This window comes from Drosophila serrata, unplaced genomic scaffold, assembly GCF_035046125.1.
Source record: "Drosophila serrata isolate PLE 108 unplaced genomic scaffold, ASM3504612v1 contig_363, whole genome shotgun sequence".
NCBI classification, from domain to species: Eukaryota; Metazoa; Arthropoda; class Insecta; order Diptera; family Drosophilidae; genus Drosophila; species Drosophila serrata.
In genome coordinates, this window is record NW_028257261.1 from 105,109 (window position 1) to 177,197 (window position 72,089).

Consider the following 72,089-nt stretch of genomic DNA (forward strand, 5'->3'; position numbering starts at 1 on the left):
TCCATTTCACTGATATAAAATGGCTTTATATCAAATTTAATGAAAGTCTGCTGAAAACTGAAAACGTTATAATTTTTATTTTACTCATTTTTTTATCGTTCCTATGGCAGCTATGTGATATGGTAGGTTACAGTGGTAAGGCCCATTGCTGGGGCCTCCAATTAGAGCTAAGATCCTTTTTGTTCCACTCCCTCTGTTTTTTGTTGTTATTCACTATCAGTACCATCCAGAGTCAGCAAAGAAACCTAGGATTGCTGAAACTTTCAGCTTTCCTATGTTTCTCAGTGACTTCATCTGGTAGGCACCGAAGTGGCGAAATCTGATGTGGTTTAGCGCTGGGCAGAAGCAGAGCAGATGTTCCGGTGTCTCTTGCTCTGTAGGTTGCTTACAGCTTCTACAGATTGCGTTGTATGGCAGTCCCAACTTCATTGCGTGCGAACCGATCGCCCAATGTCCCGTGGTGAGTGCCGTGAACCTGCTGATATCCCGCTTGCTGTTGGATAGCAGTTCCCTGGTTCGTTTCTTGTCGTACCTCGGCCAACATTCCCTTGACCTTCCGTGATTGCTCTTACTTTGCCACTCTTTATTAGCTATCTGTCTAAAGTGGTCATGGATCCTTGTCTGGATCGCGTTTAGGGAGATTGGTAATTCGAAGTCAGAACTTACCCCCGCCGAGCCTGCACGGGTTAATTCGTCTGCCTTCTCATTACCTGGGATCTCGTTGTGTCCCGGTACCCATGTTACTTGTACCTTATTTTTGTCGGCAAGTCTATTAAGGGCCTTCTTGCATTCTGCCACTAGTCGTGGCATCGTTTTCACGGCAGATAGGGATTTTATAGACGCTTGGCTATCCGAGTAGATTCGAACTCTTTTGCCCCTGAGGTCCTGCCTTAAGAAAAGTTCGACTGCTTCCCTTATGGCTAGTAACTCAGCCTGAAAGACCGTCGCTGAGTTAGAGAGATTAAAAGCTTCCCTTATGGCTAGTAACTCAGCCTGAAAGACCGTCGCTGAGTTAGAGAGATTGAAAGCCTTTTCAATTCAACCAATTTTCAGCGAAGATCCCAGCCCCTACGCCGCAGCTCATTTTTGAGCCATCGGTGTAGAGGGACACCTCGTTCTCCACTACTACTCTGCCCCTACTCCTGTCATCCCTTGATGGGTATGATGTCGAGAATGCATTCCCGAATTTCATTTCCGCGATCATGTAGTCGGTCTTAACGTCTGTGTTAATGCCGCTGTTTCCAAGGATCTTGCCGTGCCCGGCGCCGTAGTCCCTCCATCAACTGCTCGCCTTCAGTCTTACTGCGCTCTGTGCCGCAGTGTCCTTCACGAACAGCTCTATCGGCATTATATCTAGGATAGCGTTGAGAGCAGCCGCGGGGCATTAGCGCATTGCACCCACGGCCCCCGCACTCGCTGCCCGTTGCATTCGTGTCAGCTTCGTTCTGTTGTAAGCCCTAGTTAGTGCCGGCCACCATACTAGGGCTCCGTATGTTAGAATTGGCCGTACCTCTGCAGTGTAGAGCCATAAAATTATCTTTGGGTGCAGTCCCCATTTGTTCCCAAACATTTTCCTGCAGGAGTAGAATGCAATGCTTGCTTTCCTTACTCTTTCTGCAATGTTATCTTTCAATGAGAGCTTTTTATCCAGAATAACTCCTAGATACTTCGCTCGCTCCGATAGTTTTAGCTCCATGCCGCTAATACTGGGCATGTTGAAGGGTGGTATCTTAGTTCTTCGTGTGAAGAGCATAAGTTCCGTTTTATTGGGGTTGATACCTAGTCCGCAGGTTTCTGCCCATTTGTTTAAACGACCTAGCGCACCCGTCATTATTTCACTAATAGCGTCAGGGTATGGTCCTGATACTAGCAGTACTACGTCGTCCGCGACGTCTGCTTTGACTCCACCCGTATTGAGATCTGTCAATATGGCGGTTATATTTGTGAGCCAGAGTAGCGGCGAGGTGTGTGAGGTGTGCCTCTCTTCACAGTCCGCGTGAGGTGAGTGCCACTCAGTTCGGCTGTGATCGTCCTACTCTTTAGCATGACCCCGATCCACTCTCTGATGCCTCTCTCAATACCTAGCAAGTTGAGGGAGCCCAGGATAGAGTCGGGGTTCACGTTATTGAACGCGCCCTCGATGTCTAGGAAGGCTGCCATCGTGTATAGTTTGTGTTGTAATGTCTTCTCGACATGATGTACAACTACGTGTAGCGCTGTTTCCGTTGATTTTCCTCTGCGATACGCATGCTGCGCATCCGAGAGTTGATGTCCTTCTAGAGACTCTCGGATGTGGACGTCCAGGAGTCTCTCTAGTGTCTTCAGGGTGAAGGAGGTGAGACTTATCGGTCTATAATCCTTTGCTAGGATGTGCCTCCTTCTGCCCGGTTTCGGTATAAAAATGACTTTAGCCTCTCTCCACAGCAGTGGGACGTGCGTCAGTCTTAAGCAAGCTTCGTAAATGGCTATTAGCCATTTGCAAATACTATCCTTAGCTGATTGTAGCATTGCCGGTATTAAGCCGTCTGGGCCCGGGATTTTATACTTATCGAAAGAATCTATTGCCCACTGAATTCGTTCAGTGGTAATGATGTCTTTCGTACTTGTATCCATTTGAGGGTTCCTTCCCTCCTCGGGTTCCGAGCTCACTCTTAGGCTTTCTGGGAAGTGGGTGTCAACTAGTAGCTCTAGTGACTCCTCAATTGTCGTCGTAGCAGAGCCATCTGCCCTGTTGATCAGGGTAGGGCTTATGTGCCCTTTGGCGAGGATTTTGCTTACTCTCGCCGTGTCCTTTATGCCTTCCACTGACTCGCAGTAGTTTTGCCACGACTCTTTCTTGGCCTTGTATACTGCCTTCTCGTAAATTCTTTGTGCCTCTTTGTATGTTCCCCAATCCCGGGTTACATAGCTGTGGTTAAAGGACTTTCTCGCGCTCTTCCTGAGCTCGCTTAATTCCTTTGTCCACCACGGTGGGTATTGCTTCTTCGAGAATGTTAGCTCACAAGTCTCTTTTAAGGCGTTGTTTAGAATATTTGTTAGGTCCTCAAAATCCTTGTCGAGTGCCTTTGCAGTGGATATTGTCTTGATCCCCCTGCCTTTTACTTTAGATCGGACAATTTCGCTGAAATTGTTCCAATCCGTCTTACGGGGGTTTCTTCTTGGCACCTGTTTCTTAACTGGTGTCGTTATTTCAAAGAAAATGTATCTATGGTCTGAGAAGGAGTAATTATTTTGTTCTATATGTAATGTGAGGTCTAACACCTCTTCCCAACCTTGAAAATTTACCGTGCTCGGAAAGATTAAGGTCAGGGTATTACCCCTATTGCATATCGTAACATTCCTACAGATAATATTGTCAAAGAGTGACTCACCTCTTTCGTTAGTCTCCGAACTACCCCAGAGCGTGTGCCTCGCGTTCGCATCACACCCGAGCACCAGGGTCGTCTTCGTCGCTTCCGCTCATTGCAGCAGCTTGACTACCGGCTCAGGCGGGGCCGGCTCGTCATGGACCTGTCGGTCACCATGTCGGCCAACTTGGCCTCGATCTCCTCCCACTTCTCCGACAGCAGGCGACCGTCGTCATGGAGCTCGTCCACCAGTGCCATAGCCAGACTGTCTCTGGCCACCTCGCTAAATTTCTTTGCCTTGCTGACAAAGTTAGTCGCACGCGGCTTACCCTGTGGGCCCTTCGCTCTCTTAGGTGCGCTATTGCTCACTTCCTGTGAGCGAATTCGCTTCGCCTTCGAGGGCTGGAACGCCGCCGGGTTTGCTGCTTTATACTGCTCATATTCCGCGATCTCCGCAAGGAATTTGCCGTTGTCCTCGGCATCCCGAGGGTCACTTTTGCCCTCAGGCTCGTTCTTGGCTATCTTGCCGAGAACGAAGCGGGCTCTGTTGACCCTCGCTCGTCTCTGATGGTGAGACATTTTCGCCATTTCTGAGGTGGTGCCCAGCTGAGCCCCACCTGTGTGTATAGATTGGGGAGTGCTACTCGCCCTCCCCTCGGATTGCGACTCGTCCTCGTCGGTCTCCGATGAAATGTGAGATGCAGCGACCAATCTCGGCCTCCGTATCTCCTTCTCGTCCTTCGTTGATATTGTTTGGGGTTTATCCCCTCCCGGGAGTTCCGAAGCTCGGGTTGTAGAAGTCATTTCAATACATGAAAGCTATGTGATATAGTAGTCCGGTTTTTTTCTAACTTTACACAAAATTGTAGATTAAAATAAAATGGCTATATCTCAGATTTGATGAAAATCTGGTGAAAAATGAAGAAGTTATAATCCTTAATTTTATTAATTTCTTTTATTTCTTATAAAATGGCTATGTATCAAATTTGATGCAAATCTGTTGAAAACTGAAAATGTTATACTTTTTAATTGAATTAATTTTTCGATCGATCCTATGGGAGCTATATAATATAGTCGTCAAATTTTCATACAATTTTACACAAAATTGTAGAATAATATGAAATGGCTATATCTTAAATTTGATTAAATTCTGTTGAAAACTAAAAATGTTATCGCCACCGCAATTGTCAGTCTTCCGACAACAGTCACCGCCATTTTCATTCCTCTCAAATTTCTCGATCGTTCCTATGGGAGCTGTATGATATATTAGTCAGATTTTCATAAAATTTTACACAAAAATGTAGAATAATATGAAACGGCTATATCTCAAATTTGATGAAAATCTGTTGAAAACTGAAAATGTTATACTTTTTAATTGAATTAATTTCTCGATCGTTCCTATGGGAGCTATATGATATAGTCGTCCAATTTTCATAAAATTTTACACAAAATTGTAAACAATAGTAAAATGGCTATATCCAAATTTAATCAAATTTTGTTGAAAACTAAAAATGTTATAATTTTTCTTGTAAAAATTTTCCGATCATTCCTATGGCAGCTATATGATATAGTCGTCCGATCCGGCCTTTTCCGACATATAGACGAGTGAGAGTACTAGTACGGAGAGACTAGTTTGCGTAGAAACGGCCAGACGGACATGGCTAGATCGACTCGGCTGTTGATCCTGATCAAGAATATATATACTTTATATAGACGGAGGTGCCTCCTTCACTGCGTTGCGAACTTCTGACTGAAATTATAACACCCTGCAAGGGTATAAAAAGGAGTAATTTTCCATGCAAAGTCAAGAAATATTTTAAATTTTCAGTGTGTAAACAGTTTCCAATTGAAATGTTAGAAAACAACTTCTTAAAATTTTGCTTTGTAGTACATGCTTTTTATCAGATTTGGATTTCCCGCTTTTTTGTTAAATTTTTTACCAATTTTTCTTTGCTATAAACCTCAGAGAGTTCGAGACCTTACCAACGAATGCAAAACCGGGGAATTCTGTTCGTGCGTTCTGGAGGTTTATATAGTATTGTATAGTACTATGGATGACGAATAAATATAATATTTAAGAACATTTCAAAACATTAATAAAAATAAAAATTGTAGTATTTATTATAATATAGGTATGCCACAGATGAGCAAACCAAAAGAAACAAAATTCCAAATAATTCCAAAGACTGGTTTCTTTCCTTTATGATTTTGTATAATTATATTGTGTTTGAGTTGAACAAATAGTATTAACATCTTTAATAACATTGTCCTTCTTCTATTATTACATTAGCTGACTTTCGGTCATTGCTATTCTTATAACCGGGATTACATATATGATTAGCATATATTATCTTACTGACACTAGCCTTTAAAATCCTAAAATTAACTTCACTGTAATCCAAGGTACTATACAAAAAAATTGGTAAACGATTGCTCATTATCCACACATTTTGTTGCTCTTCGTTATCCACTTTTAAATCATTTGGGAATTGGAGGATGGTATTGGAGCCGTTATAACTTTGATTGAAAAGTAACATCATATTCCCGCGAGTATATGGCTTTGCAGTGTCCCAGCAACCAATGTTATCCCGGTGAACTTGTGTGTAAAACATGACTCCATCTCTTGTGATTCCGGAAGTTGATGACTGACTTTTGTATCCACGGTCTCCAATGGAAACAAAATATTTGGCGGTTTCCTGGCTACTTGTTTGCCATATGAACTCATTTATTAAGAGGTCCAAAGGCACCATAAATTCCTGTAACAAAGATTTAAATAAATTTATTTATAAAGTGTCAGCGAAGTCGTCAAATTTATTTCGTCTCCTCTTTGCTCGTACAACGTGCACATCCACCTGCACTCAAATATGACTCATTGGCAAAGAACGGTGATACAGTGCCGACGAGACAGAATCCTCCACCAGCGACTTTAAGGAAATTAAATCTAAAATAAAAATTTTTAATTTTTGCCGAATAATTTTAAATTGTCGGCAAATAATTATCACCACACTCGTAAGCTATTTAATAGCTAGTCCAACTAGTTTCGGTTTTGATTTTTTATTTTCCTTAGCCAAAATCAAAGGTTTCCAAATAAATGTAAAATTATTGTCAAATATTTATTAACTATATTATAGCTATACTCCGATTACGATTGGTTCCTAAATTCTAAATCTAAATAAAAAGGTGGCGAACTTATAAACCGTTTCGAAAATACCAAAACATGAATGTTTACGACGAAAGACGCTTATTTTCGAGAGGCAGTGTGATCCAGCTACAAACCACGAAATGTCACGTAGGGTCCCTCTCCCTTTTCAGTCAGTCCAAAGAGCTTTCAATCCGCTTGCCTACGCTAGCTTTTATTTAGATGTAGTTAGTTATATATCACTCCCCAATCAGTAAAGATCCGACGCACGTCGCGTAATGCTCCGAAATAGTTTCCGTGTTTTTATTATTGAGTGGAAGTATTTTAGAGTCGCCCCCCTCCATTTCCCACTAAACAATTTAAAAGGTCATTAATTAATGGTATCGGATAATTGCTCTTCGCCATGATTTTGGTCCATTTTCTAAAATCTATACAAAATCTAAGTTCCCCGACGTTTTCTTCTTCACTAACACATTGAGCGAAGCGTTCTCCGATCTACTAGGTTGGATAATTCCATCTCTAATGTATTCTTCTAAAAATTTTTATAATTCTTCCTTTTTTACAATATGACAGTCTCCTTGGTGCACTGATAAATGGTTTAGTTTTTATAAACTATATTAATTTCACATTTTACTTTCGGAACTACAGGTCGTACATACGGCGGGCAATACGGCAATACGGGCAATACGGCGATCATCTGTGCCGCAGCCATAGCACGAACCTGGCCCTCTTTTTGGCTTTAAGCACTCCCTCATCCAGTGCCTCTTTCCGTTGCAATTGAAACAGCGCAACGAGCAGCGATTTGAAACCTCCTTCGCTGCAGAGACCTTCGATGTTGTTGACGCTCTTGCTGGCAACTTGATGTCCGAAAATGCTCGTAACATACTTCCTGGGCCATCTAAACATTGCAGTTTAGCCTTCGTTCGGAGACTTGGTATTGGGATGCCCTCTACGAGCCCATCTACCAGATCATCATCTTCCATCGCCACGTCTCGAGCCAATCTGAACTTCTCCTCAAAATACAAGCAAATTGCTCATCTGACGACCAGACCCGCGCCTTAATATCGCTTTAGATTCGATGCCCCCAAAAGCTGACTTCAGTTCTTCGATAAGCTCATCTATGGGTTTCGCAAACCGTCCGGCATCAGCATGCAGCCATTGTAGGGAATCTCCTTTAAGTTTGCTGATCAGCAAAATTCGCCGCTGCATGTCTGTCAACCTATGTAGGGCCGAAATGTTGTCCCATCCGTCAATCCATGACCGCATACAGACTTTGCCACCGAAGTCCGTCAGAATTTCCCTGGCCATGTTGACACCAGTTGATGCAAAGCTCTCCGTTGCCATTCTGATGCCATCTCGCTGCCATGTACTTTCAGCGTTGTTTCTGTCGCTGCCTCTGCCCTCGTCTCTGCCGCCATCTCTGCCCTTGCCGCGTTTTATATTCTGGCAGCTTCTGTTAAGTGGCTGTTAAAAATTCTCGAAACTGTTGTTGCTACCCCTTGTATCATTGTACCGTTGTACCATTTCATTACTTCAGTTTTCCAATAAAAGGACAAAAATTTTCTACCGAATCCCACTACTGATGTTAGTGACCGCTTCTTAGTTTTCCACTTCACTTTATTTATTTATTTAACAATTTGTTTTTCTCCTTTCTTGTCATTATTTTTCTTAGGTTAGCTCTTCTTTCACTTACAACCTCCTTTGGTTTGGTTTGTCTCAGAAAGTGTTTTCTCACTCTTGGCTAATATACATCGACCCCCATTTTACACGGAGTAGCTTGATGATCTCTCATGAGAACGTAACCACTTAATTAATGTGACCAGAGCATGGTAATACTAACTAGCCTGCTACATATATGTATTTCTGTGTATATTTATAAAATAGGTAAAGTAGAATTTACTTAAAACAAGAAAGGAAGCTAACTTCGGCACGTCGAAGTTTATACACCCTTGCAGATAGAACTTCGATGACTTGGAATGCAGACAATATAAATTATATATATTATATATTTTAAAAACAATGAAGTAATACCTGCTTTCATTTCATTCACCTATACATATTATATTTTCAGTTTTACATTCACATACTTTAATTTTTCCTCTACATGTTACGATCGTTTATACGGCACCTATATGATATAGTCGTTTGATTTTCATAAAATTTGAGACAAAATTGTAGAGTAATATAAATTGGCAAAGTCTCAATTTAATCAAATTCTTTTGAAAACGGAAAATTTTCTAATTTTTAATTGTATTAATTTCTCGATCGTTCCTATGGGAGCTATATGATATATAATATACATACATAAAATGTTACATAAAAATGTAACATAATATAATATGGCTATATCTCAAATTTGATCAAATTCTGTTGAAAAATGAAAATGTAATTATTTTTTTTGGAAAAATTATCCGATAATTCCTATGGCAGCTATATGATATAGTCGTCTGATCTGGCCCGTTCCGACATATATACGAGTGAGAGTATATAGGATGCTAACTACAAAGTTTCATTCAGATATCTTCAAAACTGAGAGACTTGTTAGCGTAGAAACGGACAGACGGACATGGCTAGATCGACTCGACTGTTGATCCTGATATATGTATATACTTTATATGGTCGGAGGTGCCTCCTTCACTAAGTTGCAAACTTCTGACTGAAATTATAATACCCTGCAAGGGTATAAAAATTACAACAGATTTTCAATAGTTCAAATTTTGCGCTGTTTTTATTTACATTATTTTTTCTAGGAAGCAGAATATATTTTGTGTGCATTTGTGCCTCTTATTGCATGCAAAAGCTTTACTGTTGTATTATATAATAAAAACTAGAAAGGAACCAAACTTCGGCACGGCGAAGTTTATATACCCTTGCAGATTGAACTTCGATCTTTAGGAATAAATACAATATAAATTATATATGTTTATTTTAAGAAACAATGAAGTAATGCCTGCTCTGATTTCATTCATTCATATCATATTTACAGTTTTACATTCATAGATTTGCAAAATTTTAATTTTTGATATCGGAATATTTCGTTTTCTTATCGTTTATTGCTTCTTAAATAGCTGGAACCTTGTCTGGTCAAACGCATACAACGTGAAAAATGCCTTTTTTATTTGATATGGATTACATTATCAAATATGAATTAAACTGCAAACAGCTGCTTCCCTCTAAAAAGAGCCAAATTTTTCACTGTTTTAATTTCGCTTGCCCCCAATACTTATTTGCTGCATTTTGAACCATTTAAGTACTTCAATTAAATAGCCATTATTTTTAAACAATGTTTTTGATCCTCCATTAAAATTATTAATTCTTATTGCCGACGGCAAATCTGGGGTAGGTTTAGGAAAAAAATTATTGGTGCCGAGTAAACATCAATAGACCACAGAATAAATTTTTTTTTAACCTTATCAAATAAGATCTGATTTGATGTAGAAGCAGGCATATACTCTTCATTTCGGTTAGACAAAGGTGCCCGTTTCTCAAATTGCGAGAATCATGTTAAAGTGAAAATGGGAGCACCGATTTTCATTTTCAAAATCGAAATCGGTAAATTTTTGCGAAAGTGAACACCGGAGCAGGCATATATATCTAAAATATGATGAAAATATGTTGAATAATAATTTTTAATTGTAATTCTAGAAAGTAGTCCGATTTGTATAAAATTTAAAGCAAAATTCTTGATGAAAATCTATTGAAAACTGGAAAGGTTATAGATTTTATTATTTTTAATTTTCGGATCGTTCCAATGGCTGCTACATACTTACATACGAGTGAGAGTATATAGAAGACTAACTGCATTCAGTTCGCTTTAAAACTGAGAAAGTAGTTTGCGTAGAAACCGAAAGACTGATTTTCTTTGGTTACATTGATTTCCGCGCGAAATATATAGCCATTTCGTTGTGAAAAGTCTTATGTCAATACCAGGCTTTAAATCGATTACAGTTTTAATGTCCGGCATTAAACTAAATTTTATTAATGTAATTTAACAAAATAAATGGAATAAACTAATAGCCTAATTTAATAGAGAAGACAATAGAGACACTGCTGAACGCAACCAATAATAATTGTTAAGCGAATTTGCCTCAGTGTCCGTCAAAAATTTCTAGCTTCTAGCTTTCTAGCCTCCACGAGGGCGCCGGATGGCAATGGGCACTGAATTATCCTGTACAACGTGGTAATGCAGTGTCTAGCTGAGGTTTCGTTTCAATTTCTCCCGCCCAAACGCTTGAGGAAATGAATCACTAGCCATGGTTGGAAGTGGAAGAGAGCCTTCTCTAGCTCCCCATGCAGTGACTGACCGAAACGGTTAAGCGAGAGCATGAAAGCTAAGGCGCAGTGCAAGGCGTCTCTCTAGATCTAGAGTCCACTCCAGGATAAGGCGTACCTCTCCCTAGAAGAATAGGCAAAGCTAGCCTGGGCCGAGCAAATTATTAAACAAGGCTGGCTTGTAGCTTTCGGATATATCCCCAATAGGTGGATTTGCTAATAAAGTGGAGGAGCTGCTGGCCAGCAAAAGGCAACGCTCCGCCAGGAGCGTAATTAAAAATGCTCCGGCGACGCGGGTCAAAATCCCGAAGTGTATGGACGACTCAATTTGGAAATGGCTGACGGAAACGGTCGGCCAAATGGAAGGGCTGTGGGAGGGGGCCAAGCTGGAGGTGGTGGAAAGGGAAATAATTCCATCCATACCGAAGGCGAAGGTACTCTTCTCCATCGCAATCAAAGGAGACCGGGCGTTAAAGCTGCTACAGCGACAAAGCCCCTACGTACTTATAGCAGACTGGAGGGTACTGCAGATTGCAAGCCCACTACCCAAGAGGGGGCCAATGCGCAAACCTCCAGATCAACAGGGAGGCGGAGGATATCATGTATCCTCCTGCGTCTCAAAAAGCGCCACCCCGTATTCAGGTGAGGTGGTGAAGGACCTAGGTCTGAACACCATCAAAGACGCCGCCCAAGAAATGTCGCTGGACGAATCAGCGAAAGAAGAGGACGGAGCCGCCGAAAGTTGAGCATAGTACCCATGACTCTCAGAGTGTAACAGCTCAACTTACATAAAAGTAAACTAGTGTCAGCGGAACTCCTCATTACCATGGAGCAATGGTCCGTCAATTTAGCTTTGGTCCAAGAGCCGTGGATTGCCTTGGGCAATGTCAATGCCGGACTAAAGTCCTCGACCTACAATGTGTTCTACACGCCATAGGTAAGCATAAACAGAACCACCGTACTCGTATTGAATGGTCTACACAGCTCGGATGACCTGGCTGCTGTGATGCTGGAAAGCAAGAAGAAACGCCTTCTGGCGCCTTCCTGCTACATGACACACGGCAGGACAGCCCCACCGAAGAAACTCAGGAGCCTGGTAGCAGCCAGCCCGATAGAACGCCAATTTCTCGTGGGTGCAGACGCCAACGCGCACCACAGCGTGTGGGGGATCCCCTATATAAGCAACAGAGGTGAGTCACCTTTAGACTTGATACTTTTAACGTACTTATATATTGCAAACGTAGGGGAGGAACACACCTATGTAGGACCCGACTCGTCCAACGTGCTAAATATAACACTCGCAGCGGGACAGAGTACTATGGTATTCGATTGGAAAGTCCTTAAGAGACCATCTTTCTCAGACCATAAGTACTCTCTCTCCAAAACTAACAGTGTTTAGAAACCCCCAAAAATACCAACTGGGGAAAGTTCAAAAAACAATCGCTGTCAAACTCGCGACTTTTCCGAGCTTAGTAAAATCCGAGGTAAATATAGAAAAGTTCCTGGAGACCCTCTCCAAGGAATTACTAGGCGCATACCACGCATCATACCTAATATCAAGAACCAAGAAGTGGACCAGACCACCCTGGAGGACCGCTCCAACGCAATAACGTCAGAGAGTTCTTCAAAATCGTCAAGCAACCGAAGGATGATATAATCAACGAGGAATACAAAATCCTGCTAAGGAACTACAAGAAAGAAATACGCAATGCACAAAGAAGCTCGTGGAGAAACTTCAGCTCCAACATAGAGATGGCCCCAGAAACGGCAAGACTACGGAAGTTGATTTTAAAGCAACCCACCATACAAAGTCAGCTCAAACGCGACGACGGGCAGTGGACTGAGGGTAGCGAAGAGGCCCTAACAGCACTAATGCACGCGCCCTTCACAGGCTGCACAGAGATCACCGATGCTAACAAGCACCAGGTACTAGCAACCATGGAAGAGCATCTCCCAAATAAACTCATATCCACTAGAAGAATCCACTGGGCTATAGACTCCTTCGCGGGGACAAAAAACGTCAGGACTAGATGGAATATTTCCAGCCATGCTGCACGCGACCAAAGAAGTCATCACTCCAGATCTATACGAAATATACAGCAGCCACGTCAGTCCCAAGGACTACAGGCCGATGAGTCTCACCTCTTTTTTACTCAAGATGATAGAATATGATGATATATCAGAAACGATGTGGGCAGATCACTGTCAACCAACCAGCGTGCATACACAAAAGGGAAATCAGTGAAGACGGCACTACATTCGTTAGTACCCACAAATGAGAGAGCCCTGCACAACAAAGAAAATGCGCTCGGAGTCATTGGAGACAAATCCGTGCGTTCAACAACGTAAGCTCAGACGCAATAATGGAGCGCCTAGGACCGCCATCAACTTTTGGATAGGAAATCTACTAAGTTGCAGACGGGTACAATTAGATTGGGGCACCGCTTCAGTGGTGAAAGGAGCGCACAGAGGCGCGCCGAAAGGCGAAGTCCTATCGCACCTCCTTTGGAATCCAGTGGTCGACGACCTAATCAAAAGGTTCGAGAGGAAGGCCCCGAAAATACCAGCCTATGCTGATGACATAAGCATAATTATCACGGGAGTCTGTCTATCGACCCTTAGCCCGATCATGGAATTAACACTCAGGGAGATATGTGAGTGGACGGATAATGATAATTACTAAGAGATATGTATTCCCCCGAAAATCAATACAACCACGCTGACTCCGAAAACGCAAGTCAAATACCTCTGCACTGTACTAGACAGCAAGCTGCCGCGGAAACCCAATGTACTGGGTATATATATCGGTTGTGCGTCCGAGTGCTGTATGGAGTCTTGGCGTGGTGGAAAGTCATGGAATAGAAAACGTACAACAAGCTTTTGGAGATAATCCAGCGGCAGGCACTGCTCTGCATATCAGGGGCGCTGGTGTCAACTCCCACAAAAGCTCTCGAAACCATAATCGCTATTGATCCCCTAGATATTCACGCGCAACTGACTGCTGGGAAGGCTTCACAACGCCTAGTAGCATCAGGAAAAATGTCGCTTCAAGGATTCGAGCACAGTTCCATTGGTTGAGACATGAGCAGTAAATCTGACTACAAGATACCTAGAACCTGCCCGGATGTCAAAACAACAACATTCATGGGACTCGAGGACTGGAAAACGGCTCAGTGCCATACTCAATACATAACATTTATACTGACAAAGTAGGTGCGGGCATATACTAATCTAATATATCTAAGATCATGTGCAAAGAGCCACTAGATGACCTAGTGCTACCAGATGAACTACTTGCCTTGGACAAAAACACCTTGATCTTTAAGAACTTCTCCAGGTCCATACAAATAACATTGACACAACTAGGGCCATCTTGACCCACGAGAGCCTTCTGGGATAACCTAACCTAACTGGACTATGTTTATATCAAATTAGAACATTCTATTGGACTAATCAGCTTGAGTGAAAATTTTGACATGTTGATATATATATATATATTAACAATCTGACCCGGTTAACGTTATTTTTTGGGAGCTCTCGAAGAACTTGGTACCTGCCAGGGGGACGTCGGGAAGCCCTTGTAGAAGGTTTCACGGAATCGGATACGAGGGCAGATTGCCGGACAACTGCGGAATCACATATGCTGCAGTCTCCACTTGTAGCCCGGGTCTGGTAGGTGAGTGAATTGAAAAATGGATGGTCTTAAACGGGAGCTTAATCAGGTTGAACAGCCGTTCCGTGATGAAGGTTGCCTCGGACCCTGAGTCTATTAAGGCTCGCGCTTGGAAGCTGCACTCGGCTCCCGAGTCGGAAGCGAAGCACACTTTTACTCCTTCGGCTGAGCCAGCCGAACCTCTGGAAGTGGGCGCGGCTTGGTGCGTTACGAAGGGGTTACCGCGGTGTAGAAGAGTGTGATGCCGGCTATGGCAGGTGGAGCAGCTGTGGGCACTCGTGGGCAATCCCTTGTGCAAAACAGTTTGGGCACAGCTGCGTCTTCTTGGACATAAGCGAGAAGGGTGATTCCCGCCGAAACAAAGATCGCACCGCTTGGGGGCAGGAACAACTCGGGTCTTGTACGAATTGAGCCTGCGAGTTGGGGCGCTCGTGAGTGCCGATCTTGGCGGAACTGGCCCCGAACCGCTAGGCATGACGTCGTCGATGGCCTCCTGGGTGCGACGCTCTGTCAAAAAAGCATCTTACTCCTTCCATGTTGGAATTTCGGCTTTGTTATGAATGGATTGCTCCCACAGCGACTGTGTTATGTTGGGGAGTTTGGAGGACACCATATACACCAGGATGCAATCCCAAGCCTCGATTTGAATCGAGGACATCTCTAAGGCTGCCAGGCAGCTTTGAATGGTGCCCTGCAGATCCTTCAGCGCGACTCTGGATTCCTGAGCACAGCCTGGATATTGAAGAGGATCTTTAACTGTCTGTTGACCAACAACCGTCGATTTTCAAAGCGGTCGGTGAGGCTTTGCCACGCTATGGCGAACCCTTCATTGGTGAGCGGGGCCTTAGACACAATGGCATTTGCGTCGCCACTGGTATTCGAGAGGAGGTGGAACAACTTTTCAACTGGGGTGATGCGAGAGTTGTGAATGTAAATCGCAGTGAATAGATCTCTGAAGGTGGGCCAACGAAGATAATCGCCCTCGAAAACCTCTGTATCCACTGGTGGCAACCGACACCCGGTTGGGGAGGGGGGCGTGTGGACACTGCTAGCCGCCCGAGCTGACTGAGAGGCGGCTTGAGATATTGCTTCCTCGAGGTTGGCAACACACCTCGAATAAACGGAATAACAGTAGCTGTACTTTGACTCCAGCACTGTCGAGGTGGCCTTGCCGTCGTCGGACGCGGAGAGCAGTTTGAAGCAGCTCTCATAACTTTTCTCCACCTTTTCCCACAGGGCCCGGATTTGGTACCTATGGACTTGACACATGAAGAGGGAGAATTGTTCAGTCTCCGGGGTGACCGGCGTGTAGATATTCGCCTCAAATTGACTGACACGGTCTGTAGTGGCAATAAACCGTTTGAGAGCGACATCTATCGCATTTTGCGCCATTCTGACAACTGACCGAGTCGTTCGTCGCTTTTTACCCTTGGAATGGCAGTGGCAGCCTAAGGCTTCAGTTAAGACGCCCGCGGAGATGCGGATTGGGACCTATCCAAGCGGATGGAAGGGATCGGACGCGGTTTCTTGTCGTCTCCCGTGGGCATTCTCGGAAGCGAATGCTGCTGATCAGTGCTGGTCAACTGTCGAACGGGAAAACTGTTTCACAAAAGCACTGTCTTGATCGGCAAAAAATAGAGAGATGACGGACGAAATGTATATGGAACTCGGGATGCGGGTTTAGGCAGTACGTACGACGAACAAGCGGAATAGAGCTCACAGAAGGCTGAAGGATACGAAAGGAGCCAACAAAACATAACCGAATGGAGGTACTGAGCTTAGATATGTACTTATTGTGAATTATTGAGATGAGAATATAACCGCTGTGTTATACCGACGGAGCGCGGTGCCTATATGATGTCCAACAATTTAAGCGGCAACAACAACACGCACGGACTCTGCGGCGACGAAGTGCATACAAAAAAAATACACAGAATAAGCGCAGTCGCATCAGATGAATTGAATTTGGATGTTGGTTATGCTGGTACTTGTCTAACAAATGTTAAGGCCATCAACTGCAAGCCGCAAAAGTTGAAGAGCGGAACTTAAAAGATCGGTACTTGGTCACGAGGAAAAATCCTATGTGTGCCTATGTGAAGGCCCCAAGACCCGAAGCGGCAACAACAACTACACGGCCTCTGCGGTGACGAAATTGAAAACAATTAAAACACTTGCGTTTGCGTTTGGGTTTTGTTGCTAATTGTTTCGTTCACTTTGATTTTTTTTTATTATCGGGATTAGTTCCTGGAATCGTTGGCAGAAAATATATTGGAAAATATATGGGCATGCATGTAAATAGGAACAATGTGTCGGGGCACAGTGGAGCGTCGAGAAGTAGACTGTATTAAATTCCGCGAACAGAAATATGTTGTATGGACACGGAAAAAAAAAACGACAAAAAAATATCGCGGCAGCGGCGGGCTGTTCGGCGAACAAGGTGAACTTCCGAAACGAGTGCACATCGGCTGTCCGATATTTATTATGCCCCTTTTTCCCGCAACACGATTTCACTGTTCACGGTATAGTTATTAACTGCACGAAATTATGATGTGCAATAGGTTAGCATTCGTGTGTGTGTGTGTATGTGGCTGTACATAGGCCTCGACCGTTGGCAAGTTGATGGGCAACGGGCAATGGAAGAAACGGCGAGGAACGGAGGCGAATAGAAATTGGAGTTCCTCAGTTGCTTTGGGGTCAGGAAAACTGACCGACAGTTGACACGAATGACAAGGGAAATCTTGCGGAAGTGCGACCGAAATTGAGTGTTCGGCCCACTGTTGCAGATCGGCAGCGAGGCTAGACGGAGAAGAAAAACTCGTACTTATCTTGGCGGACAGATGCCTGGAACTGCTGGTGACTTGGAGGATATCCTACAAGGGAATCCGGATCGAAGGATTAAATGATTAGGGGGCGATCCTGCCCGCAAAAACTCGGCCATGGAGGCCCAAGAAATTCCCACGTCGCTGGCGAAAAATTTAACCCGTCAGGGTTGAAAAGATAAAGGCGGGGGCGTCGTGGTAGTTTCAGCTGAGCGTCAGCATTTATTCGCTGCTTACATGAGACTAACTTAAAGAGAAAAAACGAGCTCCCGGTCGGTTTGCCTAGTTAAAGCGAAAGCGGGAGATCGACAATAGTTGGAGAGCGAGCGCAAGCCGGAAACAAAAAGCTCGCTAGTGAGCAGAGGCGGCACAGTGGGCCCCTCACGTAAACAATTATATAAATTATGTAAAAATTAAAACTCTTGTAAGTGAACACAAATATAACTGCCCGCTCGAAACGTAACTGCCAATGAACTTCTTTATCACAATTTGCAACATCGGACTTTTTCATTAACATTTTATTAGCCGATTCTCACACCTACTTAATTTATATAAAACAAGAAAGGAAGCTTGCAGATAGAACTTCGATGACTGGGAATCCATACAATATAAAAAATATAAATTAAAGTTAAAAAACAATGCTTTCATTTCATTCACCTATACATATTATATTTTCAGTTTTACATTCACAGATTTGCATTTTTGCTCCACATCTAACGATCGTTTGTATGGCACCTATGTGATATAGTCGTCCGATTTTCATAAAATTTGACACAAAATTTAAGACTGATATAAAATGGCTATATCTCAAATTTGATGAAAATCGGCTGAAAACTGAAAACGTTATAATTTTTAATTGTATTCATTTTTTGATCGTTCCTATGGCAGCTATGTGATATAGTAGTCCGGTTCTTTTATAACTTTACAAAAAATTGTAGATTAAAATAAAATGGCTATATCTCAGATTTGATGAAAATCTGGTGAAAACTGAAGAAGTTATAATCTTTTATTTTATTAATTTTTTTTATTTCTTATAAAATGGCTATGTATCAAATTTGATGCAAATCTGTTGAAAACTGAAAATGTTATACTTTTTAATTAAATTAATTTCTCGATCGTTCCTATGGGAGCTATATGATATAGTCGTCCAATTTGCACAAAATTGTACACAAAATTTTAGAATAATATGAAATGGAGATATCTTAAATATGATTAAATTCTGTTGAAAACGAAAAATGTTATAATTTTTTTTGTTCAAATTTTCCGATCATTCCTATGGAAGCTATATGATATAGTCGTCCGATTCGGCCCGTTCCGACATATATAGTATATAGAAGACTAACTGCAAAGTTTCATTCAGATAGCTTCAAAACTGAGAGACTAGTTTGCGTAGAAACGGACAGACGGACATGGCTAGATCGACTCGGCTGTTGATCCTGATCAAGAATATAATATATATGGTCGGTGGTGCCTCCTTCACTGCGTTGCGAACTTCTGACTGAAATTATAATACCCTGCAAAGGTATAAAAAATCGGTCAAGCCGTTTCGGTATGGTAACAAACACCGTGGCATGATAATAAATATATGTTATATAAAAATGAAACCCGTTTTTCGTTTTCGCCACATAACATAAAAGCGGCTTGGCCGATTTGGCTTATTTTTTTTTTCAAATACTCTGTATAAGGTTCTTACGGAAACGAATATTAAGAATATCTCTCAGAAAGATTGAAAAATTTAATTTTGCATATTTAAAAAAACGTGCTTAACGAATGTCAACGTCATCTGTAATCTGTAATCTGTAACACCATATCGATAACAAAAAAATCTGTGGTAATCTGTGACAACACATCCACCGCGGCTTGACCGATTTGGGTGAAAATATGTAGGGAGGTAGCTTAGAGCCAGGAGACGGACAAAGGATACTTTTTATCCCGTTGGACAGAAAAGCTGATATTTAGCATTTACTACAAACCAATATATCATGTAGTCGATTCCTAACATTTCAATTAAAAACAATAAAATAAACAAAGTGTAGGCATTTGTCTTTAAGGTGGTAAGTTGAAATGTATAATTTATGTGGATCGTGCATTTAAGGTTATAAAAGGACGACGTGTATTCACAGAACTTAAACGAAGAAAGACAAAATATAATAAGAGAAAGTGCCCTATTGAGAAAACGCGTGAGGACACGAAGATCATTGGCATCAACGGAGAACTACAGTGATAATGAAAATTTAGATATTGAACCAATGACGACTATATACCGATATTGCAATGCGTTAAAGTTCAAAAAAGAAACGGCAGGATTGTGCTGCGCAAGTAAAAAAGTAAAAGTGGCTCCATTACTTTTCAAATATAAAACAAATTTCTTCATTTTTTATCATCAAACGAAATGTTACATAAAACGAAGCCATCTGGTTGATATAGATTATATATTTATATTATATTCTTATTATAAGAGTTTATATCTTACCTTAAAGCTTGCCATTGGATGGAAGTAGAGTACACGCTGATTAGTCCTTTTATCGTACGAAATACTCATTCCAAAAACTCCGTCTAGCCATTGAAAATTTAATCCATAGATATTAAAGTCAGATGCAAATGGCTCCGGACTAAAATTATAATTCGTAACTCGCCAGCTTTTATTATTTGAGAGACTGTAAACTACGAGACCGAATCGCCAGACATCTGATACGATTGCATAAGCATCGTCGCATGAATTTCCGACATCTACAACAATATTTGAATGTAGAGAATCTTGTTTCACTTGGGACTCTGGTAAGTTGTAGTGAATAATCTCTTTATCAGTTTTAAGATCATACACGACTATCTTTGGCGGGCAGATTTGATTTAGGTTGACAGTTGCATTAACAATACCCGAGTCAATTAACCAAAGTCTATCGCATTTATCAATCGCCGTGCGATACACCGATATTAGTTTGGAGCAATCTGGAGTTTTGGGGTCTCCATGAGCCTTCCATGTGGGATACGGTCTAATTGCCGGACTTGTCTCCCTTGCTGGATATGGAATGGTACCTAAACTGGCAGGTACTCCATCTTTCCAACGAGGTGTTGTTATAAACAAACGGTCTCGGTATACGTCGATTCCCAAGGGTAAGTTGTTTTTAGGAACGAAGTCGCTATAAATAAATAAGTTTAGTATTGATTTAACGCTACTAAGACATTATATTTATCATCCGATTTGTATAAAATTAAAACCAAAATCGTACAATAATACAAAATTAATATTTTTTTAAACTGGCAAAATTAACATTTTTGTTGTGAGCATTTTCCAATCGTCCCTGTTGAAACTATTTGATATAAATTGTCCGATCTTTTCCGACATATATACTAAGGAGAGTATAAAGTAGACTAACGGTAAATTCATTGAGATAGTTTCAAAACTGAGAAACAAGTTTGCGTAGAAACAGTCAGACAAGCAGGCGGACAGACGAACATAGCTAGTGACTGAAAATTCTTAAAGTCTAGTGTAAGTTAGTTTGGGGCGAAGACGAAGGGATAATAAAGCTCTCACTCGCTCTTTGCGAATTTGCCCAGCCTTCGCCAACCGTCGTTTAAGCTGATCTCTAAGTAAGATTGTGTGAAAAAAAAGCTAATTGAATAAATTGAATTTATCTCGAGCATACGCATTTTTCGTTATCGAACAAGAATACAAACAAGAACAAACAAATTAAAAAGTACGTTTTTTCTGTTCTTTGTGAATTGCTGCCCGCGGCACTCCTATTGTGTTAAACATTATATTAACAAAAAGAAAGAAAGCTAACTTCACGCCGAAGTTTTTATACCCCTGCAGATTGAAGTTCGATCACTAGGAATTATATATATTTTTGTTAAAAAATAATTAAGGTCACGAAACATTTATGGAAGCGGTGGACAATAATAGTTGTGGTCTATTATTCCTGGACGCACCTGGAGAAACAGGGAAAAAATTTGTCATTTCATTGATTTGGCCACTATTCTATCAAGATGTGACAACTTTGGCGTTAGCATCATCTGGAATTGCGGCGACTTTCCTAGATGGCGGTCAAACTGCTCATTCGGCTCTTAAGTGGCCACTTAATTTAAACACTATTGATAATCCAATATGCAATATTTCCCGATCCAGGGCATTGGGAAAATTATTGATGCAATGCGAGGTCATTTTTTGGGCTGAGAGCACAATGGCACATAAGAAATAACTTGAAGCACTTCACTTCACACTGAAGAATCTTCGGCGAAATAACAACATCTTTGGTGGCTTGATGATATTGTTGGCAGGCGATTTCAGGCAGAAGTTCCCAGTAATTTCCCGTGGAACGCCTGCAGATGAATTAAATGCTTGCATGAAGGCATCACCTTTATGGAATAACGTAATGGAATAACGTAAAAACATATTGCTAACCAATTAGAGACTTTCTTCAAGGCCCCCCGTGGGCCCGCCCCGCTCGCCTCGCCGAGCAACGCGGAGCGTAACTCAAAATCCGCTTCGCCCCTCTAGGGGGAGGTAATACACCACTCTATTACCGAAATCGACGAAGATGAGTTGCTGCGCTCGGATGACGAGACGCTAACACCGTCGAGTTCGGCGGGCAGTGCTAAAGCAATCACTCCCCAAACGGCACAACAAAAAACAAACTCCACCAAGCGAGCCACGTCAAGGTAAGAAGGGTACCCAACCCATCAACAAAGGAATGCGCAGGTCAGGAAGGCCCGGTTCATTCTGTCGAAGATAGAATGATAGTATTATAGAATGAGAAGGAGGGCAAAACTGACCACCGGGATCAAAGTGACAAAGCTTAATTCCAGGCGGTGGTCGAGGACTTTGAGATGTACGAGAAGGAGCACCCAAAAGCGATCTTGCCCGGCGGAGAAAAGCAGTGAGGTGGCTAGAGACAGCCTTGCATTGGTGGACGACCACAACGACGATTGCCGTCTGCTGATAAAGAAATGGGAGCAGGTCGAGCCCAGACTGTCTGAGATGGTAACAGACAAATTGCTATCAGAGTCGTCTGGTCCGACACCCGATCAGGTGCGACGACGAGTCATCGAGGGACTAGAGCACAGCAATTATAAGGTAGGAAAATGGAGGGTCTCGACCAATCCCTTTCTTTCAGACCATAGGTATACATTCTTAGAAATCTCGTTGCCGACACATGGGACAGCGGCAAAGCGCAAAGCGCCCCACAACACTGACAGGGACAACTACGGAACAATTTTTCAGTCTAAGGTGAGAAACAGAAGGACTAAGGTTTGGTCTCCCCTAGAAGAAATCGACAACGATGTCTAGGATTTCAGTAACATTCTCAACAACGCGTACAAGGAGTCATGCAGACTCACGTACTCAAAAGTATTAAGCGTACTCAGCAAAAAGGTTAGGAAGGCCTTCAATATAAGCTGCGAAGACAAGGATTGGCTATCGTACAAGGAGTTACAGAAAGAATACAAAAAAGCGATATACGAAGCCAAGAACCACTCTTGGAGCAGCTATTGCAAATCACTAGAAGGAATAAAAGGCTAAGCAAGATACTAGCAAGAGGGCGAACTAGCCCTACACTTATAAACAGGCCTGAAAGCTCAGGAACGACGTCGGTAGAAGAGTCGCTAGAAACTGTACTCCATACACACTTCCCAGGAAAACAGATAGAAGAATCCGGAATAACGGAAAGGCAAAGAGCAGTTCAACAAATACGAGCCAAACTGAGTGGCACTCATCACAAAAGATTTGTGAAGAGAGGCACACATCAGGGAGGAGTTCTGTATCCGCTACTATGGCTGATAAACATGGATAACATATTGAAAGAGCTTAACAGTGAAGGTGTAAAAGTACGCAGATGACGTAGTCTTACTGACTTCAGGACCCTTCTCCGACCTCATCAGCGAACTGAAGACAAGGGCACACACCAAACTCAATGCATGGGCAAAAGCCTGCGGATTGGGTATTAACCCAGGTAAAACTAGGCTTATGCTCTTCACAAGAAGAACAAAGATCCCCACTTCAATAAGCCCTAGTAAGAAGGCATAGAACTTGGAATATCGCTACAAAGCAATCTGGGAGTGATACTAGATGCGAAGCTGTAATGGAAACAAAACATTAAAAGAGTTAAAAAAGCTAGCATAGCTTTTTACTCCTGTAGGAAGATGTTTGGAAAAAAACTGGGGCATCCACCCCAAGATAATAATATGGCTCTACACAGCGGTTGTAAGACACATACTAACATATGGAGCACTAGTGTGGTGGCCACCATTAAGTAAGGCCTACAACATCCAGAAACTCACAAGGATTCAAAGATCGGCATGCGCAGGTACAACTGAAGGCAAGCCAGAGCTGGAAGAACTACCACACCTGGACGAGACTAACTATCGCATGACAAAAGACACTGATTATATGACATCCGAACTGAACGAATTCAGAAAGATTCAAGACCTCCGGAATACCAAGGTAACGATCTACTCAGACAGGAAAACAGGGATTACAAGGACTAGTGGCCAAGGACCAGTGGCCAAATGCAAATAGGCACATAACAGACTAGCAGAAGACAATAAATTAAATATAATATATATATAATTATATAATATATATATAATTATATAATATAATAATATATATATAATTATATAATATATATATAATTATATAATATACTAGCTGTACCCTGCCACGTTTCTCTGTGGCATATTATGGTTAAGAGGGCACTTCTGAATACATCAAGGTTCCGGCAAAATCATCTTCCTGGCATAAGGTGAAGAAGGCAGTCAGAGTTGTCGCTGGCGGATTCAGGACTCTTTCTTGCACTTTTTTTTCTGTGAAATAGACACGTTGACCATTCTCCAAATTGAATGCCAAGTGAACTACAGCTGGATAGCGTTCATGAATTGGGAACGAAAAAATTCGCCATGCAGCCTCGTTGCTGCTTATGTATCTTCCAGCATGGTATTGAGATATTTCATCGACAACTCGTACTGCATTGCTGTCACCATTTTCTGCCTGAACACCAAAAACTGCCATATCGCTGCCTTTATTCACGTACTTGCAGATATATTTAATCGATTTCACGGAATTGCAATATTCTATGTTGATGTGCGCTTTGTATGATTTTGACAATAGTGGTGAGTATGGAACCACCCAACGATTGTCTACCTCAATATCACCAATTCTCATGTTTAAATTTGCCGAAGTCCCTCCATCTTCAGTTGACCGTCTCCCATACAGAGGATATCTATCGTCCCCTGTTACGGTGTTGGCTGTAAATGCTCGACGATATCGCTTGAAACACTTCCCGTCTACCATGCATGGTGAACATGGGTTAAGGGTACCACATGGGCCATGGAATATGTTCTTGATGACAACTTCATGTAAATCCGTATCAACCTCGGCCCGTGGAATCTCAGCGCATATAACATCGTCGATTTCATCTGGAGTAATTTTGATAAAAATCATACAGCCAAATCAGTATGTGCGCATGCGGCAATCCTCTCTTCTGCCATTCTACTGAATACATCCAGCACCGCACAGATCCAAAAACTCCATGTTTCACAATGAAATCCATCAGTGACTTGAGCTTTTGTCTGAAAACACGGGCTGTGATGTCATGCCTATCCCTATACGATTGTCCAGGAAATAACAGCTGTACTATCTCGTCCCAAGCTGGATTGCATGTGAAGGTGATACATAAGTCTGGACGGCCGTGGCAACGAACATATGCCATGGCATCTTGAGCATATTCCTGCATGTGGCGTGGACTACCTATGTATGAGGATGGCAAAATCGTGAGCTTTCCAACGTTGGTTGTATTACGGTCATTCATCACAGCATCCCGCAAATGTATATATTCATCGGACCGAAGTTTCTTCTGATTCAATCGGAGGAACAGCAAACGTTCTGTTTCAATTTTTGCATACATATCGACAATGTACTGATGAAACAACTGACGACATTTCAATATATGATTGCAATCGGTCCTCCGAACCATTAACCTGTATGAGTAAAAGTTCATCGCGCTGCACTTTTTATTCGTTTCTACACCATTGACTGGATCTTCACATTGAAATGGTATCCATCGGCACCATCCCAGAAGATTAGTGGATACTGCAAAGCATCGTAACAACGGTGAGTTTCTGCGACGTTTACCAATCGATCGTTTCGTCGATGGAGAATAATATCTCGAGGTTGAAACTGATCCCCGACTATGACAATTGTCACTTCGTCTATAGTTGGATTATATCTCCTGATATGTTCTCCAGCAGGCGTTTTGTCTGCATGAATGACAATTTTATGGGTATCCGAAGGCATCATATCGATTGCTGTTTTGAATAAACGCACCAAATTGTTCCGTTCGTGAAAAAGCTTCTGTAGCTGCGAAATAATGTGCCTCTTCAGCGTATTTAGGTATTGATTTCATAACGTGCATCTACTTCATTTCCATCATCACCAAGAAGAAGAAATTTGTGTTCGCTGTCTGGGAACGGAAGCAGGGAACCGGCTTTATGATAGATTTGTTCTTTGATTTTAAAAGTTGGCATGAATTGTGCAGTTATAATTTCCGCACCAAATGGCGTCATTTGAAAGCAAGAGTTGTATTTCCTAATGTTCGACAGGAAATGATTCGATTCTGCAGTAGATCCAGCGAATAGAGAGTGCAGAGGCTCTGGTGGTGCTTCAAGTTGAGGCAATTCCACTTTCCTGGAAGCGCAACACAATCCTTTTGGTTCGTTTTTGAATTTGAGAGCCTGACGGTATATGCAGACCTGATGCATTCGTCCAATAACGACATTCGATTCGAGCTGTAATCAATAGTTGGATTATATCTGAATGCAAGACGATTGTATTGCAGGTTTTGATCTTCTGCAAGCTGTAAACGCGCTTCAGCTACCCTTGCCCTGTCGCGTTCATTATTTTGAGAGTGAATCAAATCGATTGCTGCAGAACGCGACTGCCTAACTCTCAATCGTTTTCTCTCAAGCCTATCTGCTCGTCTTTCTGCTGATTCCTCGTTACTTACTTACTTACTGAACCTGAACAAAAAAATAAAATTTTTTTCTCCAATTCCTTATTTCAATTTTTTTTTGAATGTTTGACAGGAAATGCTTTGATTCAGCTGGCTGCCTGTAGAGGGCGCAGCAGTAGGGGCACGGGGAAACACTAAAAAAATTGATATATTTGCAACCGCAGATAAGCTATCAACATCAAAAGTAGACAATAACCGAGCTGGAACCTCAACGCATGTTGTGTAAAAATTTGGGCTTAAACGGTTCAGAACTTTTCAAGTCTATGAAGGATGTAGACACGAACAGAGCATTTTTATATATATAGATATATAATTATATAATACTAGCTGTACCCTGCCACGTTTCTCTGTGGCATATTGTGGTTAAGAGGGCACTTCTGAATACATCAATGTTCCGGCAAAATCATCTTCCTGGCATAAGGTGAAGAAGGCAGTCAGAGTTGTCGCTGGCGGATTCAGGACTCTTTCTTGCACATTTCTTTCTGTGAAATAGATACGTTGACCATTCTCCAAATAGACTGCCAAGTGAACTAAAGCTGGATAGCGTTCATGAATGGGGAACGAAAAAATTCTCCATGCAACCTCGTTGCTGCTTATGTATCTTCCAGCATGGTATTGAGATATTTCATCGACAACTCGTACTGCATTGCTGTCACCATTTTCTGCCTGAACACCAAAAACTGCCATATCGCTGCCTTTATTCACGTACTTGCAGATATATTTAATCGATTTCGCGGAATTGCAATATTCTACGTTGATGTGCGCTTTGTATGATTTTGACAATAGTGGTGAGTATGGAACCACCCAACTATTGTCTACCTCAATATCACCAATTCTCATGTTTAAAGTTGCCGAAGTCCCTCCATCTTCAGTTGACCGTCTCCTATACAGAGGATATCCATCTTCCCCTGTTACGGTCTTGGCTGTAAATGCTCGAGGATATCGCTTGAAACACTTCCCGTCTACCATGCTTGGTGAACTTCGGTTGAGGGTACCACATGGGCCATGGATCATGTTCTTGATGACAACTGCATGCAAATCTGTATCAACCTCTGCCCGTGGAATCTCAGCGCATATCACATTGTCAATTTCGTCTGGAGTAATTTTATCATACAGCCAAATCAGTATGTGCGCATGCGGCAATCCTCTCTTCTGCCATTCTACCACCGCAGAGATTCAAAAACTCGATGTTTCACAATGAAATCCATCAGTGACTTGAGCTTTTGTCTGAAAACACGGGCTGTGATGTCATGCCTATCCCTATATGATTGTCCAGGAAATACTGTACTATCTCGTCCCAAGCTGGATTGCATGTGAAGGTGATAAATAAGTCTGGACGGCCGTGGCAACGAACATATGCCATGGCATCTTGAGCATATTCCTGCATGTGGCGTGGACTACCTATGTATGAGGATGGCAAAATCGTGAGCTTTCCAACGTTGGTTGTATTACGGTCATTCATCACAGCATCCCGCAAATGTATATATTCATCGGACCGAAGTTTCTTCTGATTCAATCGGAGGAACAGCAAACGTTCTGTTTCAATTTTTGCATACATATCGACAATGTACTGATGAAACAACTGACGACATTTCAATATATGATTGCAATCGGTCCTCCGAACCATTAACCTGTATGAGTAAAAGTTCATCGCGCTGCACTTTTTATTCGTTTCTACACCATTGACTGGATCATCTTCACATTGAAATGGTATCCATCGGCACCATCCCAGAAGATTAGTGGATACTGCAAAGCATCGTAACAACGGTGAGTTTCTGCGACGTTTACCAATCGATCGTTTCGTCGATGGAGAATAATATCTCGAGGTTGAAACTGATCCCCGACTATGACAATTGTCACTTCGTCTATAGTTGGATTATATCTCCTGATATGTTCTCCAGCAGGCGTTTTGTCTGCATGAATGACAATTTTATGGGTATCCGAAGGCATCATATCGATTGCTGTTTTGAATAAACGCACCAAATTGTTCCGTTCGTGAAAAAGCTTCTGTAGCTGCGAAATAATGTGCCTCTTCAGCGTATTTAGGTATTGATTTCATAACGTGCATCTACTTCATTTCCATCATCACCAAGAAGAAGAAATTTGTGTTCGCTGTCTGGGAACGGAAGCAGGGAACCGGCTTTATGATAGATTTGTTCTTTGATTTTAAAAGTTGGCATGAATTGTGCAGTTATAATTTCCGCACCAAATGGCGTCATTTGAAAGCAAGAGTTGTATTTCCTAATGTTCGACAGGAAATGATTCGATTCTGCAGTAGATCCAGCGAATAGAGAATGCAGAGGCTCTGGTGGTGCTTCAAGTTGAGGCAATTCCACTTTCCCGGAAGCGCAACACAATCCTTTTGGTTCGTTTTTGAATTTGAGAGCCTGACGGTATATGCAGACCTGATGCATTCGTCCAATAACGACATTCGATTCGAGCTGTAATCAATAGTTGGATTATATCTGAATGCAAGACGATTGTATTGCAGGTTTTGATCTTCTGCAAGCTGTAAACGCGCTTCAGCTACCCTTGCCCTGTCGCGTTCATTATTTTGAGAGTGAATCAAATCGATTGCTGCAGAACGCGACTGCCTAACTCTCAATCGTTTTCTCTCAAGCCTATCTGCTCGTCTTTCTGCTGATTCCTCGTTACTTACTTACTTACTGAACCTGAACAAAAAAATAAAATTTTTTTCTCCAATTCCTTATTTCAATTTTTTTTGAATGTTTGACAGGAAATGCTTTGATTCAGCTGGCTGCCTGTAGAGGGCGCAGCAGTAGGGGCACGGGGAAACACTAAAAAAAATTGATATATTTGCAACCGCAGATAAGCTATCAACATCAAAAGTAGACAATAACCGAGCTGGAACCTCAACGCATGTTGTGTAAAAATTTGGGCTTAAACGGTTCAGAACTTTTCAAGTCTATGAAGGATGTAGACACGAACAGAGCATTTTTATATATATAGATATATAATTATATAATACTAGCTGTACCCTGCCACGTTTCTCTGTGGCATATTGTGGTTAAGAGGGCACTTCTGAATACATCAATGTTCCGGCAAAATCATCTTCCTGGCATAAGGTGAAGAAGGCAGTCAGAGTTGTCGCTGGCGGATTCAGGACTCTTTCTTGCACATTTCTTTCTGTGAAATAGATACGTTGACCATTCTCCAAATAGACTGCCAAGTGAACTAAAGCTGGATAGCGTTCATGAATGGGGAACGAAAAAATTCTCCATGCAACTTCGTTGCTGCTTATGTATCTTCCAGCCTGGTATTGAGATATTTCATCGACAAGTCGTACTGCATTGCTGTCACCATTTTCTGCCTGAACACCAAAAACTGCCATATCGCTGCCTTTATTCACGTACTTGCAGATATATTTAATCGATTTCGCGGAATTGCAATATTCTACGTTGATGTGCGCTTTGTATGATTTTGACAATAGTGGTGAGTATGGAACCACCCAACTATTGTCTACCTCAATATCACCAATTCTCATGTTTAAAGTTGCCGAAGTCCCTCCATCTTCAGTTGACCGTCTCCTTTACAGAGGATATCCATCTTCCCCTGTTACGGTCTTGGCTGTAAATGCTCGAGGATATCGCTTGAAACACTTCCCGTCTACCATGCTTGGTGAACTTCGGTTGAGGGTACCACATGGGCCATGGATCATGTTCTTGATGACAACTGCATGCAAATCTGTATCAACCTCTGCCCGTGGAATCTCAGCGCATATCACATTGTCAATTTCGTCTGGAGTAATTTTATCATACAGCCAAATCAGTATGTGCGCATGCGGCAATCCTCTCTTCTGCCATTCTACCACCGCAGAGATTCAAAAACTCGATGTTTCACAATGAAATCCATCAGTGACTTGAGCTTTTGTCTGAAAACACGGGCTGTGATGTCATGCCTATCCCTATATGATTGTCCAGGAAATACTGTACTATCTCGTCCCAAGCTGAATTGCATGTAAAGGTGATAAATAAATCTGGACGGCCGTAGCAACGAACATATGCCATGGCATCTTGAGCATATTCATGCATGTGGCGTGGACTACCTATGAATGAGGATGCCAAAATCGTGAGTTTTCCAACGTTGGTTGTATTACGGTCATTCATCACAGCATCCCGCAAGTGTATATATTCATCGGACCGAAGTTTCTTCTGATTCAATCGAAGGAACAGCAAACGTTGTTTCAATTTTTGCATACATATCGACAATGTACTGATGAAACAACTGACGACATTTCAATATATGATTGCAATCGGTCCTCCGAACCATTAACCTGTATGAGTAAAAGTTCATCGCGCAGCCGCGTCTCTCGGATGGAGGCCCGTTCTTCGTCAGTCATATTCGTAATCTTACGTCTTTTTGCTTCTGTATTGCGAATACGACGACCCAATCTCGACTTCTTTGGTGGCATGACTTCGTTTCTTACTGAACCTGAACAAAAAATAAAATTTGTATCTCCAATTTCTTCTTTCAATTTGTTTTTAATGTTTGACAGGAAATACTTTGATTTTCTTGTAGAGGGCGCAGTAGTAGGGGCACGGGAAACGCTAAAAAAATAGAAATATTCGCAACCGCAGATAAGCTATCAACATCAAAAGTAGTCAATAACCGAGCTGGAACCTCAACGCATGTTCTCTAAAAATTTGGGCATAAACGGTTCAGAACTTTTCAAGTTTCTTCTTTCAATATGTTTTGAATGTTTGACAGGAAATGCTTTGATTCAGCTGGCTGCCTGTAGATGGCGCAGCAGTAGGGGCACGGGGAAACGCAAAAAAATAGATATATTCGCCACCGCAGATAAGCTATCAACATCAAAAGTAGTCAATAACCGAGCTGGAACCTCAACGCATGTTGTGTAAAAATTTGGGCTTAAACGGTTCAGAACTTTTCGAGTCTATGAAGGATGTAGACACGAACAGAGCATTTATATATATATAGATATATATAATTATATAATATATATATAATTATATAATATATATATAATTATATAATATATATATAATTATATAATATATATATAATTATATAATATATATATAATTATATAATATATATATAATTATATAATATATATATAATTAAAATAACCTGGGTACCTGGATATAATGACATCCCAGGATACGAGGAAGTGGACGAGCTGGCCAGGAAAGGGTCAAAGGAAAGCTCCAATACAACAAACACACTAGTCTCCCTGAACTCAATCCAGACGAAAAATCTTGACCATTTTAAATATTAGCCTGCAAGGAATGGTCAATGAAGACAGAGCACAGAAGATCGAAGCTATGCTGGCCTTATTAAAACGGGGTCGTGGAGCTGATCTACAAGAGTAAGAAAGACATCAAAAGAATAACGGCAATCATCCACTGGCCACTGGTCATTGGCCAATAGGCACGCACGCGTGAAAGATGGGCCTACCCTACAATACACACTGCAGAAGTTGCAAGCGACCGGGAGAGCAGAAGACACCAAAGCATTTACTTTGTCACTAACCGGCACTCAACCAAACCAAGACGCGTCACTTCGGAGCACGAATTATGCTTGGCTAAGTCAACAAGAATTTCACCTTTCAATCAAAAATTGCTGCGATTTGGTGACATAGAAATCCCTTGATTCCATAACAAATACCGATGATGATGTCCCCTATTTTTGACGGTTGAATGTGTCCAAGAAGGGAAGTTTTCGCGTCATTACCCAAATATTACCCAACGATCGCAGTTAAGGAAAAAGAAAGAAATTAGTGTAAGACATAATAGGAAAAAATAAGTTAGGATAATTTCGAACAACAACAACAACGAAAATAATAAATAAAGAATGTTTGAATATTGTGCGGCAATAAGGGGGATTTTAAATTCATTAAGTGTTCCAAACAAGTTAACAAAAGTCATGAGCGCAATCCGAACGTAGTTGCCTTTTACATTATTCCCCGGCCTTTAAATTTGTTTCTTTTGTTGTCTCTTTTCATGTGATTTTCACCCGTTTTCAGCTAGCACTTCCGAGGAAAGCGCTTACATTGGTGGATGTGTGGAATATTGCGAGTGTCGCAAATTCACATCAATCAAATAAAGTTTAAATAATTTGACAAAAAAAAAAAGTAAAAATAATGTAATAATGTAATAATGTAAAATAATCTGTTAAGCAATACAATTTATATTTAAACAAATGGGGATTGGGAATGGGAATGGACGAGATATCTATCCCTCGGTTCGTGCATACCGATCCAATGTCAACTGCCTCAACAGTGGCTCCTAGGACGGATCGTCGCGACGCATGCAGGTGAGGACGGCATTGTCAGGGTCGTCGACCTTAGAAGGAGCCATGGATCAGTTTTTTGGAGAGCGATCGAATATACATACATACATAGGGTCGGAAACGCCTCCTTCACTGCGTTGTAAAATTCTGGCTAAAAATGTATAACCCTCTAAGGGTACAAAAAATAATGTCTACAAAGCAAATAACGTAAAATTAACAATAATTAAAGATTTACGATTGCTATTTTGGCATTGATAGCTGTAAATCAAAGCCAATTTAATTTCTGCTTATTACATTTCCTACAATTATCTTGTGACAACACGTGCTTTATGTGGTGGAAAAAGAAACAAGGAAATTTATCGGGATTTGAGGAAACTCATTGATGAGGGAGAATCGCTTCGAAATTTTTTTGGCATTATTGCAAAAACACACGTCTCCGTATAAAGAGTTCTTCAAAATGTAAATTTATCAAGTTCTGGTAGGCCACCAATGCTGATGAAACCATAAGTAACATTATTAATGCAGAAAGCAATAAGAGCGGAACTGTTTTTCCCCGCGCGAGTCCCACGCCTCGTTCCCAGTGAGAGTTTCTTCTAAATACTCTGCAAAGATGTATTCAGGTATCTTTAAAACGGAAAAACTAGTTTCCGTAGAAACGGACAAATGGACTTGGCTGGATCAAATCGGCTGCTGATGCTGATGAAGAATATATGTATATACCACACGTGGTCGGAGATGACTCCTGCGTTGCAAACTTCTGACTGAAATTACCCTGCAAGAGTACAAAAGTTATAAAGGCATTATTTTGTTTTAAATGTTTAATAATGAACCTTGATGCACTAAGATCAGTAAAGTATGACGCCAAGCACGTGCCTGTCTGGATTTGGTTTTAGAAGGCGAAAAATAAAATTAATAGAAAAGAATACTAGGAAATTAACTGCCGGCGAGATGCCAAATTGTTTGCTTGCATGAGTACTAAGTGGGTTAGAATTAAAGTTTTTAGCTTGGGAAGACTATACACGTTAGGGTTTAGACACAAATCGTTATAAATTACACAAAATTTAAGCGAGCGAAAAGAAAAAAGTTCTTTTGAACCGATTCTATGCGTTTACTATAGACGCCGTACTGAGGGCTTCAACCACAAGATCCATATTTTAACAGAACATAAGACGAACTAAATAAGTATATAAGGATTTAGTATCATAAGAGTCATTGAATTCCTTCGACCAACGTTTAACATATCCAAGCACACATCGCCATAGACGATAAATGATTGATAAAGTCAAGTTTAGAATCCAAGCGGTCAACCAAACCAAGCAGCAGTTAAGCGTGTAAGTCGTAACTTGGAATGTCATTCAGAAGTCTACGAGGCACCATCTTAAAAAATTTGTAAGATCTTTTTGTAAATCCAACTGGCAGGCGACGATCTTGCATTACACTTAAAGCTTGACGTCATCAGGTACATAAGCAGTCTGTAAGTTAGTAAAGACTTAAGGCAAGTTTTTTTAATATTGTTATGGACGTTGATGCACTAAGGTCAGTACATACAAGTGGCCCGTATGACACCAGGCACGTGCCTGTTTGGGTTAGGTGTTAGTAGGCGCGATGGAAAATATAGGACAGAATACGAGGAAAATTGACTACCGGCGTGCTGCCAGATTGTTAGCTTGCATGCTTACTAAGTATGTTAATATCAAAGATTTTAATTTGGGAAGGGAATCTACGTTAGAGATTAGTGTGTACAAATCATTATAATTTGCACATAACACTCTAAAAGGTTCATGCAGTTCAAAGGAGGTCCTACAGTGGCGCAACACTAATGGGATATAGGATCTAGTGGTTCTACATGGTACATGGAAATTAAGCTGACCCAACAAGTCAGCACTTTCCACATCACCATGGATAAGGTTAAAAATAAAGGTTATCCCTAGCATCGTTCTACGATTGGCTAAGGACGGCAAGTTTATTAATAGGAGTCTACTAGAGTAGGAAGGTAATCTTTGGTTTGCATCCCAATTTAAACCGCGTAGAGCGAAAAGTAAAAAGTTCTTTTGAACCGACTCAATGCGTTTACTATGGACGCCGTACTGAGGGCTCCAAACGCAGCATCCATATTCTTGGATAGGACGAACTAAGGAAGTATATAAGGATTTAGTAACATAGGGGTCATTGAATTCCTTCGACCACCGTTTAATAAATCCAAGCACACCCCTGGCCCTATTCACCATAGACGAAATATGATCAATAAAGTCAAGTTTTGGGTCCAAGCGGACGCCCAAATCGTCAACTGTATTAATTCTTTCCAAAGAGCAGCCGTTCAGCGTGTAAGTAGCAAGCTTAGGAGCGACACGAGAGAATGTCATTAGCTTGCATTTCGAGCCATTTAAGTTTAATAAGTTTACACGGCACCAAGTTTGAAAATTATTAAGATCTGTTTGTAAATCCGACTGGCAGGCAACGTCATTGTATTGCACGCAAAGCTTGACGTCATCCGCGTACATAAGTACTCTGGAGTTAGTCAAGACTTTGGGCAGGTCATTTATGAACAATGTAAACAATAAGGGTCCCAAATGGCTTCCTTGCGGGACACCAGATGTAACCCTTAGAATATTGGATAAATTATTCTTAAAGAGGACCTTTTGCGTCCTGCCATTCAAATAACTAGAGATCCAATTAAGAAGATCACTTGGAAAACCCATTGAATCGAGTTTTCTAACGAGTGGGTTAGTTTTTTGGGTCGGGATTGGAAGACGTAGAAGGCGCAGTGGTAACATCAGGCCTGGGAAGAGTTATTCCTACAGGCCGCTTTTTCTTTTTCTTCGCCTCGAACTCCTTAACAACTATGTACTCTGGCCAGAAGTTGGGAGAGCAAATAGTGTTAAAGAGCTCGTTAGGGACATTTATCTTGAAAGATGAAATGTCCCTTGCGTAAGAAAATTTAAACTTTTCCACCTTTATCTTAATTTTTTCGGCTCTGGTTTTGCCTTGTATAAAGGCGAGAACATCTTCCGATGTTTGATCAGGGGAGAGCCGCGAGACAAAAATATCTCTCGTTGGTGGAACAGCTATAAGGGCTTTTGGCAAGGCAGATTGGTTATCTGCCGTGCCATTGTCGGCCGGTATTCCGGGCCTAACACCCTGGGTAGATAATGGTGTGTGCACGGGACTTTGAGGGGTCAATATTTGCGACCCCCCAGGGGATACAACAGAAATCACCGGCGGTACGGACACTCCCGCTGCACATTCGGATACCGAATCTTTCCTAGCGCTCGATCTCAGCACTCTTGGAATTAATGCTGAGGTCGAGGGCTGTGCCGTGGGAGGCTGCTGCTGAGAGCCTGTTGCGGGTAGTTGGGGTCCGTCTACATGCTGCCCACCAATAGCAGTTTTTTTGCGCCTAGGAGACTCATTTAATAGCGTAAGGCTATTAAATTGGGTGTCCAGCGCCAAGAACATATCAAGAGTTTTACGAAAACTCGTTAAAATGCCCTTAAAACCGCTTTTGGTTTGCCGCATGAAAGACGTCATTTCCCTTTCTACATCGCGACAGGCCTCACAGCAGTAACGCAGGCCGATGTTTTTCCTTACATCGTCCACCGTCCGAGCTGCAACTCCAATACACTTGGCGTGCATGACGTTGTCGCACAGCCAGCAGCCGATTGTAAGGTCACCTGCAGCAATTGCCTTTTTGCAGGTTTTAACAGAACAGACAATGTTTGAGGACATTATAGCGACTTACCACTGTACTTTCAATTGAAAAAAAAAAGAACAACAGAGTTATGAAGAAAGAAGCGAGAGCGAGAGAGCGGGAGAGCGTAATAGATTAGATAAGATAAGAAGTGCAGCGGCACAACTTAAGCGAGAGAGTTGGAGAGCGTGGGAGATAAATAGATGAAACGTTTAGCTGTTGCGACGGCGCAAATAAAAGCTAAACGAAGAAGGCACAAAAAGGAATTCAAAATATGCAAAAGCTAGCACTAGCAGCACAACTAAATTGGAGAATAAAACCAATTATATACACAAAATTAGGATAGCTGCATGCACACGCGAAGTGAACGGGAAGTTATAAAAACAAATTAGAAAATTTAAGTTAACCCCGGTGGTTAGATTGAAACTTTAACACAAAACGAGAGCGCAAGAAAAAAAACACGTCCGTTCACTTGGAAAGGCTTGAAAGGAGATGACCCAAATGAATTTCTTGCTGGACGCCAGAATTAACCCTGAGAACATTAGATAAATTATTCTGAAAGAGGACCTTTTTCGTCCTGCCATTCAGGTATCTTGAGATCCAATTAAGATGGAAAACTTATTAAATAGAGTTTCCTAATAAGGAGTGTTCACGGCGAAAGGGCGCTTATTTTCTAGAGGCAGTGTGATCCCGCTATCAGTCTCTAAATGTCCCGTAAGCTCTTTCTCCCTTTTATATCAATCCAAAGAGCTCACTCAATCTAGCTTATATATATATTTATAATTACATATATTTATAATTACATATATTTATAATTACATTTACATATTACACATATAAAAGTGAGTCATATTTCAAATTTCAACCAATAAAGATCCGAAGTAATTGCCGTGTTTTCATTATCGAGTGCAAATACTTTAGAGCCGCCCCCTCCATTACATGGTCCTACCGAAGGGTGTATAGAGTGGAAGATTCGTAACGCCATACGATTTTTTTTGCACACGCTTTTTTCGTGCTGGCCTTTGAACTGGCTCCAGGCTCTCTCACATTTCGTTCAAAAGCCAGCGAGAGAGCGCTCTAGAGCCAGCCGCTCTCTCGTGCTGGGTCTAGCCGCTCTCTTGTGCTGGCTCTAGACTCTAGAGTCCTAGAGCCAGCAGCACTCTCACGCATACAGCGATGTTTTCGTGCTGGCTCTAGAGCCAGCAGCTCTCTCATACGCATACAGCAACATGGCGTGCCTCAAAAGCAGCTCCAACGAAATAGTTCAGAAGTGGCAGCCTCTACTGCTGCATTTGTCCAAAGAGTTAATGATTACTTTGATTGCCTGAATAGCAGAGTATTAACTGACAAAAACCCCATGAAATGTGCACTGCAAATTGATAATATGGTTTGGAACAAACTGAAGGAAATGCAGGAGTAACTAAAGAACGTTAAATACCAAGGAAATAATATATATTGTCTTGATGCCTTGCTCCAAACTACTGAGGCTATGTTTGAACTCGTTAAAGATCTTTTTAAAGACCACACGGATCACTTTTTCTTCTTGACTCTAATATTAGAGTTAACCAGGATCCGCTTGAAAATATATTTGCGTGCGTTCGTGCAAAAGGTGGTAACTGCAGAAACCCTTCAGTTAATGAATTTAATATAATAATTGCCAAACTAATATCTTTGCATATTTTTAAATTTTCACAGAAGAATAACTGCGAATCAGATGATGATGTTATGTTGCCAGTAGAGTTTGATTCAATTATATGTATATCAACCTGGCATTGAAAAGAAAGAAATACAGAAGCAAGAGTATTCTGTATCATATTCAGAAATTGTCCAAGACAATGAGAGGTACTTTGACAAAAATATGGATAGTTTTTTGAGCAATAATGTACCCATTGAATTAACTTCGAGTAGATATTTTTGTGGATATATTGCAAAGGCAGGAAAAAAACTACTCGAGCGACTCGGACTTTGGAAAATTAAAAGCACCATCTGATATATTTTTTAATGTCTGCAAAAACCATATAAAGGTTTTTGAAAATATTTTCAAAAATAATAAACAACAAATTAATATTAGAAAATTTATTATGGATCAATGCATTAAATGCACAAATTAAAGTATTGATTACTCATTATGGTTCGATATAAATAATGAATTTTATGTGCATAAGATTGATCTCTTAAATAAACATGTAAAAGTTTTACTTTTTAAGCATTCTAAATGGACTATGATAGCTGATAAGCAGAAGAAGCAAGCTAAGCTCAGTATTTTATGTCATAAATAATAAACGGCAATGATTTTTATGATTTGATAATGAATGTAGACTAGGCTTATTGGGGATACCAAAATAAATAAAACGCGCCAGAAAGTCTACCTCTATGGTGGTGTGGAAACGATTTAAACCAATATTTTATTTTCTTATTTTTTTTTAATATTATTATTGTGCCATAAGAACTTATAGTCTTTCAATTAAATATTGGAATTCAACGAAGTATTTTTATTTTTTGCATTACTGATAAAAATAAAATAATTAAAAATAAAGACAAGAAAGAACAATATAAAGGGACTCAAGCACTAAAAAAAATGTAAACAAACTAAAATCAAAACAAACAAACACATCGATATGCACATGTATACATCAGCTGTTTTTGCTGCCGTTTTCGTCCCCTCTCTACCTAACAATCGGTCAGCAGCCCAAAATATAAAATTTAAACTTTTCGTCGTAGCGCATGCGAACAGAAGCACACACATATTGACGCACACATGCGAATTTTTTTGTTCTGTGTTCACTCATGTATGCAAACGCATTCTATTTTCAGATCTTTACGCTCTCAACTTTGTGAGAGCAGGGAGAGCGCCATTTTCGTTGGAATAAAAAAATTAGCCTCATATTGCAAAACGAATGTATGGTCGTGAGGCATCTTATTAATTGTATAGTCTTTGGTCCTACAGAGCTAACTCCGTTTCATGCAGCTTCGGTGGCTTTAACATCGCACAAGATAACTGATACATATTTACATTATTGCTTTACATATACATATGTACATATACATACATATTTCCAATACAGTCCACTCCAATGATATACGTGCATTCCCCGCAAAAATATATTTACAACACTTACTTAAACAACACTTATCTCAAACGTAATATAAATTACCGAAATGAATACAAGCGATTTTATATAATTTAAAAATGTTCTGTGCATATTAAACTAAACTGAAAATTTCAGTCCGCAGCTTCTATATAAAAAAATATTTATCCAAAGACCACACAGCTCTATCCTGAGCTGAGTTACTTCCAAGCATATGCATATAAACATAAAAATACTGGGCAAGTTTTGCTCTATTTTGCGCTGAGCGTCAATTTCCACATACATACATATTTACATCCCACACTCGTAAGCTATTTAATATCTTGTCCAGCTAGTTTTGGCGAGTTTTTACAATTTTTTACGAATTGTTTGTTGTTTTCCTTAGCCAAAATCAAAGGTTTTCAAATAATTGTAAAATTATTGTAAAATATTTATTACCTTTATTATAGCTATACTATGATTACGATTGGTTCCTAAATTCTAAATCTAAATAAATAAGTGTCAAACTTATAAACCATTTCGAAAATACCAAAACTTATAAAAATCATTACGACACCATCCGTTTTAAATAAATTTATTTTGACCTCTGACCGTCTTAATCATATAGCAGCAAAAGTCAATGTTGTTTAGCTTTAAGCGAAATTGCTGATCCAGCATTTAGCCCGGATGGTCGTACACAAGCGGAAAGCACTGCATATTTGCGTGGCCGCTGTGAGTCTTTTGTTAGCTTTAAGTTTATTTTCATTTCAGCTTATATCGAAACCGTGAATAAAGAGCACAAGCTCCGGTTATATTTAACTCCGGCTACTGCCGTTAGATATCTTATTATTTCCAAATTGACTGAATCTCTAGGCTGGCAGGTAAAGAATGGCAGTCACCCTTTAACAGCTAACCAGCCACTCTCACCGAGAAGGCTGCGAGGGAACCTTTACGGAGAAAAGCATTAACTGGCGCCCAACTCGCGGAAAACCCACCCGCATAAATTTGGACCTTAGACGAAAATTAAGATAGGGAAACCATTTCACAAAAAATGTAAGTGGACTTCTCCTCTATATTGCAAGTTTAACGTTCTAACCAATAAATAGAAAAACAAACACAATAAGTGAGAATCAGTGAGGCAGCGGTTTTACTTGTTCACTTTGCATTTGGTTTATTGTGGTTTTGTCTCTCTGTTCGGGTCGCGCCGTGTCACAAAACCGTTGCCTCACTTTGTCTTTGTTTTTGCTGCATTCCTTTTGGGGACTGCTTATGGAAGCATTTTGTTGTGCGCGTGTTCTCAGCCGCTCTCGTGAATGACGCCTTTCACCAGTATATGAAAAAAAATTTCTTCAGCGACTCCGAATCCGGAAGCGAAGAAAGCGGTCAAGACTTTACAGTAAAACACAAGTCGCCCTACCACCCCAGTACATTTGGAACCCAACCAGATTAGGGACTTAATTGAAGCTGCCGTCGGCAGAGCGCTGGGAGAGCCGCGCAAAAACCAACTAAGAGAGCTGGAGCTGGACCACCAGCAAAAAAAAATCGGTAAATTTTGCTATGGTAACGTTGACGACGTAATACTTATCTCAGAGGATGAAATCTCTAACGCTAAACATGTAGATTGGGTTCTAAAGAGCCTGTACGATGCAAACATGAGTGTCGAGCTTTAAAAAAAAAAGCGTCAGCTTTCTTGTGTTTATAGTTACTTGTAATGGTGCTACCACTCACCCAGAGAAAGTAAACGCCATTAAAGAATTTCCGGAACTTTTTGGGTTCCGTTTTCAAGGTACGGCCATTTCTAGGTCTGGCTAGCTACTATCGATGTTTTATTAAGGATTTTGCGGCAATAGCAAAACCTGTCTCAGAAATTTAAAAAGGGGAAAAAGGAACAGTTAGTAGACACAGGTCACGGAGCATTTCGGTACAGCTCAAAATAAGCGTCATGCTAAGATACCCCGAATATAAAAAAGCATTTGATCTAATGACAAATGCCTGTGCCTATGGCATTGGTGCGGTGCTGTCCAAAGAGGGACGTCCAATTACGATGATCTCTAGGACATCAAAGGAAGGACTTTAAAGAAAGAAGCTATTAGCCATAATTTGGGCACTGGCCAAACAATGACATTATTTATACTCGGTCAAAGATATAGACATCTTTACCGATCATCAGCCGTTAACCTTTGCAGTATCGGAATCCAATCCGAATTCAAAGATTAAAAGACGGAAAGCGCGCATTGACAAATCCGGAGCGAGAATCTTCTACAAACCCGGTTGCGAAAATCCATTTGCTGACGAACTCGAGCGGTGACAGCTTAAAACAGCCACTATACACAGCGAACTCTCCCTGACACACACAATCGATACACGAAAAATGCCTTGAATTGCTTTCAAAACCAAATAACTTTGCCTTCTCTTTGAAAACAAGAGATAGCATGCGATTAATTTTTCCTGCGTAGAGTCATTATGCGATGCGCTCGCAGATGTAATTAATTTCAAAAGGCGTAAACGCTATCCACTATCTAGTTCGGCAGTTTCCGGCTATACAATTTTGGCATTGCAAAAATCGTATAACAGAAATTTTTTATGGGCAACGAAAGACAGGAAATCTTCACTGCCAAGCACAACAGGGCCCACAGGTCAGCCGAGGAAAACGTAAAGAAGGTACTCTCCGAGTACTACTTTCCGAAAATGACCAAATTAGCTACCTAAATCGTAGCGAATTGCAGAACGTGCGCGAAAGATAAGTACGACAGGCATATAAAGAGACAGGAGCTCGGCGAGACATACATATTGAATTTACATATTGAAATTTTTTCTACAGAAAAAAAATACTTCCTCACTTACATCGACAGGTTTTCGCAGTTTGCCGTCGTGCAACATGTCCACTTAAGGGCAATTGAGGTCCTCAAACCTCTACTACTACTCAAAGCCTCTACTACAAATCATATATTTTTTTCCAAGAGCTAGAGTTGTCTATTGTAATAATGAACCATCATTAAATTCGCACACTATCTCCATCCTCGTTAACCATTTTGGCGTTAGGATTGCAAATGAGTCGCCCCTCCATAGTGCTTAAACGGGAAAGTAGAGCGCTTTCATCGTACCCTTGTGGAACTTTCACGATGTCTAAAAATCGACAAGGGAATGACGGATACTGTGGAAATAATTTTATTGGCCAAGTCAAAACACTCGGTCGTTCATAGGCGACCAGCCGACGTAGTGCAAGCACACCCAGACAGCCCGCAGACGGAAGTGAATAACAGAATCATACAAGCCCAGAACACTCTTAGGGACAGGGAAAATGAGTCCCTACAAAACAGAGTATTCGAGGTCGGCGACAAAGTCTTGGTTAAGTCAAACCAAAGACTTGGCAATAAGCTTACACCACACTGTAAGGAGAAAGCCATTGAAGCGGACCTGGTGGATAGGTCCTCATCGAGGGGAAGGTGGTTCACAAAGACAATATCAAATAGGATTAGTTTTTTACCCCTTTATGTTTTATTAAAGTAGGATAACATTGGAAATAAACAAATAAGTGTTCCTGGAAAAAATCATTATATCAATGGTTCATCCCACAGGTGCGGAATTATAATCTTACTATTCCTGTCAATGGCGTCGGTACACATTGCCGATAATTCGCGAGCAAAATACATTCCCATCGTTGATGGAGAGGTATTAGTAAAGGAAGAATTTGCATATGTGACTTACTCTGCAAACCTTTTGGAGTACACGAGAATACTAGACAAAACAACAAACATGTGTGACAAGTTTCCCCAGTCGCATATGGGGAAGTTACTGGAAGTAGATACCGTACTTATACGAGACCTACTGGAATCGTTAGGCGTGCATCATAGGGTTTCCAGGAGCTAAGATATTCTGCGATCAATCTTAAAGGTAGTAGCAGCAACACCGGAGGTTGGTGATATGGATAAGACAATAGACCGAAACAACAGACAGGTGGAAATTAACAGTAAAGTTTAAAATAAAATCAACCAATTGGCCGCCACAGTACTTCAAATCCTCAATGTTACAAAGAATTCACAAGTCGACATAGCATAACATCCGTTAAAATTTACAATCTGCCAATTCCTTACATTTCATAGTTAAGTTTCCAAAGGCAAAGTTCGCCTGTAAGTCTGAAAAGTCACAATATTACCTATCACTCATCATAATGTCATGCTGTGGATACCGGACAATGTTGTGGCAATGTGTGGTGGAGAATTCCACGCTGTTAAGAATTTGTTATTATCGTGAAGCTCATTTGAGAGTTCAACAAGGACATTGGGACTAATCTGAAATACCGCGCAATGCTTATAGTAGGAATACTATGTTGTGCGATGATGGCCGTTGCCATAACCTATCTCCATTTCTTCAAGGGCAAGAAGATCTGCGGCACAGATAAGGCAGAGGGCGGCCCTAATTAAAAGGAGGGAGTCGTTAACAAGTAAACATAAACCAGCAAAAGTGAATCGACTAGCAGCTGACTTTTGTTGTTGTTTAGCTCCGACCGAAATTGCTGATCCAACATTTAGCCCGGATGGTCGTGCTCAAACGGCAAGCACTGTATATTTGCGTGGCCGCAGTGAGTCTTTTGTTAGCTTTAAGTTTCTTTTCATTTCAGTTTATACCGAAACCTTGAATAAAGAGAACAAGCTCTGGTCTCTCTCACCGACACGACTGCGAAGGAACCTCTACGGAGAAAAGCATTAATTCGTATAATGAATACTTTATCATTCCATGAAAATTAGTTCAGCTAACGCCAGGACCAATTTAGCCAATTCTTCTTTTTTATAGTTCGTTGAAGTCCAAGTCCAAAAAAATTGGAAAAATTGCCGTGAAACCCACAAAAACAGCTCTTTTCATTTTCCCAACAAAAAAAAAACCCAATAGTCACAAGCGATTTGGATGAAAAACTATCAAATTGAGTTTTGTGACAGTTTTTTTTTTAATAATGCCTTCTATTAAAAAATAACTAAAAATTAAAATTGACCACAAACATGAGAATCACTTTACAGAATGACGCCTCTGCTGCTGAATTTTTAAGACAACTTGGCGCCTGGCAGTGACAATATTACTGTTAATGCTTCAATTGATTGATATCGTTCCCGGCCAATATTTCGGAATTCACGTCATTGAAGGAGGAACTCATCAACAAATTAAAAAAAAAAAAAAAATTATACATACATATTTCGATTTGATTAATAAACGACCAATACAAGCAACGAAGAATAAAGACGTCGATAGGTTGAATTCCATTAAATATCAAATCCCTAGAGAGATGCATTCATATGGTCACGTGGATGGCGTGACCAACGAAGATTAAGCGACTAACTATCCGACGGAGTTTTTGAACTCGCTTTTGAACACCGAGTTCGAAACCTGTCTTCTTTGTTTATTTCTGCGCCGAAAAATAAATTTAAAAAAATTATTTACCGTATCGCTCTCAACCGTTGAAGTTCAAACAAATTTTATAATAATTTGAATTATTTGCATTTTATTGGAGTTATATAAAACATCAATTAGAGGTGGGACAAAGTGCGCCGGGTCAGCTAGTTAATAATCATAAATGTGAAGTTGTGAAATGTGTTGCAATGTCAATCTGATACTAAAAAAGCCACACTGGCTTTTAAGTAATTGAGTCAAGATTTTCAGCTACTGTGAAGTCATTAAATTTAGACTTCATTAGAACCTTGAAAGAGAGAACATGTATTATTTTCCTCAAATCTTTTTTGTAATAAAACTACGGTGACTTAAAAGGTAAAAAAGACTCAAACTGGTGCGGGGTAGAACGTGTTAATGTATTTTTTTTGTTTCAGCAGTAATTTATTTGAAAAGCCGTAAATATATTTTAAACCTTATATGTCATATAATTATATTTAATTTTAAATAAAAATCTACCTTCTATGTTGCGCCGCAATTGCAATGTAGCCGAAAAATTATTTTTCTTTGATTTATTTTTCTTGCTCAGCATATAACATCCACATAAATTCAAGAGAGCGGCAAACAAATAATAAACGTTGTTGGACCATTATGACTGGAAACCTCTAATGACATGGCTAATAGAATTAATAATAATAATAATTATTTACAATTTTACTTCATTAGAGCAGTATATTGTTATCAATATCTAGTATATTTAACGTATATCTATAGATTTTTGCGGCTAATGCATTGACAATCGTATCGTCTTGCTAGCACTGGCAGTGTCATACTAGTATAAACAACTTAAAATATCGTATTAGCAGCTTGTATGGGAACAGCTGTTTTCGGTTGCCTTTATTTTCAGTCATTTAGTGGTTAATGGAATACCCTTATTAGTTTTTTTAACTTTTACTTTTTCCCCATCCGTATGAAATATTTAGGATGTAACAGCGTTACATCTCCATCCGATCAGCTGGGCGATCATCTGTGGCGTATACAAAATTTAAACACAGTTTTCAAATGGCTACTGCGAGAGCAGTCAACAACTATTTTCGGATGTTCAACAAGCGGAAAACATGGAGATAGGGGAAGATTATGTTTACCATACATATATTAAACTTAATTAGATGACGAGGAATCGGAAATTGTCAAACGATTTTTCTTTAACAATAAGCAAATGCCCCGAAGAGTGTGCATTCTGGTATGGCTCCAGATTATTTATTTAAAATAAGGCAGAAATAGGAGTTAAATAAAAAAGTAGCATTTCGAGAAAACTTGGGCTAGAATATACCGAAAAACACCGACTAATTTCTCTGGCATACTTTGAACTTTGTTTACATTTTCATTGTGAATGCTCAAGATTTCAGCCTATATTGCATATTGCAATCATTGTTCGTAAGAAGTGACCTTTTTTGGCGACTGGAAAAGCTCTACATGCGAGCAATGTTTTTATTTTTGAGTTTCCCTTCATTTTGCCATTTTAAATATTTGCAAGTTTATTTATTTTTCTTTTAAAATTACCTTATTTCAAGCAAACTACCCGAGCAAACTAATAATTGAGAAGTTCTTTTTTTTTTTTTTTGATTAGATTTTTTTTACCTTGATCGGTCACGATTAGTTTTTGAAGTTAGGGGCTTAAAAATATTTAAATAAATAAATAAATTAAATGTTGAGTTTTATATTTGTGTTTTAAAAATATTGGCTATTACTTGAGTGATTTTTTGATTAAAAAAGGAACAATTACGAATATTTCATGTTTTAATTTAGTATCCGTAAAAAAATTATTTTACATTAAATAATAATTGTACATTCACCCTTAAACCAAAAAACATTTTTTTTTTTCACTATGTATGTATATAAATACTCACTTATGTATGTATATAAATACTATACCCATTCACGCACATACGTACATATGTAAATAAATACATATGTACATATGTATGTATATCAAGAAATCATCAATATTGGCGCTTTCATGGAATTGAAGCGCGGCTAATTTTTGAGGATTTATGCGTGGTTTTTGGGCAAATATAAGACAATAATAATAACATATGTAATTCTTCATACCCATTTAAAATTGCCTGCTTTCGTTCGACAAAGGTTGAATATTCAAAATCTAAATACTTCCATTCATTAATAATCTGAAACTGACTTTCTCTTTTGAAGGTCTCTGGAATCAAATGACGAAAAGCATGACCATCAAGTCCTTGGGAATCTGAATACACAATATAGGTTCCATTTAAAATCGCGATAAGAAATAGGAATTGCGTTATAAAATTTATTCGAGCGCTGTTCATTAGTAACAATTGCATTGTGCAAATTTTTTAATTTAATAACTGATATGTCGGCAATGTTATAAAAGTTTTGTTCACTGCTATCGAACTTGAAATAACCAACTGAGTTGGATGGTGGATAGTTTTACAATTTTTTTTCTTTCAAGACCTTTAATTTCAAGTTATTAGTTGAGTACTGTTTATACAACGAATTCGTAGTACAACTAAACTAAATAACATTTCTTGTATTGAAAAAAAAGCTTTTTAAGCTTTTTACTAACATAAGATAAATTCGTCTGAAGAATGTTGGTTTAAGCAAACTTTATGAAGTGTTATTGAAATAAATTCGAAATTCCCCGCTATGAAGTTGGAGGCAAATAACCAGAGGCACCAACGCCCGATAAAAGATTATTTTCTTATTTTAAATGTCATTTGTGAAACAAATCTTATATTATTGGCCTCGTCAGTAAGTGTTCAAATTCTGCTGGCTAGAAAAGCAGTGCATGGCAAATTTTTTTTTATTTTTTAAATTTCCCCCCATCATGACTTTGAAAATATATAACATACAAATCATTAATTTCGCTTGGGAGATCACAGCTGTTCAGTTTTTTGATCGTTCAGAACATTTATCTTATCGTACACTCCCGGGCGAAAAATCAGAAAGTTCTTCGTTCTCGTTTCTCTACCTTTTTTATGTTGTAAGCGGCTCACAGTCCCTTCCAGAATATTTATTCTTTGAACCGCCAGAACATAAGGGTGCCTATAATTTCGGCGGGTCTTAGAAGGGGATGAAGGGCCCCTTCAGGAGTCTGACTCCTCCCTTTTAAACTAGGCAGGTGGCTCGGCAGATCCCAGCAACCGCTTTACCACTTTACGCCCGGAATTATCCAGCGGCGTCTCCCCTTCAAGGTGGGACAGAAGACCCGGAATGTTTTAGCCGCCGTCGCCAGAGTCCGCGCCCGGGATGTTCCAGCGGCCGCTGCCCTGGCCTGCTCCCGGAATGAAACAGCAGCGGCGAGCTCCTACTCTCGTCCCGCCTCGACCCCACGCCCGGAATTCTCCAGCGCCGATGGCATAGCTCATATCGAAGTGTCAGCGCCCATCTTTGAGCGGCTTGACCACGGCCTAATTTTACCATCGATTTTGGCGGCAGCGCTTCCCCAGCCCTAAGGCTTCCCGTTTCTGTTCTTAGCGTTCCCAGAAACGGCGTCTTCGGCCTGCTCTCGGGCGGCTGCATGCCTGCTTCGTGGTGGCTCTGTCGAGTGTTTGCTCTGCCCAATGGCGGCACGATTGGGTGTAGGCTCTGCCGTTGTATGGCTCTGCCAAAGCGTGGCTCTGCCGAGGGCTGGCTCTGCCGTGTGTTGGCTCTTCCGTAGTATAACCCTGCCGATCGTGTGGCTTTGCCAGTGTCGGCTCTTCCTTGTGTTGGCTCTGCCAGGTGCATGGCTCTGCCGATCGTTTTTTGGCTCGGACGATTCTTGTCTCCACCGAACGGCGGTTCTGCCGTGTGTTGCGTCTGGCGATGCGTGTGTTGGTTGTGCCGGGGTTGTCTCTGCTGGTGTGTTCGCGTGGTTATTAACTGACTTATACATATATCCCCAATTTAGCTATAGGCTAGCAGTAACACTAATTTTATGGCAAGGGAACTCCTCCTCCCCGTAGTCTCAAACCGAGAGTCCGGGAGAGTACATAGTCCTCCCGGGTCGGGCCGTACACCTCCGCCAAGTCGCTGTCGCTACTGGGCCCCGTTGGTGGGCCATAGCGGTCAGGCTAGGGGCCATGATCCCCGTGGTCGTGGAGGAGTCATTTCGACCCGCAGTGAGGTTGCATACACCACGAGTTGTGACGTGTCGGAGGCTCCCTAGGATGACCCCTCTATCGTTTCGGGAGCTACAGCTTCCCGGGTCAGTGGGCGGACCTCCGGCAACAGGTATGGCGCGGCTGCTTGGCCCTAGAATGGACGTACCTCGGCTGAAGTGGAGCGGCGGGCGACGCTGGAGTAGCGGCGGCTAGGCTCGTGTCCTGGTTAGACGTGATCTGTGAAGGAGAGAGAGTTGCGTTAGGGGTGTCTCTCGTAGAGCCCTACCTAATGAGTTCCATGCACAGAAACTTACAGAAGTTCTGGAACGAGTGGCCCGTAAACTGCATTCCGTTGTCGCACACGATTTGTTCGAGTTGTGACCCGGTAGTCTTGCGTAGAGGAACTAGCTCTACCCTTGTACTTAAGGCGTCCAGAAACACAACGAGCATGGTGTTGCCCTGTTTCAAACGTGGAAGAAGGCCGACGAAGTCTGCGCAGAAAAGGTGGAAGGGCTCCACGACCTGACGTGTAAATATCGTCCCGTCAGGTTTCTCCTGGTTGACTTTGTACCTCTGATAGCTCCTGCAGTAACGAACGTAGAAATAGCGCTGGGCCACGCCATTACTTCATTTCCGAATTACTATGTGTACGGCGGTGGGGTTATCGTGGCACTCCTCGACGTCTCGGTCGCGATAGGCGGTGCCAAGGCGTGTACTTCTCTTCCCTCGGCCAAAGTCCAATGCGGCGATATAGTCGCCCATCTTCCTCCCGGTTGTCTGGGAACTCGGTTGGATCCGTGCCAACCTTCTGCAGCATCCTCGCGATGATGATTTGACTCCTTGTACCTGTGCATGGGGCGCCACTGTCAGTGGTTAGCGAGAAAGGACTTTGGCCACAAAATTCTGGGCCCCTTTCCGGTAATGGACGTCGTATTAATACTGCTGCAACTCCAGAGCCCAACAGGCAATCCTGCCCGGATTGTCTATTGCATTCAGCCATTTCAACGTGTGACGATCCGTGAGAAAGTCGAAGCGGTATCCCTTCATGTAACACCGCATTTTTCGGACTACCCTTTCCGGTCCGTTGATGCACGCTTCTGAAGCACGAACTTTTCTCCAAAATCCGAGCACGCCAGGACTGTCGCTTCCGTTAGCAGTGTCCTTAAGTCCTGAAAGGCTCTGCGTCCACCCCGTCCAATTGGGCGGCTGGTTCACCGCCGTGGGCGGGTCTGAGTCCGGCCTTCGAGGGGACACGCTATCTTCTCTTTCAGTTGGCTCCGTGCTGGTGGTATCATGGCTGGTCTCGGCGACTGTGCTCATCTTCATCGGTGGATTGGGACTCCGTCGTTGATCCTCAGTGTTTAGAACGTGGCTCATCTCCATGGGTGGAGTTTGACTCCGTCGTTGATCCTCGGTGTGTAGAGCATGGTTCCGGTGGTTGATCTCGTGGGCGAGGGCGTGGCCCGCTTAGGGGTCAGACGCAGGGTGGTCTCGGATGAGCCTCCTGTTCTGGTCAGAACGGTCCGCGTCCGGGCCCAGGGTGGCTTGGTATGTTCGTCCAGCATGGTTGATTCGATCCCGCAAAGGAAATCCATTCCGAGAAGTACGTCGTCCAGGACGTATGATATCACCAGGATATTGGCCGATTGTTGATTGTTGATGATGATTGTTGATGTTCCGTCAACTAGCTTAACTTGGGTCCTGAAGTCCCACATGTTCCAGTCGATCCGGCAGGTATCGGCACGCTCCTCGATGTGCTCTATGAATCCCAGTGGGTCTGTCGTCCTATCAAACGAGAGCCCCACGTGGTCATTCGGTTCAGTAGCGTGGTTCCCATCTTGAAGTCAGTGTGGTGGGTCGCGGCCCGCGGAGGTTCTACCGCCTTCGGAGTCAAGCGTCACCCGGCGGTTGCGTTCCCGAAGGTCCGTTCAAGCTCGTCGAGACGCGACTGTCTCGGCATTATCGGGCTGGCGCGCGAAATCTATGAGTCGAGCGCGCTGCTCGTCCACCAGACTGGCTCGCTCCAGACCAAACTCGTTGAGGAGGGCCTCCAACTCGACTTTGTTGGGGTAGCTTATCCAGGTCACCCATAATTAATTCGGTACGTGGCAGAACGATCGGAGTTTATGGTACGACGGTACGTGGGACACCCAAGGATCTGCATGCTTGAGAGCGGGCCACGACTACCCGCGTTGAGAACTTCGACAATATAAGGATGCTCGCGACGGCTTCGGGTTTCGCAGAATCCCTGTGTATTTTCCCGTGTTCTCAGCGGTAATTTTTATTTTATTCGATTTAATTTAATTCACAGGATATTCTGGACAACGCAGGATCCCTGGGTTCTTTGTTTGGTTAGGATCACGCAGGATCCGTGGAATATTCACTGGTGGTTAAGGATTCGTCGCGAGATTATTCGAAAGGATGTTGTGTCCTTGGATATTAAAAGTCCTCCCGTTGTGTGAGGATAAATGTCGCCGGCGAGGTTTTAGTTTGAGTATTCGCCAGCAACGTGGCTGCTGGCAGAGGCCGTCAGGGTGTGTAAGGGTTGCGTGGTCTTTGCGGCAGACGACTTTCTCTACCAGCGTCGACGTTGGTACTGTTGATCAAATGGCGATGATTAAGTTAACTATTTATTTCTCGTGGAAGTATGGAAAATCCAATCGGCGATTCCTCTTTACCCTTTTCCTACGTTGGTATCTGGCTGACGCCAGCATGGCGGAACACGTGTGTAAAGTACCTCCTAGTATATTTTTACGGCCCAAAGGCTACCCGTTTATGTTCCTTGATGTCCCAGGAACGGCGGCTTCGTCCTGCTTTCGGGCGGCTGCATGCCTGCTTTGTGATGGCTCTGCCGATGCGTTTGTTGGCTCTGCCGTGTCTCTGCTTTATTTCCTGACTTCGTCACAATGTGGATTTTAATCGCTGAAGAACGTGTACCTTACCTTAGAACTAGGCTTTAGTTATAATTATTTTGTAATCATGTGTAAAAACATTTGTTGGGAGTGATTAACTTGTCTCTATTGGTTTTGAAACCGGTCATAATCTACAGATCATGATCAGCTAAACAAGAAAAAAATCTAATTAACACTTCTTGTTTTTTATATACACTCATATCAACATCGAGCATATCAAATTCAAATGGACAACGCATGGAAACCAAATGAAAAATTTCGGAACAGCACACAGTAATGCAGTTTTCATAAACCATCCAGTTCATTAGGACCTTGGAAATGTTATTTTGCTTGGATTTGTTTTTGAAATGCGCGTCGGGTCACACCGATTTAGAAAGATAAGTATATAGAAGACTAATGCAAGGTTTCATTCTGATAGCTTCCAAAATGAGAGACTAGTTTGCGTAGAAACGGACGGACGGACAGACGAACATGGCTTGATCGACTCGGCTATTGATGCTAATCAAGAATATATATACTTTATATGGTCGAAGGTGACTCGTTCACTGCGTTGCATGCACTGATGCATGGCTCTTATAGCCAAGAAGGCAGCTGTCTTAGTTCAATAAGTCACTGTGTTTAACTTAAAAACACTAAGCTCGTCCGTGGAGTTCTCTCTCACTGCAAAAAGTCATCAGGAAGCGAAACTCGCACGCAGCGGTACATCTTGCAGATATCTCCACAAAGGGCAACTTTAAAAAATCGAAAGCAAAGCAGGATGTTGAAGATTTTTCCTTGAATTGTTGGCCCTGAAAGAAGTAAGTCATTCAGGGATCTACCAGAAGTCGATTTAGCAGATCCATCAAACACGACACGCAGCTTGGTGCATGTGCTTTCTCGCTTATGTACGCAATGGTGAGGAAGAAAGAATTGCGGTACCGATGCTATACTAGACATGTGTCCTAGCTCCATATATTCCCGTAAAAATGCTGAGTACTGAGTCTTCAACGCTAGGTTCCTATCCAATTTGGCTCCCAAACTTTTGAAGCGACGACAAGCCAGGCAATAGGAATCACCTAAAGATTCGAATCCTGATGTGGACAAGAGACGAACAGAATACTGCCCATTTTCAAGCCAAACGCATCTTTCCTTGAAGAGCTGCTCGAATCGAAAGTCCTCAGGCAACAATACTGGTTCTGACGAACTGAAGTCCTAGATTTCCCAAAATCGCGTTACTACGGCAGCAAGTGTGTCATCATCAGAATGATTAGTAGGATCCCTGACGATGGCAGCTAATACAGACTTATGAGTTGACGCACTCGGCAGCCCTCCAGACACGATCCAACCAAGTTTGGTGTTCTGGAATGTTGGCAACGCGCTATCCAAGTGAATTTGTCCCGTAGCAATTATTTCGAAAAAGAGTCCAGCACCAATTAGAAAATCTATTCGTTCCGACCGATTAACATAAGGATCAGCAAGCGAAATATTTTGCGGAATTTTCCATGATTTGGCATTTATGTTGGAATGAGGCTGATAATCAGTGATACTGTTAGTTACAGCCGCTGAGAATGAGGCATGATAGCTTGCATCCCGGGATTGCACTACAATGTCGACTGCCTTTTTGGAATTCAGAGAGCATTCACCAATCCCAGAGACTAGGGTATGCGACTTTCGATGATTTAAATTGAGTTGATTCGCTAGGCGAGAAGTTATGAAATTTATCAAAGACGCCGAGTCTAAGATGCCTCGGCAAGGCATATATTCTCCAGCCTTATTCCACACATAGATAATAGCGGTTGGAAGCAACACGTAATCAACAGGCAAAATATCTGTGGGGCTTGGTGGAAGGTTCGATGAATGTGAACATGATACTAATGCTGATGAAGATGATGTTGATGGCTGAGAGTTGAGAAGTGGACCGGATGATATTGATGAGACTGAGGTGGATGGTACGGATGGGTCCTGATTGATATGCAGCAATGAGTGGTGCTTCATATGACAATATCTGCAGTGCGTTGACTTGCATTGTTGCAAGCTATGCCCCTTGCGCAAACAGTTAAGACACAGGTGCAACTTCTTTGCTTCTCTATATCGAGCTTCGGACTCAAATTTAAAAATCGCGAGCATTTTGCCAAATAATGATCCCTAGCATCACAAAATATACATAGAGGAGGATTTAAGTTATCTGCAGGTTTTTTCCCACCTGCTGGCCTGGTGTTTACGTTACCAAGGCTTGATCCAAATTTTCCATCATCCTACACCTCCTTTGCAAGAACGACTCCATAGAATCCCACGTAGATAGATCATTGATGGATAAATCCTCTTCCCATTTTTCCCGCGTCATCTGATTGAGCTTTCGTCCTACGATGTGAATCAGCAATCCGTCCAAGATTTGTTGCGTAGTGACCAGGGTACGGATTGCTCGCAGATGCGAATTCATGCAATCGCTGAACTCTTGAAGACCCTTGGCTGATCCCTTCTCGACACCTTTTAACCCAAATATTGCCTGTACGTGTGTTTAAAAATGTAGAACTTTATTATCACATCGATTTTTGAGTAAGTCCAAAGCCTTTCTATAATTGGCATTCGAGGGCTCAAGCGTACGTATCTCTAGAGCCACGCCGCCTAAACTTGACCTTAGATATTGCAATTTCAATATCACTTAGCTCTTCATCATTTTCGATGACCGTGGTGAACGTCGCAATAAATTCCGGCCAATCAGAATCCGTCCATGGAACCAAGCTATCTCCAAAATTGGCAACCGAGGCTTCCTAGATCGGAAAGAAATATCCGGATAATTAATAATGTCTATAAATGTTGAATTTGCAGCTGTTGCAGCCGGCAAATTGCGATTTGCGGAGCACCGCTAAACCTCGATTTATCTTCGCCTTTTCTTGGACGTTGATACACTAAGGTCAGTACATTCAAGTGGCCCGTATGACACCAGGCAGCCTCGTTGCTGCTTATGTATCTTCCAGCCTGGTATTGAGATATTTCATCGACAACTCGTACTGCATTGCTGTCACCATTTTCTGCCTGAACACCAAAAACTGCCATATCGCTGCCTTTATTCACGTACTTGCAGATATATTTAATCGATTTCACGGAATTGCAATATTCTACGTTGATGTGCGCTTTGTATGATTTTGACAATAGTGGTGAGTATGGAACCACCCAACGATTGTCTACCTCAATATCACCAATTCTCATGTTTAAAGTTGCCGAAGTCCCTCCATCTTCAGTTGACCGTCTCCTATACAGAGGATATCCATCGTCCCCTGTTACGGTGTTGGCTGAAAATGCTCGAGGATATCGCTGGGAACACTTCCCGTCTACCATGCATGGTGAACATGGGTCATGGATCATGTTCTTGATGACAACTTCATGCAAATCCGTTTCAACCTCGGCCCGTGGAATCTCAGCGCATATAACATCGTCGATTTCGTCTGGAGTAATTTTATCATACAGCCAAATCAGTATGTGCGCATGCGGCAATCCTCTCTTCTGCCATTTTACTGAATACATCCAGCACTGCACAGATCCAAAAACTCCATGTTTCACAATGAAATCCATCAGTGACTTGAGCTTTTGTCTGAAAACACGGGCTGTGATGTCATGCCTATCAATATACGATTGTCCAGGAAATAACAGCTGCACTATCTCGTCCCAAGCTGGATTGCATGTGAAGGTGATAAATAAGTCTGGACGGCCGTAGCAACGAACATATGCCTGGGCATCTTGAGCATATTCATGCATGTGGCGTGGACTACCTATGTATGAGGATGGCAAAACCGTGAGCTTTCCAACGTTGGTTGTATTACGGTCATTCATCACAGCATCCCGCAAATGGATATATTCCTCGGACCGAAGTTTCTTCTGATTCAATCGGAGGAACAGCAAATGTTCTGTTTCAATTTTTGCATACATATCGACAATGTACTGATGAAACAACTGACGACATTTCAATATATGATTGCAATCGGTCCTCCGAACCATTAATCTGTATGAGTAAAAGTTCATCGCGCAGCCGCGTCTCTCGGATGGAGGCCCGTTCTTCGTCAGTCATATTCGTAATCTTACATCTTTTTGCTTCTGTATTGCGAATACGACGACCCAATCTCGACTTCTTTGGTGGCATGACTTCGTTTCTTACTGAACCTGAACAAAAAAATAAAATTTGTATCTCCAATTTCTTCTTTCAATATGTTTTGAATGTTTGACAGGAAATGCTTTGATTCAGCTGGCTGCCTGTAGAGGGCGCAGCAGTAGGGGCACGGGGAAACGCTAAAAAATTGATATATTCGCAACCGCAGATAAGCTATCAACATCAAAAGTAGACAATAACCGAGCTGGAACCTCAACGCATGCTGTGTAAAAATTTGGGCTTAAATGGTTCAGAACTTCTCAAGTTTCTTCTTTCAATATGTTTCGAATGTTTGACAGGAAATGCTTTGATTCAGCTGGCTGCCTATAGAGGGTGCAGCAGTAGGGGCACGGGGAAACGCTAAAAAAAATTGATATATTCGCAACCGCAGATAAGCTATCAACATCAAAAGTAGACAATAACCGAGCTGGAACCTCAACGCATGTTGTGTAAAAATTTGGGCTTAAACGGTTCAGAACTTTTCAAGTCTATGAAGGATGTAGACACGAACAGAGCATTTATATATATATAGATGTAAACAATAAGGGTCCTAAATGGCTTCCTTGCGGGACGCCAGATGTAACCCTTAGAACATTGGATAAATTTTTCTTAAAGAGGACCTTTTGCGTCCTGCCATTCAAATAACTTGAGATCCAATTAAGAAGATCAATTGGAAAACCCATTGAATCGAGTTTTCTAACGAGGAGAGAATGGTTAACAGAGTCAAATGCTTTACTGACATGAACACCGTGGAGAATTCGATCCGATGGTCACTTGCTATCTCCGAAAAGTCAAATTTTTCCAGCGAAGTCTGTACGGAATCAAAGGCCAGGTTTAAGGAATTATCCACTCCAGCCGCGCCAGTAAATCAGCTTCATCAAACTGATCTACAGTCTCTGGATTTATATAATAATTCACCGAGCTCAATTGCCGCAAAAGGGATTGGGCTTTGGCTCGGTGAAAGTCCACGTCACTTGGCGATTCATTTTGATGCTGAACCGAGTTTTCCGTATTAGACATTTTTATTTTCTCAAGCGAAAAGAATTAATAAAAGAAAAATGTCTGACCGCTTCGGTATGTATGAACCCGTTTAGTTTTCATCGCGCAAAGTTAGAAGTTAACCAGCGTCACCGAGATGCAACGGAACCACGACAATGTTGTTGTTGTAATTGTCTGCCTCGCAACAGCGGAGTTTTGGCACACGCGCGTCTACGCTATATATACATACATATGTATATATGTGTTCAATAGGCGCTATTTACGACGCTTAAGCGCGAGCCACCTTTGTATATAATGCTTGGCACAACACAGCTTTTGTTTAACAGCGCGATGGAACCGGAAATCAGCGGCCGGCTTGTGCACTCAGCTTGTTATGTACAAGGTATGTGTGTGAGTTTGCTTGTGTGCTTATAACCGAATGCCAGTAAGCGACAGCGAAGCAAAGCAATTTGTTTAAATAATATTAGGCAGCAAACACCGGGTTGCAGGCTCCGAGCCAAAGAATCACGTCAGGGTCACAAAAATGTTTATGGGGAAGACAACCAATTTGCCACCCTTGAGCAATAATTATAATGCACGAATAGGTTATTATATGCTGTGTATTTCGTTTTCTTTTTTTCTCTGGTCGGAGCTGCAACTACAGATCGAATGCTTGACTTCAACATATATAAAAACGCTTACAATGTAGCTTAGCATAAAGATAAGGCGACAGAAGAAGAAGAGATAGAGAAATAGATAACGAAAGAGAAAAGCTAAGAGTGCAACAGGTGCAGCCATACACCCATGCGCGCATGATTAGGCGCTAGCTAAGAAGTAAATAAAATAAAGCAAACTAATTAATAGCTTAATATAGTTTAAGCAGACAAAATAATGAAGGAATATAAATTAGCTGTAGCATTAATTAACTGGCTTTAAGTTCGCATGCGTATTTACAAACTTTGCACTTCTCAGTCTACCCAGCGTCCGCATAGAATAGTCGCAAGCATACTCGGACACAGCGCGTAGCAGTCTCAGTTACTGGTCGCGGCTGCTACCGATCATCGTATAGTCTGGACGTCGTAGGAGTGGACACGCCATCCTCCAAGTTTCACAGCCATCGTTGGAGTCGACATTCGGTCTATAGATAAAGCCCAGCATACATAACTTCAATCATAACCTGACCACCTTTGGTCAGCCGTTTACACCTTCGTTTTGGAGGCCAAAGCTCGTCGACTTGCTACATCTGGTGGTCTCGCTTGCTCTTACACACCTTGCAAAGTATGGCATTTTCAGATTAAATAAGTTAAACTAAGATCTTTTATATATGTAAAGATGATAATCACGGGCCAGGGTATAAATAAAGCCGGCCCATGATCCTCCACAGAAGTATTTCTATTTACTGGGAAAGGCAGGATTTCGGGCCCGAGAGGCCGAGACGGGGAACAGGAGGGGGGAAGTAGAAGGGGAAAAGGGATGCTCTGCACCGGTTTTCCAGCGTTTGAGAGTGCCGACCGTTCCTCAACCCGAGCAAGGCGCGGCCCGTCTCCGACCCAGTCACCCAGGTATCGGGGTTGCAGGACTCGCTTGGGTGGAAGGACACTTTTAGGCATAGGCATGGCGGCCACGTTACCCGTGTGCCGCCCGCTACACCAACCGTGGGTCCCTTCTATACAGGGGGTCTGGGATGACTCGGTCGGCCGTGGCGGACCGTTCCCGCCTTGGCCGCCAAGCTGGGTGGTAGGATAGAGGAGGAACCCCTTATTGGACAAAAACACCATAGTAGTGTTCACATGTAATTGTTTATTGCCTAAGATCCCTACCGTAAAACTACCCCAAACTCTTCCTCGCCCATGAGCCCCACTGCTGGGACGGCTCCTCTGGCTCCTCGCGGTGACGGTTCCAGGATGCGTGGCAGCCCTCCTGGCCGCGGCTCCTATTTTCCGGTTGCAGACCGGCTCCCAGAGGCACGTCTGCCCTCTTGGGCTATTGAAAACGGACTCCCAGAGGAACGTCTGCCTTCTTGGGCTGTTGAAAACCGACTCCTCGATCGGCGGGCAGAGGGGACTTCAGCCGCCCTCCTCTGCCGTCGACCTCTCTTCTGCTCTGGCGTTTTCGCCCTTTGCTGGCATGAAGCTCGGCGTACCAGCGTTGGGCTTCGGCCGTTCCCGAAGATCGTCTTGGACGTCAGCTATCGGCTTCGCTGTCGGCAAGCAGGTTTTGCCGAAGCTCCTCGTTGTGATCCCGGGCGTGTGTTGATGCTCGGCCCTGTGCTGTTTTGCCAAGTGAGTGACTGTACTCGGCGCTGCTCGGGAGTGTGACTATGCTGCTGGCGTGTGTATCTGCCGCTGTGGGCTCTGCAGATGGCGAGCAACACTGCCGCTACGGGCTCTGCCGATATGTGTCTTCATCGGCTGCTTGTGTGTGTGTTGGGTCTGGTTGAGTTTGTGGCTCTGTCGTGTGATGTATGGCTTTGCCGTGTGTGTGAACCTGCCGAGTTTGTGGCTCCGTGTGTGTGTGGCCCTGCCGAGTGTGTGGCTCCGCCGTGTGTATGGCTCCTACGTATGTGGCTCCGCCATGTACGTGGCCCTGCCGTGTGTGTGGCTCCGCCGTGTGTATGGCCCTGCCGTATGTGTGGCTCCAACGTGTGTGGTTCCGCCGTGTACGTGGCCCTGCCGTGGGTGTGGCTTCGCCGTATGTGTGGTTCCACCTTGGGTGTGGCTTACTCTTGTAGGAGACCAAGAGGAAATGGAAGGAGTCGCTGGATTATACTATATTGCCTTCGTGGGACAACTGCTTCAAAATCGTTGACTATTATTGTCAATATTTGGAATCGGATACAAAACCTACTGCTGAAGCCTCTATGAGTCAACAAAGTGGCCAAGTAGGAGCAAGGAGCAAGTGTGTCCTTCGATTGTACAACACAAACTTGTAACATCTGATCAAGAATATATTAATCTCCCCTTAGAAAATCGCCTTGAACGATATAATTTATGCATTAATTGCTGCTTCATCGACTCTTACTTCAGTCACCCGCAGCACCCTTTTCACAATTGCAAGCGGAGTCTGCTCAAATCTCGGACGCAGTTACACATACTCATACGGAACCTCTTTTCGATTGTGTCAACCTGGTTCCCGCTGGTACTGGTCAAGAATATATCTGCAAAATAAGACGAGGGCTATTTAGGTGATTTTCATATCCAAAAAGTTCGCCCAAATGCTTCAAATGCCATGGAGCAAATGCAACCGAGATTCATAGCATTGGGGAGATACAAACTCAAATCAAGCATCATGCGAGGTATAGTAAATTCGAGGTGCTCCTTGATTTTGGCGTGACACCACACATAGCCTATCATACAGAATCATAAATTGACATCTTGTGAAATCTTCTGCAACACTCATCTCTAGCCGTGTTTCAAGGCACTGAAACCTTCTTTGAGAATTTAGCAATCGGTCAATTAAAATTAGGGAAAGATCTGCCCGTACTCCACAAAACACTACTTGGGCGGATAGTCTCTGATCGATGTCGAGTTCATCCCAGAACACTTCATCAGTAATCCTCTGTCCTATTAGACGAAATTAACGAAAATATAGAACGGCTATCGATTATGTAGAGCCTCCAGAAAAGACACTTACGCTGGAGCAGCAAAACTTTGAGGAATTCTATACCAAGACGGTAAGGCGCAACTCCGATGATCGATTAGATGTACGACTGCCATTTAAAGATAAACCTCCCGTTCCGGGCCTCGACCCAGCCTGTAACACAACGTCTCAAAAATCAATCAACAAACTTTTAATGGTCGGACCGATCATTCAGCGAGATCTGTATACATTACTCCTAAGTGTTCTTATACATCGCTATGCTATCACTGCAAAGGTAGTCAAAATGTTCCGCAAAGTCAACGTATCAGTCATGGATCGCTGATTCCAATACATCTTTGCAGATCTTCGCCATCGAAGCCATTGAGAACTGTCGAGTTGAATACCGTAACGTATGACACAGCGACTGCATCGTATCGGCCATACGCAGCTGTCATATCTAGATGACAACTTTATGGACAAATTGAATATTGGGGCTGAAACCATCAAATCGTCGATCTATGTTGATGACATTCCTGGTGAAGCGGATACGTTAGAGAAGATATATCAAATCAAACGGGAAGTTACAGGATACGGCCATTTGGAACTCGCAAAATGGCACTCAAATCATTGCAAGTTTGTTGACGACTATAAAATCAGCAGCAACAACCATCACGCTTGGCCTAAAATGGGATCAAGTATGGGGCACATTCATGTTTACGTTCTTGCTAACAGTAGATTTAGACCACATTACCATTGGGATTAGTTTCTCCCATTATCATCGTGGCAAAAAGCATCCTGCAATAGCCGTGGCTACTAAAACTTGATTGGGACGTGTCAGTACCCCAAGGTATTCATACAGCTTAGATGTATATGCTTACTTCGCTTACGTCATTGGAATAGCACGATATTTCGTCCAACCGACTGTATGCACATTTCAGATACCCGGGTTCTGCGACGCCTCCATCAGAGCCTATGGACGCTCGCACACTTCGATCAGATGGGCTAACCAAGGTACAGCTAATCACATCCAAGTCGAGAGCTGCTCCCACCGAAAAGCTACCCGCCAAAATTAGAACTTTGTTAGAACAACTCTACCACAAAACCGTTTAAATCTTTTCAGACAGAGAGCCAACCTCGTACTTATGGTGCGACCCTTAAATTGTTCTGCATTGGATTCGCCATCACTCGGCCACATTATCTACCTTTGTCGGCAATCGAATTGCAGAAATTCACAAAATAACGTTGGATTGCCACTGGAGACATTTTCAAAACAGCTGTAACCCGGCTGATATTCTGTCCAGGGGCTGCATCATCGCCAAGGTGGAACAACCGATATGGTTTAAGGGAGCTGAGTTTGTACGATACGATCAATATACCAAGGGACAGTCGAGACCAAGTTGACATTGATATGGCAAATGTGCAACTGGAGAAAAGAAAATCAATCTTTGCCGCACAAACTACCAGGAATCCCATGCTTTAATGAATCTACAAATTCAGTTCGCATCATCGCTGCCTACTAGTCATCGGCTGGATGTAAAGGTTTATTCAGCGCAGCCGTAAACTCACGTTATTTCAGCCGCCATCGCCAACGTCCTCCGAATCGTCTGGAATATTTATGCCAATCAATTTGCTTAAGAGATGTCTTCAGTCCTGGAGGGTCGCCGATTCGCACTCACCTTAAAAACATAGTCTCATTCTTTAGGTCACAGATGGCATCCAACTTCTAAAAGTCGGAGGCCAGCTTGAGTTATCTAGCTCTCAGCTAAGAATCCTTTTATATCACCACGTTCGCCATCTTCATCGTCAAAACAATCACGTCTGACCATGACCCTAGAAGCATCGTTCGTGTAACCAACGTTCGCACTGCCATGGGAGTCATCCGCCGATCTATACGAAACTCGCCTTACTAAAATAAAACGCATACTATCAAGGGGCTGGTAGGGAGTGTGGCTATGCTACTGGCGTGAGGCTCTGCCGCTGTGGGCTCTGCAGATGGCGAGCAACACTGCCGCTACGGGCTCTGCCGATATGTGTCTTCATCGGCTGCTTGTGTGTGTGTTGGGTCTGGTTGAGTTTGTGGCTCTGTCGTGTAGTGTATGGCTTTGCCGTGTGTGTGAACCTGCCGAGTTTGTGGCTCCGCCATGTACGTGGCCCTGCCGTGTGTGTGGCTCCGCCGTGTGTATGGCCCTGCCGTATGTGTGGCTCCAACGTGTGTGGTTCCGCCGTGTACGTGGCCCTGCCGTGGGTGTGGCTTCGCCGTATGTGTGGTTCCACCTTGGGTGTGGCTTACTCTTGTAGGAGACCAAGAGGAAATGGAAGGAGTCGCTGGATTATACTATATTGCCTTCGTGGGACAACTGCTTCAAAATCGTTGACTATTATTGTCAATATTTGGAATCGGATACAAAACCTACTGCTGAAGCCTCTATGAGTCAACAAAGTGGCCAAGTAGGAGCAAGGAGCAAGTGTGTCCTTCGATTGTACAACACAAACTTGTAACATCTGATCAAGAATATATTAATCTCCCCTTAGAAAATCGCCTTTAACGATATAATTTATGCATTAATTGCTGCTTCATCGACTCTTACTTCAGTCACCCGCAGCACCCTTTTCACAATTGCAAGCGGAGTCTGCTCAAATCTCGGACGCAGTTACACATACTCATACGGAACCTCTTTTCGATTGTGTCAACCTGGTTCCCGCTGGTACTGGTCAAGAATATATCTGCAAAATAAGACGAGGGCTATTTAGGTGATTTTCATATCCAAAAAGTTCGCCCAAATGCTTCAAATGCCATGGAGCAAATGCAACCGAGATTCATAGCATTGGGGAGATACAAACTCAAATCAAGCATCATGCGAGGTATAGTAAATTCGAGGTGCTCCTTGATTTTGGCGTGACACCACACATAGCCTATCATACAGAATCATAAATTGACATCTTGTGAAATCTTCTGCAACACTCATCTCTAGCCGTGTTTCAAGGCACTGAAACCTTCTTTGAGAATTTAGCAATCGGTCAATTAAAATTAGGGAAAGATCTGCCCGTACTCCACAAAACACTACTTGGGCGGATAGTCTCTGATCGATGTCGAGTTCATCCCAGAACACTTCATCAGTAATCCTCTGTCCTATTAGACGAAATTAACGAAAATATAGAACGGCTATCGATTATGTAGAGCCTCCAGAAAAGACACTTACGCTGGAGCAGCAAAACTTTGAGGAATTCTATACCAAGACGGTAAGGCGCAACTCCGATGATCGATTAGATGTACGACTGCCATTTAAAGATAAACCTCCCGTTCCGGGCCTCGACCCAGCCTGTAACACAACGTCTCAAAAATCAATCAACAAACTTTTAATGGTCGGACCGATCATTCAGCGAGATCTGTATACATTACTCCTAAGTGTTCTTATACATCGCTATGCTATCACTGCAAAGGTAGTCAAAATGTTCCGCAAAGTCAACGTATCAGTCATGGATCGCTGATTCCAATACATCTTTGCAGATCTTCGCCATCGAAGCCATTGAGAACTGTCGAATTGAATACCGTAACGTATGACACAGCGACTGCATCGTATCGGCCATACGCAGCTGTCATATCTAGATGACAACTTTATGGACAAATTGAATATTGGGGCTGAAACCATCAAATCGTCGATCTATGTTGATGACATTCCTGGTGAAGCGGATACGTTAGAGAAGATATATCAAATCAAACGGGAAGTTACAGGATACGGCCATTTGGAACTCGCAAAATGGCACTCAAATCATTGCAAGTTTGTTGACGACTATAAAATCAGCAGCAACAACCATCACGCTTGGCCTAAAATGGGATCAAGTATGGGGCACATTCATGTTTACGTTCTTGCTAACAGTAGATTTAGACCACATTACCATTGGGATTAGTTTCTCCCATTATCATCGTGGCAAAAAGCATCCTGCAATAGCCGTAGCTACTAAAACTTGATTGGGACGTGTCAGTACCCCAAGGTATTCATACAGCTTAGATGTATATGCTTACTTCGCTTACGTCATTGGAATAGCACGATATTTCGTCCAACCGACTGTATGCACATTTCAGATACCCGGGTTCTGCGACGCCTCCATCAGAGCCTATGGACGCTCGCACACTTCGATCAGATGGGCTAACCAAGGTACAGCTAATCACATCCAAGTCGAGAGCTGCTCCCACCGAAAAGCTACCCGCCAAAATTAGAACTTTGTTAGAACAACTCTACCACAAAACCGTTTAAATCTTTTCAGACAGAGAGCCAACCTCGTACTTATGGTGCGACCCTTAAATTGTTCTGCATTGGATTCGCCATCACTCGGCCACATTATCTACCTTTGTCGGCAATCGAATTGCAGAAATTCACAAAATAACGTTGGATTGCCACTGGAGACATTTTCAAAACAGCTGTAACCCGGCTGATATTCTGTCCAGGGGCTGCATCATCGCCAAGGTGGAACAACCGATATGGTTTAAGGGAGCTGAGTTTGTACGATACGATCAATATACCAAGGGACAGTCGAGACCAAGTTGACATTGATATGGCAAATGTGCAACTGGAGAAAAGAAAATCAATCTTTGCCGCACAAACTACCAGGAATCCCATGCTTTAATGAATCTACAAATTCAGTTCGCATCATCGCTGCCTACTAGTCATCGGCTGGATGTAAAGGTTTATTCAGCGCAGCCGTAAACTCACGTTATTTCAGCCGCCATCGCCAACGTCCTCCGAATCGTCTGGAATATTTATGCCAATCAATTTGCTTAAGAGATGTCTTCAGTCCTGGAGGGTCGCCGATTCGCACTCACCTTAAAAACATAGTCTCATTCTTTAGGTCACAGATGGCATCCAACTTCTAAAAGTCGGAGGCCAGCTTGAGTTATCTAGCTCTCAGCTAAGAATCCTTTTATATCACCACGTTCGCCATCTTCATCGTCAAAACAATCACGTCTGACCATGACCCTAGAAGCATCGTTCGTGTAACCAACGTTCGCACTGCCATGGGAGTCATCCGCCGATCTATACGAAACTCGCCTTACTAAAATAAAACGCATACTTTCAAGGGGCTGGTAGGGAGTGTGGCTATGCTACTGGCGTGAGGCTCTGCCGCTGTGGGCTCTGCAGATGGCGAGCAACACTGCCGCTACGGGCTCTGCCGATATGTGTCTTCATCGGCTGCTTGTGTGTGTGTTGGGTCTGGTTGAGTTTGTGGCTCTGTCGTGTAGTGTATGGCTTTGCCGTGTGTGTGAACCTGCCGAGTTTGTGGCTCCGCCATGTACGTGGCCCTGCCGTGTGTGTGGCTCCGCCGTGTGTATGGCCCTGCCGTATGTGTGGCTCCAACGTGTGTGGTTCCGCCGTGTACGTGGCCCTGCCGTGGGTGTGGCTTCGCCGTATGTGTGGTTCCACCTTGGGTGTGGCTTACTCTTGTAGGAGACCAAGAGGAAATGGAAGGAGTCGCTGGATTATACTATATTGCCTTCGTGGGACAACTGCTTCAAAATCGTTGACTATTATTGTCAATATTTGGAATCGGATACAAAACCTACTGTTGAAGCCTCTATGAGTCAACAAAGTGGCCAAGTAGGAGCAAGGAGCAAGTGTGTCCTTCGATTGTACAACACAAACTTGTAACATCTGATCAAGAATATATTAATCTCCCCTTAGAATATCGCCTTGAACGATACAATTTATGCATTAATTGCTGCTTCATCGACTCTCACTTCAGTCACCCGCAGCTCCCTTTTCACAATCGCAAGCGGAGTCTTCTCAAATCTCGGACGCAGTTACACATACTCATACGGAACCTCTTTTCGATTGTGTCATCCTGGTTCCCGCTGGTACTGGTCAAGAATATATCTGCAAAATAAGACGACCGATATTTAGGTGAATTTCATATCCAAAAAGTTCGCCCAAAAGCTTCAAATGCCATGGAGCAAATGCAACCGAGATTCATAGCATTGGGGAGATACAAACTCAAATCAAGCATCATGCAACCACCAAAGCCGAGGTATTATGAATTCGAGGTGCTCCTTGATTTTGGCGTGACACCACACATCGCCTATCATACAGAATCAAAAATTGACATCTTGTGAAATCTTCCGCAACACTCATCTCTAGCCGTGTTTCAAGGCACTGAAACCTTCTTTGAGAATTTAGCAATCGGTCAATTAAAATTAGGGAAAGATCTGCCCGTACTCCACAAAACACTACTTGGGCGGATAGTCTCTGATCGATGTCGAGTTCATCTCAGAACACTTCATCAGTAATCCTCTGTCCTATTAGACGAAATTAACGAAAATATAGAACGGCTATCGATTATGTAGAGCCTCCAGAAAAGACACTTACGCTGGAGCAGCAAAACTTTGAGGAATTCTATACCAAGACGGTAAGGCGCAACTCCGATGATCGATTAGATGTACGACTGCCATTTAAAGATAAACCTCCCGTTCCGGGCCTCGACGCAGCCTGTAACACAACGTCTCAAAAATCAATCAACAAACTTTTAATGGTCGGACCGATCATTCAGCGAGATCTGTATACATTACTCCTACGTGTTTGAATGTCATACTGATGCTGCCAACTCGTATGAACAATGAGCGGCAGATAGATAAATAAGAAAGAGAATAACGATTTAAATGTTTTTATCGCCACGAGGAGTTGAAGTAAAGAGGAACAACCCACAAATTTTCATAAAATTTACACAGTTAAACTAGCACAATATTATTTGTACTCAAGAAAAAAATTTTGTTTTAATAGTCGTCTTGCTAGCACTTGTGTAAAACCCAAAGGAGATGTCAAATCTTAAATGAAGTCTTATAGTAGTTTAAACAAATTAGTTAAATTTCATAGATGTATTTTTATACCCTTGCAGGGCATAATAATTTCAGTCAGAAGTTTGCAAAGCAGTAAAGGAGGCACCTCCGACCATATAAAGTATATATATTCTTGATCAGGATCAACAGCCGAGTCGATCTAGCCATGTCCGTCTGTCCGTCTGTCCTTCTGTCCGTCTGTCCGTTTCTACGCAAACTAGTCTCTCAGTTTTGAAGCTATCTGAATGAAACTTTGTAGGCCGGATCGGACGACTATATCATATAGCTGCCTTAGGAATGATCCGAAAATTTTTACAAAAAAAAATTATAGCATTTTCAGTTTTCAACATGATTTTATCAAGTTTGATATATAGCCATTTTATTATACTCTACAAATTTGTGTAAAATTTTATGAAAATCGGACTACTATATCATATAGCTCACATAGGAACGATCGAGAAATTAATACAATTAAAAATTATAACTCTTTCAGTTTTCAACAGATTTTCATCAAATTTGAGGTATAGCCATTTTATATTAGTCTCAAATTTTGTGTCAAATTTCATGGAAATCGTACGACTAAATCATATAGGTGCCATACAAACGATCGTTTGATGTAGAGGAAAAATGCAAATATGTGAATGTAAAACTGCAAATATAATATGTATTGTAGAATGAAATGAAAGCAGGTATTACTTCATTGTTTTTTAACACAAATATATATAATTTATATTGTATGGATTCCTAGTCATAGAAGTTCTATCAAGGGTATATAAACTTCGGCGTGCCGAAGTTAGCTTCATTTCTTGTTTTTTTACTGACATTTGTTTATACTATTGCTTAGTTTGTCTTTGTCGACCTCGGTGTTGTAGTTGTTTCCCTTAGTTGTTGGGATTTGTAACCGATTTTATGGAGGATAGGGAGTCTGAGCATATTGCACGTTTGCCTGGTGTTAGTGAGCAGACTTCACGGCTTTATGAATGGCTATGATTTTGCTAGAGAGGGCGGAGGATTACTCGGAATTTTGTATAGGGCGAAAAAGTTGGTGGTAGATTATGGGAGGAGTAAAGATCTTGTTGTAGTGGGATGGGGTGTTAGTGGCTATTAGAATGGTCCCAGTGTTTCGTTTTTTGGTTGGGTGGTTTTGCGTTAGAAAGTATGGGAGGTATAACATTTTGCAGAAGCGAATGATTTTGTGTTTTGCCAGGTTTCTTTACTTTATTTTTGTTGTTTTGGCTAGTTTGCTTATCGGAAAGTCGTGTAGTAGTAGTAGCTTTGTAGCTAGTTTGGCTGTTAGGTGCTTGCACCTGTTTTGTAGTGAGTTTATTTTGGATTCAACAAGAAAATTGTTAGATGGGGTTGTTCTGAAGACCCCAAGACTGCATTTATTGCAGAGTTTTGGCAGGCCTTGAGTCGGTTTAAGATGCCGACTGAAGCTTTTTCGTATATGGGTTAGCAGTAGTCTATTTTGGAGATGAGGATTGTTTTGATATTTTGGATAAGGGGAACTGTGTTGCAATTGTATTTTTTAGAGGAGAGGGGTTTTATGATATTTAAAGGTCTTGAATAGGATGTTTCAGGTTTTTTTATGCGGGAATTCCAGTAAGTTTTTCATTTAATGTTAGGTTTCAAATGCTTGTAGCGTCTGTAGCCTTTCAACTGCTTTTGTGGCTCTGAGGTATGGATAGGTGGGCGCTTTGGACAGTGATCTTGTTTATAATCCTTCTCTGTTTGTGTTCTTGCTGATTTGTGTTTGTGAGGATTTTTTGACAATTATTTCACTAATGAGGTCCTTTACAAGAGGTTTTTTTTACAAGAGCACTTGGATATGAACGCTGGGGGGAAGAGTTAGAGAATATGGCAATAAGAATAGGGAAGTGGTCACTTTCATGAAGATTTTCTAGGACCTTTCAAGAGATCTCTGAAGATATGTAGGCCGTGGCAAGACAGAGGTCGATATAAGTTAATGTATTGTGCGTTTTAGTGTCTGTGTGAAATCTCCTAGGACAATAGTAGAAGAGGATGGGATAAAAGATCGAATTTTTTGCAGAATAGGGAGAACTTTATGGGAATTAGTAAGGAAATTATATTGTTAAATTGAGTTTCATGAAGTGGAATTGTAGGATTAGGATTTGAAATTCTGGGTAGTTATGTCTATTGCCTTTAAGGTCCCATTGCATTATTATACCAAGAATTAATTAAATTACTAAGAATTACTAAGATCAGTACCGGTCATACATCCGTTTTCCTAAGTGAGGCCAGTTTTAATGGCAATGACAATCACGCTTGTGTATGATTAAACACATGAACAAGCATGTGCGTATGTGTACGTCTGCTTCAGCAGGCACCAAAAATATCGTTGTCTTTGCTTATTTTTCACACGTCGCACGCTTAATTATCAAATATAATTGTAGATTTTTAATATGGGAAGCACGTAGTTACTTTCAAATGAACTAAGAACTTATAAAGGTATACCCTTTTGAACTATGAGAATACGTGTGCAGACACACAATCGAAAGATGTCGCCGCAAGCATACAACAGAGCGACTGGCTCTAGAGCGCTTTCTTACTGGCTTTTGAAAAAAATTTAAGAGAGCCTAAAGCCAGTTCAAAAGCCAGCTGTTACGGAACTGCTTTCTTGGGCAACGCCGGGCTAGCTCAGGAGGCCCAGGGCTGGGTTCGACCCAATGCCCGCAGTCCGCACAATAAAATATCGGACAATTCGGACTCTCATCACTGACAAAAACTACCATCCCTAAACACAAAACAAAGGTAAACAAACGACAAATATACACTGACGACACTGCCGGAACAAATTGGTGGCATTGGTGTTATTGCCACAACGCACCCACCTATCCTGTGATGCCTCCTGAGTGTCTCGGGGCATCACCCATCTCCGGCGGACCGGAGCCTATTCCAGGCGGTCTGGCGACCGGCCCATCTCCCCCCAGATATTTACTCTACTCCATTTTCATTCTTATTATTTATTTTATATAAACATTCCTGATAATATTACTATTTCCCTTTCTATTTGGTATACTCCACTCCCGGCGAGAGCGTGGCCCTAGCCAGGGATGCGCTTGCGCCAAGGCTGCGATGTTGGGGGACTTAAAAAGCTAGCGGAGGAGAAGCACCTTAAAACATTTGGCCTCAAACGGCCCCACAACAATTACTCCCTCTTTAGGGTCCCTAATCCCTGCTGGAGCTCCAAAAGAAATCTAGGGACAGGGGTTCACGACCAAAAGAAAACAAAACAAAAGGTCAAGGAAACACAATTACCGGGCTTCTTCCCCGTTCCCCCTTTGGTCACAGCTCCTGTGTTGCACCAATCCCGGACCCGGGATACGGCCAAGCGGAAAACAGAGACAACCTTACAAATACAGAGACACAAAATACGAACTAAACTATCCTAACCTAATTGAAATTTAAATTCAAATTTAACTCCGGTAGGGCCCTCCACCCGGAACGGGCGGTGCTAAGGCGGGGCACTGGCGGCGGCACTGGGCAGCGCGGAGGCGGTGTCCACGGATCGGCACTGAAGCGGCGGCACTGGGCAGCGCGGAGGCGGTGTCCACGGATCGGCACTGAAGCGGCGGCACTGGGCAGCGCGGAGGCGGTGTCCACGGATCGGCACTGAAGCGGCGGCACTGGGCCGCGCGGAGGCGGTGTCCACGGAACGGCACTGAAGCGGCGGCACTGGGCAGCGCGGAGGCGGTGTCCACGGATCGGCACTGAAGCGGCGGCACTGGCGGTGCTAAGGTGGCGTGGGCGGCGGCGCTGCGGCTCCCAACTCGGACGGCGCTGAAGTGGCGGCACGGGCGGTACTAAGGCGGCACGCTGCGGCTCTGGGCTCTCAGCTCGGGCGGCGGCACTGGGCACCGCGGAGGCGGCGTCCACGGATCGGCACTGAAGCGGCGGCACTGGGCAGCGCGGAGGCGGTGTCCACGGATCGGCACGCGCGCACTCTCAGGCAGTCAACGGTTAAGATTTTTTTCCTTTTCGAAAAATAACCTCGCGCCACGTTTCTTTCCAAAAATTGACTCGCCGTTTTTTTTCTCCTGCACCTCCCTTTATTGCCTCCGTTCCCAAAGCTCCACGCCGTTACCTTTTTTTCTTTCCTCCTTGCCCTTCCGAGGGAAAGGGTAAAAAACCTTTCTCTTAAGCCTGCTTTGAAAGTTCCCGGTTCGCTCAGCTTCCTCCTCCCCCCCTGGGACCACCGATCCTGCCTCTCTCTATCGATACATCGATAGCCTCTTCCCCCCCGAACTCCGAAATGCAACACCACCCAAGGATTTGAAGAGGCGCTACCAGGAGCCGGCTCGACAAGATCATTGGGGGCATTTGAATGGCATCTCCAGCGCAGTTCCGAACGGTGCCCAACGCGGGGCCCACGTCTTACGGGAAGTACCTCTACCTTTTTGGTCTTGCCCATGTGTACTTTTTGCTCCCTCTTCCAGGTCATACGCGGATATCCTTGGCGTGATACACTCCCAAACTCCTGCCGTCCAGGTCCTCCAGTTCGTACGCGTTTCCGCCTATTGCCTTCACCACCCTGGCCTTCAGGAACTTCTTGGCGAACTTGGCATTAAACTGTTTCCCAAAGTCGCTGAGGACGAAGTTTCGGCGATATACCTCCTGACCTGGCCTTGCTGCAAACACTCTGACTCTCTGATCGTAACGTCGACGACTGCGATCGTATGCGGATTCCAGACACTTTCGCACCTTCTCCTGTACCACTCGGAGGTTGTCGGCAGCCGGCATGCCTGCCAACTCGTGGTCACACAGCGACTGCAGCTTCCTGGCCAGTCGGTAGCTGGAACCATGCAGGAACATGTGGTGTCCGAAAAGTGTGAAAAACGGCGCTTCGCCCGTAGCCGAATGGACTGCGTT

At 42.5% G+C, this 72,089-nt stretch overlaps 1 protein-coding gene and 1 long non-coding RNA gene across 3 annotated transcripts; one reads left to right on the forward strand and one right to left on the reverse strand.

Annotated features, from left to right (window-relative positions):
• Positions 1-4,587: 4,587 nt before the first annotated feature.
• On the reverse strand, positions 4,588-47,020 carry yellow-h (L-dopachrome tautomerase yellow-h). 2 transcript variants are annotated; one of them, XM_086839247.1, is made up of 3 exons: positions 46,776-47,020; positions 19,724-20,390; positions 4,588-5,113 (listed from the first exon to the last, which is right to left on the reverse strand). In XM_086839247.1, exons 1-3 carry the CDS (start codon positions 47,018-47,020, stop codon positions 5,036-5,038), a joined length of 990 nt encoding a protein of 329 aa, XP_086695373.1. In that variant the 3' UTR covers positions 4,588-5,035. The 2 variants fall into 2 exon arrangements, with proteins under 2 accessions (XP_086695373.1, XP_020808743.1); XM_020953084.2 differs by lacking the exon at positions 4,588-5,113 and adding an exon at positions 5,538-6,103.
• Positions 44,523-47,387, forward strand: LOC147642706 (uncharacterized). Its single transcript, XR_015273120.1, has 2 exons — positions 44,523-45,906; positions 46,875-47,387. It is a non-coding gene; the product is annotated as an uncharacterized LOC147642706 (long non-coding RNA).
• The last annotated feature ends 24,702 nt before the right edge of the window (positions 47,388-72,089 follow it).

Coding starts and splice junctions, on each gene's coding strand:
- yellow-h (XM_020953084.2), bottom strand. CDS start 47,020: ATGCAATTGTTACTAATGAACAGCGCTCGAATAAATTTTATAACGCAA. Junction 20,391..46,775: donor AAGCAGGCAATTTTAAATGG/GTATGAAGAATT, acceptor ATTTATTTATAG/CGACTTCGTTCCTAAAAACA. Junction 6,104..19,723: donor ATCCAATGGCAAGCTTTAAG/GTAAGATATAAA, acceptor TCTTTGTTACAG/GAATTTATGGTGCCTTTGGA.